Genomic DNA, 72,089 nt, shown 5'->3' with positions numbered 1-72,089 from the left:
AACTGTTAGAACCAACTTTTTCAAAACTCTGAAAAATACTTAAAGTTTTACAGCAACCAAACAAATGCTTAATCAAGAAAAAGGCAGTGTGGAAAAGCTCCCGGTAAACAAGGAAATCCCTGTCAAAACACATTCTGAACACAAGCTGAGGAATAGAAATTCCAATGACCTCATAATTCAGACTTCAGGAACCCTTGTATATTGCTGGTGAGAATACAAAATGGTGCACCCATTTTGGAAAATAGTTGGGTAGTTTCTCAAGAAGTTAAACATAGAATACCATATGACTTAGCAATTCCACTGTTAGGTATGTACACAGAATAATTGAAAACAGGGACTCAAACATGTATGCCAATGTTTATTGCGGCGTTATTCACAATAGCTAAAAGATGAAAACAACCCAAGTGTCCATTAACAGATAATTGGACAAACAAAATGTGGTCAACCCATAAAATGGAATATTATTCAGTCATAAAAAGGAATCCATTTCTAACACATGCTACAACATGTATAAACCTTGAAAACATTATGCTATGTGGAAGAAGCCAGTCACACAAGGACAAATATTGTATGACTGACTCCATTTATATGAATTATCTAGAATGGGTAAAATCACAGAGACAGAACGGAGCATAGAGGTTAGCAGAGGCTGGGGTGGGGAGGGTGTAATGGAAAGTTATTGCTTAATGGGGACAGAGTTTTGTTTGTGCTTATCTTGGTCAGCTTAGGCTGTTATAACAAAAATATCATGGACTGGGTGGCTTATAAAAAACAGAATTTTTAACACAGCATTGTAAGTCAACTATACTCCAATATAAAATTAAAAAAATTTTTTTAACCCAGAAATTTATTTCTCACAGTTCTGGAGGCGAGAAGTTTAAGAACAAGGTGCCAGCATATTCAGGTTCTGGTGAGAGCCCTCTTCCAGGTTGCATCTTGCCAGCTTCTCATCGTATCCTCAGGTGATAGAGAGCAGAGAGAGGAAGCAAGCTCTCATGACTCGTACAGGCACTAAGTCCCTCATGAGAATTCTACCCTTATAACTTCATCTGATTAAAATTACCTTCCAAAGACCTCACTCCTAATACCATCACATTGTGTAGTAGGGTTTCAACTTATGAATTTTCAACAAGTGTTCAACAATGGTCATGGAGAAGTTTGGAAATAGATAGTGGTGATGGTCATACAACATTGTGAATGTAATTAATGCCACTGAATTGTATAAATTGTGCACTTAAAAATGGTTAAAATGGAAAATTTTAGGATTTATATATATCCATATATATATCACCATAACAAAAGAAAAAGAAAAAATAGCATATCCTAAAAGTAGCTAGATAAAAAATATTATTTTTAAAGGATTAACCATGAGACTGACAGCTGACTTCTCAACAAATGTGAAATCAGAATATAATATACTGATAACTTCAAAGTGCTAGAATAAAGTAGTGATTTACCTTAAATTCTATAACCAGTGGAGATATACTTCAAAACTAAATGCAAAATAAATAAAAGTAAGCTTCTAGAAAGAAAAGAAACCAAGAATATTTGTTACAGTAGATCTGCATAAAAGAAATATTAAAGGATTGCTCATACAGAAGGAAAACAGTGCAACTTTGATATAAGGGAATGCAAAAAGGATAATGAGCAAAGGAAAGGACAAATATTTGGCCAAATATAAATAAATGTTAGCTGTACAAGCAATAATAATATGTCTTATAAAGTTTTAAATATGCATAAAATTAAAATGCATGAAGACAATAACCAAAAGGTAGGAGGAAGTAAGTGGAGTTAAAATGTTATAAAATCTTTATATTATAGGAGAAGTGATAAATATATTAATTTTTGTTAGATACCGATATGTCAAGGATACAAGTTGTAATCTCGAGGGTAATGACTAAATGAAAAGTCAAAGAAGGTATAACTAAAAAGGTTCTGGAGAGGAAAAATGGACGGCTAGCAATAGTTGATTCATCCAAAAAAAAAAAAAAAAACACAAGAATGAGGAGGGGAAAAAAAGGAATGTAGAGCAGGTGGAGAAAACAAAAAATAAGTAATAGTAAGGTGGTTGATAGAAACACAAATATATCAGTTATTACATTAAATGCAATAGGATTAAATATTCCCATTAAGAGGCAAATATTGTCCAATTAAATTTTTAAAAATTCATGTGCCAGGGACTGATCAACAAAAAGAGCCAGCTCTGTCGTTGACCAACTCTCTCTGTTTTTATAACAGTGTTTCCTCAACCTTCAGCTTGTATAATAATCTTTTGAAGATCTTCTTAAAACACAGATTCCTGGGCAACACCCTTCAGATACTTGAGGGTTGGGAAGATGATTTGCATTTCCATGAGCTCCCAGCTCTAAGGTCATTCTGCTGCTGCTGGACTTTAAAACTCCATTTTGTGCAGCAATTATCTGCTCGATGATATCTGTAGATTCCCAGAGGCTGTGACAGAGACTTGACCTTTCTCTTTTTTAGGAGTTTATATGAAAGGTGGGACAGAGGGAGCAGATTGGCCCATGTTTCGCAATTGGGTAAGGCATCACTGTGCATTATGGTTCTGAAAAGAAATAGCATATGGATACAACATTCTTCATCTTTTCCATGAAGAAAGCAAGACTTTCCTAGTTACCTATGCCCATCTACCGATCTCCCTATTGACAGGGAATCCTCACAGTGTGAGATAAAATTATGACCCTGTATCATCAAAAATTCTGCTGGTACCACTGTCAAAACAAAATGGACACCAGGCAAGAGATGCACCACAGTAGGATGCAAACTTAGAAATGCATCACCTATCATTTCCTGTGTGTTCTGTCTCTTCACCTAAATTATACCCCATATGAGGCTAGGCGTCACCTCTGCCATTTCTTCTGTATCTTCCCAAACTTCAGGCACAGCCATCTCCTTCAGAGTATCATGAAGACTAAGAGCCAAGGCAATTGTTAGGAATTAGCAAGGAGATGATCCAAGTTTGTCTTCTACCCTATCCGGCACTCCTGTGTATCTTATTCATCACCCCTTATCAACTCCACCCACCTGACTCATACCAACCCACTCAGTCCTTCTGCAGTGGCTGATGGAAGCCTCATGCTACCAATATCCCAGTAGGAAGTCATTAATGAACCTCCTACCTTCACAAGTATTCAGAGAGAACCTACCAAAATAATGGTACACTCCCTGCCACCCCCATGCTAGTGCAGACACTCTGACCCTTGGGTACAGCAGGCAAATCAATTGCTGTTGAAAGGTCAGAGCTGTTCAAATTACATTTGTAAGTCACCAACTAGTTGAGCCCTGGCAGGCAACCGACTTCGACTCAGTTCACTCGGGCCTTAACTGACATAAGCCTCCAAGACTGTTGTTGGCTTGAAGCCAGTTGGTTTGTTTAATTGTTGTTTTTATGGGTAACAGGCACTGTGTTAGACACTAATGACTAATATCTCCCTTATTTGAGTGACACCAATGATCAATGTTTTCGTTAGGGAAATGCCACGGTTCGTCTGCAGACTATAAAGCATGATTAATATCAGAGTTCTGAAGGAAACAGTCCTGAGGTGACTTTTGATTTTATTTAAGAGATAGCATGAAAGTCCAACCCTCTCCTTTTCTTGTCAAGAGAAGGGAGATTATGGATCTCTCCATGTAGAGTTAGGAGGTCCCTGGAAATACTAGACTAATGTCTAAGATTCAGCAAGCTTTTCTCCTTACAGTTAAGTATGTTTGCTTTAAGAAAATGGATGTCTAACTCCAGATAATGTCTTTTACTTTTAAGAACCCCCTCTGAATTGGGACTAGGCGTTCTTTCAGGGCAAAGAAAGTCCTGTGAAATCTTTCTTGAGACAAATATATCAGTTGATAGCTAAGCGACTGTCCCTCAGGTATGCATTTAGTTATGGAGATATCCAGGAGAACCAAGGGAAATGAAGAGACGGGCTACTTTCCATTTCTAATTATAAAAAAATGTGTAACTTGTTTGGAAATTGCCAGTGTATCTGGGATATAGGAGACGTAGGGGACAGTGAATACATCTAATGAACATGGGCCCCTAAGTAACCCCAGCTGTGTCCAGCCTGTTTCCTCATCAACTTCTCCAAGACACTGTTCCCAGACTCCCAGTCATGAAGTCTCCACCACTGGGATGTCATCTGCTACAACCTGTTGAGCCTCCAGACCACTGAGCACCTGACAGTCACCAAATTCTATGGACAGTTCACTGCCTGACTGTCTCTAGAAGCAGGCACAGTGCCCTCCCAAGACCTGGTTCCCGCTCTGACACGCCCCCATGAATGTGTCTCACTTCCAAGTCCTGATCACCCCTAGTCTGACTGTATCCCTCTACCTACTGCCTCTTAAGTGTGACCCATCAAACTGTGTGCATGTGTATATACGTTCATGTGTGCATATATGTTCATGTGTGCATGCATGTTTACTCAGGGAATGATACAGTGAAAAGCACTTTAACTAATTAGCACATATATTTTAGACTTTCTTTTTATGTCCCAGGGATTCTGTAAAATCCCTTCAAGGTTAGGGGAGGAGATGAGGAAACCCAAAGGGCTCAGGGTCCCCCAAAGCCCCACGATCAGTGCAGCTTCCTCAGCATCAGATTTATATATTGACTTTTGTAGTAAGCATGCTTTTGAAGAAAAGGTGCTCTCGCTTTAAAAAAATATCTGGTTTGAAAACCAGATGTCTAGTTCAACGCCCTTTGTTTTACAAATGATGTCTTTTACATAAGACATACAAATAATGTATGGAAGAAAAAAGGAAGAAAGGAAGATTCTAGAAAAAAGGAAGATTCTCCCACAGTCACATCGCTATTTAGCTGGAGTTGGAACTAGAACTGAGGTTGCTTGATTCTCCAAGTGTGCATTTTCCAGGCATCACACAGCAAGGAGAAAAGGAGAAGAAATGATACTTGTGTGCTTGTTGCATGTGTTAATGGTTAGGATGTGTCTTGATGATAATCTAGGGTTTAAAGAGCAAGCAAGAATGTGGGAGTGGAATGTCCCATTCCATAATGTGTCCTGGCTGCCTGGCTCAGTTCAGGCTGGGGCTGCTCAGCCTTCTGGCAAACCTCTCATACCCTGCTGCCCCAGGAGGTGCCCTGACAGCCTGAAGTTCTGCCCCAGGGAGGGAGGCTGGAGTTCTGTGGGAAGAGAACTGGAAATGTATCCAACCTCCTTGATGCTTAAGTTTTCATTTAGTTAGCAGGAGCCTCCTGAAAGCCTACTCTGTACTGTGTATGTGAGAGGCGGGGGAATTAGAGCTGTTCTGAGGCAGGAGGGGCAGTGGGATAATAATTCCAGGAGTCAGGAATTAGGAAGTCTGGTCCCAGCTTCATCACTAACATGCCTGGGACTAAGGGCAAAGGTCCCTTTCCACATTCCTGAAGCAAAATGATCTCTAACGAAAGCACAATGGGAATGGAAGACTTGGTGTTTCTCTAGTTAGAAACCTGAATAGGAAAACAATTGGAGCACAAAGGAAATTATTTGAGAAGAATCCCAGGGCCACACATACAAAATTTTAAAGTACTGTCTTCAATGCCTTAAGAAAGGAATGTTATATTAAAGGAGAGGTATATGAAACAAGAATTGAGGGTGCTGAATTTCATGAAGAAACACGATTATTAATATCTGGGTCACTAGTTGCACATATAAGAATTGAATGTTCCCATTTCCTGAGCACGCAGAGCCTTTGTTCTCCATAGGCTGTATGTATGCTCCATGACTCACTTCCCATCAGAAGTGTTCAGAATGCCCAGATCTTGGAGAAGTGGGATGATTCTGCATCTAATAACTTGGCTTCCAATTTGCATCCCCTGGGAAATGAAATTCTAAAGGGAAATTTAGTCCAAATGAAGCCCTCACAAGAAAAGCTTACAGGATGCCAGCTCCCTCAGTAATGCTGAGAACGGCAGGCAACCATCAAGAGGAGACAAAGAGCCAAATGTGTTTCACAGATACATCCACACTGTGAATGTGCCAGTGAGGGTCTGAAGATGTCCCTGACAGCACAAGCTGCTCCAGCATGGACTCAAGGAAGCCCCATCACTTGAGAGATCTAAAACTGGCCACAGAGTAGGCTGACACACATCCTTAAATGCCCCACACTGTTCTGACAGGGAAACCCACAGTGTGTCCTCATCCAGAAGGTCTTTTCCTCTGTGGGTATCTGGGGATCTGCAGGCTGGGAGCTTCCTAGGATGAACAGAAGGACGGGTCTGTACATGTTCACACATCTCATTTCATTCATTCACACTTCAAAAGGCTCCAGATTCTGTTAAAATTTTAGCTCTTTCTTATTTTCAAATCCATTTTTGAAGCTGGCACCAGTATGCCTGAGTTCCAGGTATAATATATAGCTCCTCACTGCCTCCTACTTCCAAGCCTTGCTACCAAGTATGCCACTCACATTTTCCTCCTTTCAACACAAGCATGATGCTTTTCATGCTTTCCTTGGCAAATGATGGATGGTAGCTGAGCTAAATGTGGAGACAGGGGTTACAGACACATTTTTTTCCCTTTAAATATTCTACCTCTTATGCTGTTGCCTCCTCTGCTTCACATTAGCTCACTTCCTTCCTAGCCTCTAAAAAGTAGGTGCCTATGATTGGAGCCCTGGAGGTCAAGAGCTAGACTCCATATTCCAGATCTATCATTTGGTCTAAAGAGTGTCTCTACGGATCTGCAATTTCCCATTAGGATGGAGTAAATCACCTGTCACTTTTGTGGTCTACGATCAATATGCTTTTCAAAATTTGGGACGCCTGTTGTTTTCTGATCAGTTGATGAGACTGAAGGATGAATTGTGAAAATGGCACTTCTGGAAAACTGATGTTTAAGATTTTCCTCTAGATTACTGGACTGAATGTCAATATTATGACACAGTATGAGTGTGTTTCATGTTTGGTAATTGCAATCATTGTTGTTTTTGTTGTGGTCATCCATGTACAATGCTTGGTGTCAGTCTATTTATCTCTTGTAAAAATGAAATACAGTGCGTGTGTGTGAAAAAAAAAAAAAAAAAAAGATTTTCCTCTAACTTTTAACAAGCTAAATATGGGGTCTTGTGAAAACCCATGAATACTGACAAAAAGTTGAGTGCCAGACTTTGGAGATGAGCACAACCAGTTTGGTCTCTTCTTGCCTCTTACTACCTTGTGACCTGGGGCAAGTTTTTTATGCTTGGACAGCCTCGGTTTCCCACTCAAGGTTCCCACATTGCATTTGATAGTCATATTTCTCTAGTCTCTGTTAATATAGAACAACTCCCCTGTATTTTGTTTTAAATGTTGTTTATTCTTGTCCTTCTTGATGTTGACATTTTTTGGTAATTCAAGACAATTGTTTTGGAGAATGTCCCACATTCTGAATTTGTCCTATGATTTCCTCATGATTAGGTTCATATTAGAAATGTTTGGCAAGAATACTACAAAGTTGGCGCATACTTCTCATTGCCTCTCATCAAGTGGCACTTAATAGTTTCAGATTTGATACCAAGTCTGGTTACTCTTTTGAGGTAGTTTCTGCCAGAACACCCTGCTCAAAAGAAACTTCTTCTCTTTGTAATTAATAAATAATAATAATATTTGGTGGGGTAAAAATTTGCAAGCGTATTCTTTTACCCAGTGACTTTAGTATCCATTAATTATTCTTGCATGAAACGTTTATTCATTTAGGTTTTCAAAACAGCAATTTTTTAAAAAGTCTATCATTCCTTCTGCATGTACTAATTGGAATTCCTTTGGATTTTTTTAAATTTTTTTTTCTCTTCTTTTTTCTCTCCTTCCCTCTATCACTCTCTTTCTTTCTGTCTGAACATCATTATGAACTGATGGATTGTTTTTAATCAATGGGCCATTACGCTCATTATTCTTATTAATGTTCAAATTGCTGCAGATGTGATCAATGAAAGCCCCTTCAAAGGGGCTCCTATGAAATGTTAGGTATTTCTCTTTATTTTGTTTTGCCTTTACTGGTTGCTTAAGAGTTTACAATATGCATATCTAACTAATCAGTCTACTTTAAAATATTATACTGTCTTACAAATAATTTTAAAACTTTATGATATGGTACCGTATCTCTCCTCCAGTCATTTGTGCTGTTGTTGTCATACAATTTACTTCTGTATGTATTGTAAACACAATAATAATTGTTATTTTTGTTTTAAACAGTCAATTATGTTTCAAGCAATTAAAAATAAGAAATGTTTTATTTATATATACATATCATTTTCTAGTACTTTTTTATTCCTTTGTGTAGATCCAAACATCTACCGGGTATATCTACCTTCATCTCATTGAAGAATTTTCTTTAACATTTTTCTACTGCAGGTCTGCTCGTGGTAAATTCTACCGGATTTTTGTTGACAAAAACATCTTTATTTTGTTTCATTTATTTTTTCCTGCGTATAGAATTTTAGATTTATTTTTATCTTCTTGCACTTTAAAGATACAATTCCATTGTCTTTTAACTTGCATAACTTCTGACAAGAAGCCTGCAGTAATTCATATATTTGTTTCTCTGTTAACAACGTGTCTTTTTCTTGTTAGTTGCTTTAAATATCATCTTTCTTTAGCACTGGTTTCAACACTGGGATTATGATGTACTTCAGTGTGGTTTTATTTCAGGTTTATTATATTTGGGGTTCATTGAGCTGCTTGCATCTGTGGGGAAATATGTATATATATATATATATATATATATATATATAGAGAGAGAGAGAGAGAGAGAGAGAGTCAAATCAAATTGGGGACATTTTGGCTATTTTTTCCCAAATATTTTGTCAAATACTTCCTCTTCAGAGTTCAATTACATGTATATTATATTGCTTGCTATTGTCATATAGCTCCCGAAGTTTGTTGTTCTTGTGTTTGTTTTGTTGTTGCTGTTCTTCTTCTTCCTCGTCCTCTTTCTCCTCCTTCTCTCCTCCTCCTCCCCCCAATCACTTTCTTCTCTACCTTCTCCTTCTTCTTTAGTGCTTTTTCTCTGTGATTCATGTGTTAGTTTCTATTTGTATATCTTCAAGTTTATTGACCTTTTCTTTTTCAGTTAATCTATTAATACCATTTAGTATACTTTTCATTTCTAATATGTTTTTCATCACTAGAATTTCTGTTTGGGTTTTTTGTGTCTTTCTTTTCTGTCTTCATTATGGTCATTTCTCCTTTACCTTCTTGCTCATACCAAGCATATTTATAATAGAAATGTTAATGTTTTTGTCTGCCAGTTCCAACATCTCAGTTATTTAGGGGTAAATTTGTATTGATTGACTTTTTTCATAGACATGGGTTATATTATACTACTTCATTGCATGACTATTCATTTTTGAATGGATGCTGGATATTGTGATTTTTAGGTTGTCAGTGCTGTATTTTGTCATATTCCTTCAATTATTATTGGAACTTGTTCTGGCATGTAGTTACTTGGAATAAGTTTTATTTGTTATGTAATTTGGAATAAGTTTTGTTGAAGTGGGTCAAGAGCAGCCTTTAGTTTAGGGCAAATGTATCCCCACTACAAAGATGATATCCTCCTGAGAACCCTATCCAATGTTCCATGTGCTATGAGTCTTTCCCTCCTGGCTGGTGGAAACGTAAAGCATTCTCAGCCGTGTGTGAGCTCTAGAAATTCTGCAGCTTACTGCATTCCAATAGGTCTTTCTTTGGCCTTGAGTATTTTCTTCTCAAGCATGCATAAAACAGTACCCTGCTAAAGCCTTGAGGTGACCCTCTGCAAATCTCTGGAGCTCTCTCTATGCAGCTCCCTCATCTTCAGTATTCTGCCATGAAAATTCTGGCTGCCTTGGCCTGAATTTTAATCTTTTTCTCCTCCAGTTGATGAGAATTCCAAGTTCTGTTAGGTTTCCCCTCCCTGCTGTAGCTTAGAAATTACCTTCAAGAAGTAAGCTAGGTCAATTGAAAGGTTAATTTTATTTATTTCCTTTTCTCAGGGTTTATAATCCTGTGATATCTGTTGTTCAATGTCTAAACACTATTGTATCTTTTTTCCCCCAGTTTTCTAGTTATTTAGGACAGGAAGGTAAGTTAGATACCTGTTACTCTATCACTGTTGAAAGGAAAAGTCCTCCTTGTCTCTTTGTCCATCAGTATCTGATTATCTTTTTGCTGTCTAACACAACTAGTTATTCTAGGCTCATCTTGTGCTTTTCCAGTCCCATGCTCAGAGTCAGCCATTTCTGCAAGGAGCTCTGGTTCCATTAGTAGGTAGTAGTATGGAGCTAGATTTGCTCATTTAAACTGTGTTGTCATTTGTATGGATCTGTAACTTTTAAAATCATTACTTCATACTGATACCTTGAATTCAAATCTGCCAGCATTCTCTTCACCTCCCCTGATGTCACATATCTGTCTCTCTTTTACCACAGTGCAAACCCCAGTTCATAAAACAGCAATATATTTACTCATTAGCTTAGCACACACAAAGATAACTTTATAATTATTCCATCAACACCATTGCCATGACAAAACTAATAAAGTTTGGGATTCTTTGGCAATTATTCTTTTCTTTAAAATATTTCTCACATAAGAAGTACAGCCAGGGCATTGTGTTCAAAATTATTTGGATTAATTTTTTTCTATGTGATTTCATTACAAAGTTGATATATAGGTAAGTTTTTAAAATCTAATATTAGGGTTTGCTCTTATTTCACCATTCTTAATTCAATTTTATTTTTTGATAATGTATAATATTTATATGGTACAAAAATCAAAACTAGCAGAGAAATCTCACTCCTATCCCAGTCACCTCTGCTTCATTCTCATGAACTTCTAGAGTTAACCATTTAAATTACTGGTTTATTTTTCCTTTGTTTCTTTTTGAAAATATGAGAAAATATGCATATATGAGAGAACATATCTATTCTTACTTCACTTACTCTTTGCTCTTATTTCATTTACTCTTTCCTCTTTTTTCGTATACAAAAGAAAAACCACTGTGTACACTCCTTTTTTTTGCATTTAACAATAAGCATGCTACATATAAGATGTCTCTTAGGCGTTCAACTGTAGACATCAAATAGGTAAATTGGACATGTAATTATGGAGTTCAGAGGAGAGATTAGAGCCCAAAGATTTCTTCCTGATAAGTTTCTCTACCAAGTATAAAGTAATACCCTGCCAATTATCAAGAAATACTTCATTTTGATTTTGTTAAAGTCAACATCTCTTGAAATTTCCTGTACACAGCTCTAAAACAATAACCTATGCTCTCTAAAGCACAGTTTTAAAGACATATTTCTCTTTATCCTGACAAACTGGAGTTACATTATCCTCTTATCATTGACCCCATTTTTCAAAACTCAATTTTATCTAAGTATGACCTTTGAGAACTTTCCAAGTTAACCACAGCTTGCTTAATTTGAGGAGGTCCGTGAATGAAATTGTCCTCAGTTCAGATTCAACTTCCTTGTTTCTTTCTGAACATCTCTTTAAAGGTCAGGGACATTTTGAATTCTATATTTACTCTACAAGCAGATTTCCATAGGAGCCAACATGAAATTGGGGGCAAGAAAGAATTTCTGTCACCTGATCAATTAAAGTCATCTTAGTGCAAAACAAACAAATAAAAACTGCTCTTTGCTGAAGAACTAACATTGAAAAAATGTTGTTAGCATTACACAAGAAGAGTAGCTGATGTTAATAAATTTAATAGACTGTCTTAGAGCTCTTTAGTACCATGATTTTTCATTCTTTCAACAGTGTAATACTACCAAGTGGAAGGTCTAGGCTAGGGGCTGAGCAATTGCACACCTGAATAAATCAGAACTTTGCCCTGAAAGAGCTTGCCGACAGTTAAGGGGACAACTAAATTATACTGCATATTATTATGAGAAGAGCCTTAAGTAAAAGGCAATGAGAGTTCAGTAACAGACATTAATTCTCGTGGAATTCGATAGACCTCTAGGAGGAGATAAGATTCAGTCTCAATCTTTGAAGGCTGAGCAAGATTTTGACAGCAATGAGTGACAATTGGTTTTGATTTGAGCTAAAAAGACCTATTGGAGGCTGTTTTAAGACACAAGACAGCTTTAATTAAGGCAATTTCAGTGGGAATGGGGAAGACAGATTCAAAGGTCAAATGTCCTAAAGCAGGAAGATTTAGCGAAATGTCATTGTTGGTCCCACATGGCACGTTATTGAAAAGAACCTAAAATGAAGATTTAATACTTAAAGATGCTGAGAAAACAAAGTGAGTTTTCTGATGGATTTGTTTTACTTTTTTCACAGGGTTGTCATGAATATCAATGAAAGTGAATGTGAAAAATATTTTGCTTGTTGCATGATGTTCTTGCTATTTCTATTAACAAAAAGAGCAATAATTATATTGCTATTTAAAGGTTTTCTTTTTCCTTTGTGAAAGCTTGGAAGTGAAGAGAAACCAAAGACTGAAATGAGTTTTGCTGCAGAAAATAATCCTACAACAGATTTCAAAATAAACTGTCTGTAGCCGCTGGGATTGAACATATTGGGTTCTACAATGGTAGAAAAAGAGCCTTCAAACTCATTTTTAGCAGGAAAACTAGTTTTTTTCCCTGATGAGAAGGAATCTGTTGGAAATATGAACAGCTCAGTTTCCCAGGAGTGCAGGATGAGTTGTGGTAATCCGAAGCTCTCAGGAATTTGTATTTGGCTCTTGCATAGTGAGACAAATGAACACTTACTCGAGGCAGGAAGAATCCAATTCTATGACCACCTCTGACCTTTTCTGTACTGCACAGGTACATGGCCTCAAAGGGACAAATTCAGGCCATAAATTTCCAAAATAAGTATTTTCATCACCATCATCATTGCTATAGACCAAATGTTTGTGTCCCCCACCCCTCCCAAATTCATATACTGAAACCAGCACTCAATGTGTTGGTATTTGGAGGAGTGGCCTTTGGGAGGTAATTAGGTCAGGAAGGCAGAGCCCTCATGAATGGGATTAGTGCCATTACAAAAGAGACCAGAAAGAGCTCCCTTGTCCCTTCTGCCGTGTGAGGACACAGAGTGAAGACAGCTGTCTATGAGCCAGGAAGCAGTCTCTCACTAGACACTAAATCTGCCAGAGCCCTGATCTTGAACTTCTCAGTCTCCAGAACAAAATAAATGTTTGTTGTTTAAGCTGCCCTGTCTATAGTGTATTTGTTATAGCAGCTGGAACAGACTAAGACAATCAACCACAGAGCATTTTGATAAGTATCTCATTTCATATGGCAGTGTGATGAGTGGTGCTGATAGAATGACCTTGGCCTTGCTCATCCCTGGTGGTACAGATAACCATAAGCATAGGCCTTACAGACATAGCTCAACAACTATAGTGCAGCATATGTTTCTTATAAACAGGGAAAGTAATAATACTTAACAGTTATGGAGTGCATACTACACACTCAGATACTATTATAACAGATTCTCATGCTTTGTCTTATTTAATTTCAGCATCAAATCACCATTTGAGGTAAGTATAATTTTTAACCTCATTTTACCGATGAGAAAACTGAGGCAGAGAGTGATTAATTGGCTCATCCAAAATTGCACAACTAATAAGTGGTGGGTCCAGGATTTTAACCCAGGCAGTATGGCTTCAGAGTTCCCCATGTAACCATAGTTTATTTTCTCCAGCGGTACATTTTTTTGGGGGGGGGGGTATAGTTGCTTTACAATGTTGTGTTAGTTTCTGCTGTACAACGAAGTGAATCAGCTATAAGTATACATATATCCCCTCTCTCTTGGACCTCCCTCCCACCCCCAGCCCCCATCCCACCCATCTAGGTCACCACAGAGAACCAAGCTGAGATCCCTGCACTACACAGCAGGTTCCCACTAGCTATCTGTTTTACAGATGGTAGTGTATATATGTCAATCCCAATCTCCCAGTTCATCCCATCTCCCCCCCCACTGTGCCCACACATCCATTCTCTACATCTGTGTCTCTATTCCTGCCCTGCAAATAGGTTCATCTGTACCATTTTTCTGGATTCTGCATATACACGTTAATATACAATATTTGTTTTTCTCTTTCTGACTTACTGTATGACAGACTCTAGGTCCACCCACATCTCTACAAATGACCCAATTTCATTCCTTTTTATGGCAAAGTAATGTTCCATTGTATATATGTACCACATTAGAGAAATGCAGATCAAAACTACAATGAGGTATCACCTCACACCAGTCAGAATGGCCATCATCAAAAAGTCTACAAATAATAAACACTGGAGAGGGTGTGGAGGAAAGGGAACACTCCTGCACTGTTGGTGGGAATGTAAATTGATACAGCCACTACGGAGAACAGTATGGAGGTTCCTTAAGAAACTAAAAATAGAACTACCATATGACCCAGCAATCCCACTACTGGGCATATACCCTGAGAAAACCATAATTCAAAAGGACATATGCACCCCAGTGTTCATTGCAGCACTACTTACAATAGCCAGGACATAGAATGTCCATGGACATTTAGGTTGCTTATAACCTGATTAAGAAGATGTGGTACATATATCCAACTGTACAGTTTAAGAGTTAAGAATAGGAAGGATTTATAACTGATTGCAGTCTAAGAAAAGAAACAGAGAACACCATGTATAGATATGGGGTCAAGAGATAATGGCATCTTCCTGGGTCAGAAGAAAGAGAAGAGAGCAAATCAGTCAGGCCTGGGTTTGAATTAGAGCTCTACCACTTACCAGCATTGTGACTTTAGGGGGATACTTAGCCTCTGCATGTCTATTTCTTCAACTGTAAAATTAGGATGAAAGTCCTCATACAACAAGGCTTGCAGTGAGGTTTAAAGAGCTAATGCATATGAAGGTAGTAGTAGACACATAGAACATATTAAAATTATATTATTATTATCATCATCATTATCATTAAAAGTAAAAATTGAGTACCAGACAGCTCCTCCAAGGATAGAGCTTTATATTCTTGTACTAGATTGCTTGTTAACAGTTACCAGAAAGTTTTCTCTTTGGATACGGACATATTTGAATCTAGGAGGAATTGAGTGGGAAGGTGTTTGAGGAATTGAAGGCTCACCCTTGCTGAGACCCAAGCTCTCCACTAATGGTTCCCGAGTCATGATCTCGAAGTGCATCTCTGAAGTGGCTTCCTTCCTTCCTGGGACTCCAGCCTGGATTCTGGCTTTCGTGGAGTAGACTCTCCAGGACGTAGGCTCATCCTCAGTGACTTTCCCTTGCAACAGTCACAGAGCAGCACTGATGCTCACAGCCTCCTGGGTGCCCCCCTCTCACAGGAACACATGGAGATGTTGTCTCACTGGGGACGGGCCCTGTCTTTCAGAGAAGCTCAGCCTCCTAGAAGATGGAAAGAAAGCCAAAACAAAGTAAGAGTGTTAAGGCATAAGTGAAGGAGTTTATAATTTAGAACAGAAAAGGTCTTAACAGATATGTCCACTTAACAGATGAAGACATTAAAAACTGCAGAAGTGATTTTCCAAAGATTCCTTAGCCAAGGTTAGCAGAACTGAAATGGCCAGATTCCTGGTCAAAATGTTGATGTTTTCAAACTATGCTCCTCAGAGCACCAGCGCGTCTCTGATGTTCTTCAGAACCCCCAGTAGGGAAGAGAGCAGGGAGACTGCTAGACATTTCCTCAATGAGGGTACCTCCATGACAATGTGGTTTACATATGGCACTTCTGACCAAGACTGGTTTTGAAGGAAGGGCTCTAAGGCTAAAAGAGGGTTTGACAACCACTATCTTAGAACTTTTTGCCTCTCACTCACCATTGATTGAACAATTTCAAGAATGCAATCTTGAAAGTTTCCCTAATCATGGAGCCTTTCATTAAATATACCAGGGGCCATGGAAGCCATATAATTATACCACAGGCCATCAGATAAAATGCTCAAATAAATCTGAAAATAAAAGGAGACATAAACTTCAGTATGTTTCTGTGTGACTTACATGTTAATGAATTGTATTATTTTTCAAATTAATGGTAAATAATTTGTCTGAATAGGATAGATATTGAAAGAGTAATAAAGATGATATCTTCAATATTTATCAAGTGCCTACCATGTGTGTCTCAAGCCTTGCCTATAGCTTAATTAAATTTCTCACACATATGTGCTATCATTTTTCAAATGTATCCAGATGATTTCAGCACTGATCAAATTAAAATGCATCTTAAAATGTTATTGAATTTAGCATAACTTTCAGTTATGATATTTTCAGATATTTTCTAAGTTAACATTTTCCTCATTATAGGTCTATAAAATTTTTTTAACATGAAAAAGACATTCCCAGGTGTGAAAATTTATGGAACTCTGGTTGGACTGCAAGACAAGAATGAACCTTGAGTAATAAATTCTGCTATGCCATTAGCATAAGACAAGGGAGAGGTTTCTGAGCCTTTCTAGGTTAATTCAGGTTCTGCCTTCTTTTTGTGAGACTGACCATAACTGGAATTTTATTTACCACTTGAATTAAACAAAGTCTTCTGAACAGAGGGATGAGAACTTGGAGAAGTGAGCTTGTTACATTATCTGGATATTAATAAAAATAAAAATCTTTTGAAAAGAGATGTAATATAACTTCTTTATTTCTCTCCAACACATGACAACACTGTAACTGTATAAGGGAAGGAGTCTTATATAGAAAAGTTAACATTTCCTTAAGCTAAAAGTTGATCAGTAAAGATGAACAAGAGGGCAGACAGCAGAAGCAAGAAGAACTACAATTCTTCAGCCTGTAGAACAAAAACCACATTCACAGAAAGATAGGCAAAATGAAAAGGCAAAGGACGATGTATCAGATGAAGGAACAAGATAAAACCCCAGAAAAACAACTAAATGAAGTGAAGATAGGCAACCTTCCAGAAAAAGAATTCAGAATAATGACAGTCAGGATGATCCAGGACCTCAGAAAACGAATGGAAGCAAAGATCGAGAAGATGCAAGAAATGTTTAACAAAGACCTAGAAGAATTAAAGAACAAACACTCTGAAGAATTAAAGAACAAACAAACAGAGATGAACAATACAATAACTGAAATGAAAAATACATTAGAAGGAATCAATAGCAGAATAACTGAGCCAGAACGGATAAGTGACCCGGAAGACAGAATGGTGGAATTCAGTGCCACAGAACAGAATAAAGAAAAAAGAATGAAGAGAAATGAAGACAGCCTAAGAGACCTCTGGGACAACATTAAATGCACCAACATTTGCATTACAGGGGACCCAGAAGGTGAAGAGAGAGAGAAAGGACCCGAGAAAATATTTGAAGAGATTAGAGTCGAAAACTTCCCTAACATGAGAAAGGAAATAGCCACCCAAGTCCAGGAAGTGCAGAAAGTCCCAGGCAGTATAAACCCAAGGAGAAACACGCCAAGAAACATAGTAATCAAACTGACAAAAATTAAAGACAAAGAAAAATTATTAAAAGCAACAAGGGGAAAATGACAAATAACATACAAGGGAACTCCCATAAGGTTAACAGCTGATTTCTCAGCAGAAACTCTACAAGCCAGAAGGGAGTGGCATGATAAATTTAAAGTGATGAAAAGGAAGAACCTACAACCAAGATTACTCTACCCAGAAAGGATCATTCAGATTTGATGGAGAAATCCAAAGCTTTACAGACAAGCAAAAGCTAAGAGAATTCAGCACCACCAAACCAGCTCTACAACAAATGCTACAGGAATTTCTTTAAGTGGGAAACACAAGAGCAGAAAAGGACCTACAAAAACAAACCCAAGACAGTTAAGAAAATGGTAATAGAAACATACATATCGATAATTACCTTAAATGTGAATGGATTACAGACTCCAACCAAAAGACATAGGTTCACTGAATGGATACAAAAACAAGACCTGTATATATGCTGTCTACAAGAGACTCACTTCAGATCTAGGGACACATATAGACTGAAAGTGAGGGGATGGAAAAAGATATCCCATGCAAATGGATATCCAAAGAAAGCTGGAGTAGCAATACTCATATCAGAATAAAATAGACTTTAAAATAAAGAGTGTTACAGGAGACAAGGAAAGACACTACATAATGATCAAAGGCTCAATCCAAGAAGAAGATATAACAATTATAAATACTTACGCACCCAACATAGGAGCACCCCAATACATAAGGCAAATGCTATAAAAGAGGAAATCGACAGTAACACAAAAATAGTGGAGGACTTCAACACCTCATTTACACCAATGGACAGATCATCCAGACAGAAAATTAATAAGGAAACACAAGCTTTAAATGACACAATAGACCAGGTAGATTTAATCGATATTTACAGTTCATTCTATCCGAAAACAGCAGATTACACTTTCTTCTCAAGTTCACATGGAAAATTCTCCAGGATAGATCACATCTTGGGTCACAAATCAAGCCTCAGTAAATTTAAGAAAATTGAAATCTTATCAAGCATCTTTTCTGACCACAACGCTATGAGATTAGAAATGAATTACACGGGAAAAAACGTAAAAAACACAAGCACATGGAGGCCAAACAATACATTACTAAATAACCAAGAGATCACTGAAGAAATCAAAGAGGAAATCAAAACATTCCTAGAGACATATGACAATGAAAACACGACGATCCAAAATCTGTGGGATGCAACAAAAACAGTTCTAAGAGGGAAGTTTATAGCAATACAATCTTACCTCAAGAAACAAGAAACATCTCAAATAAACAACCTAATCTTACACCTAAAGGAACTAGAGAAAGAAGAACAAACAAAACCCAAAGTTAGTAGAGGAAAGAAATCATAAAGATCAGAGCAGAAATAAATGAAATAGAAACAAAGAAAACAATAGCAGAGATCAATAAAACTAAAAGCTGGTTCTTTGAGAAGATAAACAAAATTGATAAACATTTAGCCAGACTCATCAAGAAAAAGAGGGAGAGGACTCAAATCAATAAAATGAGAAATGAAAAATGAGAAGTTACAACAGACTCCACAGAAATACAAGCATCATAAGAGACTACTACAAGCAACCCTAGGCCAATAAAATGGACAACCTGGAAGAAATGGACAAATTCTTAGAAAGGTATAAACTTCCAAGACTGAACCAGGAAAAAATAGAAAATGTGAACAGACCAATTACAAGTAATGAAATTGAAACTGTGATCAAAAATCTTCCAACAAACAAAAGTCCAGGACCAGATGGCTTCACAGGTGAATTCAATCAAACATTTAGAGAACAGCTAACACCCATCTTTCTCAAACTCTCCCAAAAAACTGCAGAGGAAGGAACACTCCCAAACTCATTCTACGAGGTCACCCTCACCCTGATACCAAAACCAGACAAAGATACTACAAAAAAAGTAAATTACAGACCAATATCACTGATGAATATAGATGCAAATATCCTCAACAAAATACTAGCAAACAGAATCCAACAATACATTAAAAGGATCATACACCATGATCAAGTGGGATTTATACCAGGCATGCAAGGATTCTTCAATACACGCAAATAAATCAATGTGATACACCATATTAACAAATTGAAGAATAAAAACCATATGATCATCTCAGTAGATGCAGAAAAAGCTTTTGACAAAATTCAACACCAATTTATGATAAAAACTCTTCAGAAAGTGGGCATAAAAGGAATCTACCTCAACATAATAAAGGCCGTATATGACAAACCCACAGCCAGCATCATTCTCAATGGTGAGAAACTGAAAGCATTTCCTCTAAGATCAGGAACAAGACAAGGATGTTCACTCTCGCCACTGTTATTCAACGTAGTTTTGGAAGTACTAGCCATGGCAATCAGAGAAGAAAAAGAAATAAAAGGAATACAAATTGGAAAAGAAGAAGTAAAGCTGTCACTGTTTGCAGATGACTGGATACTCTACATACAGAATCCTAAAGATGCCACCAGAAAACTACTAGAGCTAATCAATGAATTTGGTAAAGTTGCAGGATACAAAATTAATGCACAGAAATCTCTTGCATTCCTATACACTAACAATGAAAGATCAGAAAGAGAAATTAAGGAAACAATCACATTCACCATTGCAACAAAAAGAATAAAATACCTAGGAATAAACCTAAGGAGGTAAAAGACCTGTACTCAGAAAACTATAAGACACTGATGAAAGAAATCAAAGATGACACAAATAGATGGAGAGATATACCATGTTCTTGGATTGGAGGAATCAATATTGTGAAAATGGCTATACTACCCAAAGCAATCTACAGATTCAGTGCAATCCCTATCAAATTACCAGTGGCATTTTTTACAGAACTAGAACAAAAAAAATCTTAAAATTTGTATGGAGACACAAAAGACCCCGAATAGCCAAATCAATCTTGAGGGGAAAAAACGGAGCTGGAGGAATCAGACTCCCTGACTTCAGACTATACTACAAAGCTACAGGCAGTATGGTACTGGCACTAAAACAGAAATATGGATCAATGGAACAGGATAGAAAGCCCAGAGATAAACCCTTGCACCTATGGTCAATTAATCTATGACAAAGGAGGCAAGGATATACCACGGAGAAAAGACAGTCTCTTCAATAAGTGGTGCTGGGAAAACTGGAAAGCTACATATAAAAGAATGAAATTAGAACACTCCCTAACACCACACACAAAATGGATTAGAGACCTAAATGTAAGACTGGACACTATAAAACTCTTAGAGGAAAACATAGGAAGAACACCCTTTGACATAATTCACAACAAGATCTTTTTTGACCCACCTCCTAGAGTAATGGAAATAAAAACAAAAATAAACAAATGGGACGTAATGAAACTTAAAAGCTTTTGCACAGCAAAGGAAACTATAAACAAGACGAAAATACAACTCTCAGAATGGGAGAAAATATTTGCAAATGAATAAATGGACAAAGAATTACTCTCCAACATATATAAACAGCTCATGCAGCTCAATATTAAAAAAACCAACAACCCAATCCAAAAATGAGCAGAAGACCTAAATAGACATTTCTCCAAAGAAGACATACAGATGGCCAAGAAGCACTTGAAAAGCTGCTCAACATCACTAATTATTAGAGAAATGCAAATCAAAACTACAATGAGGTATCACCTCACATCAGTTAGAATGGGCATCATCAGAAAATCTACAAACAACTAATGCTGGAGAGGGTGTGAAGAAAAGGGAAGCCTCTTGCACTGTTGGTGGGAATGTAAATTGATACAGCCACTATGGAGAACAATATGGAGGTTCTTTAAAAAAACTAAAAACAGAATTACCATATGACCCAGCAATCCCACTAGCATATACCCAGAGAAACCATAATTCAAAACGACACATGCACCCCAATATTCATTGCAGCACTATTTACAATAGCCAGGTCATGGAAGCAACCTAAATGCCCATCGACAGACGAATGGATAAAGAAGATGTGATACATATATACAATGTAATATTACTCATCCATAAAAAGGAACGAAACTGGGTCATTTGTAGAGACGTGGATGGACCTAGAGACTGTCATACAGAGTGAAGTAAGTCAGAAAGAGAAAAACAAATATCGTATATTAACGCATATATGTGGAATCTAGAAAAATGGTACAGATGAACCGGTTTGCAAGGGAGAAATAGAGACTCAGATGTAGAGAACAAATGTATGGACACCAAGGGGGAAAGCGGGGTGGGGGTGGTGGTGGGATGAACTGGGAGATTGGGATTGACATGTATACACTAATATGTATAAAATAGATAACTAATAGGAACCTCCTGTATAAAAACTAAATAAATAAAATTTAAAAGGATTAAAGGAATAGAATAGAAAAAAAAAAGAAAAGATGAACAAGCACATCAGAATAGATAACATAGTCACTTGCCATAGTTAGTATGAGCATGGGAGAGTGGTGTAGGCAGTCTGATATTATGATATGAATATGATATGTGATATCTGATAGGATGACATGAAAGTGAAGTTTCCACTCAGTGCATATTTGATAACTGAAGGAAAATCATAGCTGGACTTAGTTGTAATGAAAATCTAAAGTAACCAAGATATCACAATACCACCACCTTGGGAATATTGGGAACATTGGATGAGCAACATCTTTTCGTGGTGGTTTTGTTGTTCTTAATCTCCAGTCACAGTCTGGAGGATGACCATGAGGCTACTCAGAGTTTAAAGGGGCATCCTCTCAGGAGCAAGAAGGCAGTCCTGGAGGGAGAGGCAACATTACAACCAGAAGACAGAGCTCATCACCAAAGTGTGAGGCAACTGAGACTACAAGAATTCACAGTCATGTCAGTGGGCTGGTCAGTTAAACAGAAGAGAGAGCCAGAAGCCCCCCGGACGACTAGGATGAGGATCCCTTTCTCTTGGTCCTCCACTCCTGAAACTTGGGCAGACACAACTCTAAAAGGTGCCTCATGGGCTGAGCTTCCCCGGGGGGCTGAGTCACAAGCACAGCTTCTGCAGTAAAAGCTGTATTTTGTCACTGCGCTTTGAATGAATACCCTGGATGTCAGGGAAACTCCCAACACCTTCTCACCCAAGAGCAATAAAATGTTTTACTGCTCTTGAGCTTCTTGAAACCATAAGCGCTTAGGGTGGTTACCTTCCCAGATGACAGATACTTTTTTGTCAAGTTATTTTATCCAACACTCAACGAGGCTCCTTCCAGGATTTATATTCTCTAATCATACAGTGTTATGGACTGAATGTTTGTGTTTCCTCAAAATTCATGTGTCAAAGCACTAATCCCAATGTGATGGTATTTGCAGGTGGATCCTTTAGGAGGTAATTAGGTTTAGATGAGATCATTAGGGTAAGGCTGTCATGATGGGATTAGTGACTTTGTAAGAAGAGGAAGAGACACCAGAGCTCTTTGTCTACCATATAAATATACAGTGAGAAGGCAGCCTTCTGCAAGCCAGGAAGAGGGCTCTCACCAGGAACAGAATTAGCCAGAACCTTGATCTTGGGCTTCCTAGCCTCCAGAAGTGAGAGAAATAAGTATCTGTTGTTTGAACCACCCAGTCTATGATATTTTGTTATAGCAACCCAAGCGGACTAATGCATACAGTTACAGGAGCAGGTCAGGTAACTCTTGACAATATGTTGGTATCTATTACATTCCTTTTACTTTCACAGATCCATTGAAAATACTTTTGAGAATAGATAGAGGTATGTGAAGAGCTCTTGAAAGATTCCCACAGCTCTTGGAAATCAACGCTCTAGGCCCTGTGAGGATTTGAGTGGTGTGTGAGATCATGCTAACTAATTTTTCTGGTTCAGAGAGTATATAAAAGGATCCTCGAGAACTAAGCAGACAAGAATTGTACCAGACTGAATTAACTGGGGCTCCTCAAGTGAGGGCAAGCCCAGAACACCTGCCAACAGTTAAAGATTGTGACCTACAGTCATTGTAACAAATTGCGTAAGACTGATCTGGCAGAATTCCAGGTAACACCTCACTGAGAACTGCTACCAGGAAATTACAAATGAAATGCCAAGAAAAAGTGGCTGTGAGTTGCAAGTTGCTGTCCTTTTTCTCCAGTGTAAGAATTTTATTTTTTATTCCCATATGTGTGTGATAATTTGGATTTAGAGGTTCAAATTTTGATCTGTTTGATAGAATTCTCTTAGAATAAATGTTAAAATCCCTTGCCTCATAAAACATCATCTCCTGGGGAAGGGCAGTGAGGGGAGTATGCAGGGAAAAATGCTGTAATGGGAAAACAAGAGTGAACTCACATTCCCACAGACTTTGCAGTTTGAAAACAATTGGCTTTAAGTTTTGTGTTGTTTCCTTTGCCTCAACTTCCTCCTCATATCAGTAAACCCCAATCGTGTTTCTCAAGTAATTGAAGGTCAACATGTCAGCATCTACTCCACACCCAAGGAATCTCTCTTGATGTTTTCTTGGTGAGTACATCCTAGACCTTAATGTTTCCGGAAGCAGAGGAGACCAACGGCCACACAGACCGTCGCGGGGTTTAGTGATGCACAAACTATAACATGAAACATCTTTAATAAATCATCTTCACTGTGTTTCCTATTCCTGTAGTGCAGGAAGTGCTGGTTCCACAGTCCCCTGTGCACTCAGAGATAAGGAAGATTCTGCACTGTTCCGGGTTTTAGAAAGACCATTGGAATTTTGCACCAGACGTAGAGTAGGCAGTCCTAAACCGACCAGACAAGAAGCCATTCTTCAGGTGTCATCACCCACTGGAACTCCAGTGGATAACGTGGATAGCTGGGTTTCCTCCCTGGGCTTGTTGTGTGTATGTATAAACTTACATCTAAGTTCCTCTCTGGCCATTGCTGTGGAATTTCTTTCATGGGAGCAGTGTCCATAGTAAATGAAGCAGATCAAACTGTGTTTGGTTTCTTCCCCAGATAAGAAGGCGGGCTTAGATTTGACAGCTCAGCGTCTGGTTAGAAGATCAAATGAATCAGTAGATAAATTATTAATCATTTTTCTTTCTGTGACTTGAAACGCATTCCCACCCTGAAGTGAGGTAGGATGCGTACAAGAGTGAATATCTACATTATAAAAAGATGACATGAAAAGTCCCAAACGGGATAGTCAGAAACATTAAAATGCCTCTATAATAATTTTCAATAGATATAAAAGCAGAAAACAAGGGTTAAACACATCATAAAGCATGCAAAGATGACTTCATTGTAGAAATCGTGTGTCTATTAATGTTGCTTGAAGGAAACATAAGAAATGAAAGTAGTTATATTCTTGGAGGATAGTGGTTCTTCTTTTTCCCCCAGGACTGTCACAGTTAGGAGATACAACTCTTAGAATAGTGGACAATGCAATTTCTGCTTTCTTTGGAATCTCTTTGAAATGTACTTTGAATGTATTCTGAGGTTAGGGAATTATTTAGCGATCTGTTGTACAACATTGTTCCTAGAAGCAACAATACTGTGTTATACACTTAAATTTGTGAAGAGGGTAGATCTCCCGTTGTGTTCTTACCACAATAAAATAAATTTTAAAAAATAAATTGAAGGAATACCTGGGAAGCAGGCTGGTTTTCTTGCTTTGCTTCCAGAACTTGTTCATATTGGGAACATCAGCATATTCCCCTCAGCCAACAGCCTCCTCTCGTGGATTTGTGTATCCCAAACACTTCCCTGAAGTGGGTAAAGGAAGTATTTAAATGTTAGTCTTTTAAAATATTTTCCCACTGATAGACTCCAAGTTTGTGGGGACTTCTTTGGTCACAGTGATCATGTTCTCACTTCCACATCCTGTAGGGATCTACTAACAAAGGCCATTTTTCTGCACTTTAAGTGTCAAATCAATGCCACTGAAAATTCTGCCTATTGAGTCATGTCCACAGCTCAGATTAAATCTCTCAGAGTAATACATGATTTCTCTCCTTTTCTCTCATGGCATAGCGTGTGCTTACAGTACAGTCTATACCTTAAGAATATAAATATGACCATTCCTCCCTCACCATCATTTCTCCCCTGAACTGCTGCAATGGCTCCTAATTGGTCTCCCTGCTTCCATGCTTGCCCACCCTTGAGGACATTGTCTATGGAGTTGCCCACAGAAAGAGCTTTTGACATCCTCTTATTACTCTGTTGAAGGCAGGAGAGACCTTGAGAGAATGGATGAGATTTGGAGGCATTGACATGGACTCATGATTTCTAAAATGTGTATGTGTTTGAATATATGTATGTATTGATACACATGTGTGGATATGGACACACACACACACACTTCCTGGTTCTATCTGCTGAAAGAATCCTGGAGCAATGACACTCCCAGTAAAAAAAAATGAGCACATTTAGCAACCAGAAGTTGACTTCTGACACCACCTCCACTCAAAGGAATCACGGATCTCAGAGAAATGATTGTTTCCTGGGCTGAGGTAAGGGAAATACAGTAAGATACAATTTTTCCCTTTATGTGAAAAACTGAGGAAATGTTGCCTCAAATTGATAAGGACTTGTCACAAGGACAAAGTGAAAAATTTGAAGTAGCTCCCACTGGGACCATTTGAGAAATAAAACAATTCAGGGCAGTAATTAACCATAAACCATTAAAAAATAGGAATCCGCAAGTCCACACTGATGATAAATAATGAATCAAAGAATGAAGAAGGAGAGGCTCTTGCTAACAGTAGAATATTGTAAATGTGGGGTGAGTACTGGATATGGAAAATCATCATTTGCAAACATCACGGTAAAGAGAAACTCAGGCAAGAATCATCAAGAAATGCTAAGTCTAGGGAGTAAATTTTGGTAAGAATCAGTATATCTGTGTGGTTATTTGTTAGTAGCAAGGAGAAAATAATAACTATACAATGGACAACTGGTTAACTTCTTGACTGGGTGCTTAAAATTAATATCACGAACAAGGCAGTTGGATATTGAGTGTCTCTAGATGGTATATTCTGAGAAGGGCGAACATCAGTTCTATGATATTCCTACCAAGAATGCTTAACCCAAATCTAATCATGAGGAAATGTTAGACAAACCCAAAATGGAGATTGATCTATTAAAAGGGGGTGGTGGGGCATGGTGTGGATAGGAGGTAGAAGACTGCGTGCTTCAAACCTGTCTGTAGTCATAAAAACAGAACAAAAGCTGAGGAACTATTTATTACGGATTGAAGGAACTAAGACATGAAAACTAAGCACATATGTAATCCTAGATTGGATCCTGTATTGGAAGAGAAAAAGAATGCTATTAAAGGTTATCACTGTCTCCATTGATGCAATTGGAATACAGACGGTAGTTTGGATAAAGGTACTATATTAATGCTAAATTTTACTTAAGTTGATAACTGTTCTGTGGTTACGTAAGGAAAATTAGGGTTCTTCAGAGAAACAGAACTAACAGGAAATAGATAGATGATAGATTAATAGATGATAGATAGATGGATTGATAGTTAATAGATAACAAGGAATTCGTTCACACAATTATGAGGGCTGGCGACTCCCAAGATCTGCAGAGCGAGTCAGCAAGCCTTCCAGTCCAAAGGCCAGTAGGCTCAACACCCAGGAAGAACAAACGTTTCAGTTTGAATCTGAAAGCAGAAAAATGTTCCCGTTTAAAGTCCATCAGGCAAGAAAAGTTCTCTTACTCCGGGGAGGGTCAGCCATTTTTTTCCATACTGGCCTTCAACTGAGTGGATGAGGCCCACCAACACTAGGGAGGGCAATCCGCTTTATGCCATCTGCTGACTTAAATGTTAATCTCACCCAAAACACCCTCACAGACCCAGGATAAGGTTTGATCAGATATCTGGGCACCCCATGGCCCAGTCAAGTTGACAGCTAAAATTAATCCTCACATAAGGAAATAGCTTTTTACTGGGAAATACACATTGCAGTGTTTAGAGTTTAAGAGTCACGATGATGTATGCAATTTACTCTCAAATGGTTCAGATAAAAAAGTTTTGGGGAAAGAGAGAGATAGTAAATAATAAAGGAAGGAAATTGAGCAAAATGTTAGTAACAAGTGAATCTGAGTAAAAAGCATAGAGATATTCTTTGTACTCCTTAACCTAAATTTTCTGTAAATTTGAAATTATTTCCAAATAAAATTTTCTTAAAAGCCTTTCAATGTCCTGCTAAAAGTACTTCAGCTGTTTCCCATGCATTCGGGGTGAATCCAGCTTTCCTCACTTGGCCCGCAGCGGGAGAAACGGCCCAGCCTCTGCCTGCTCCTCACCTCAGCTGGTCCCGCTCACCTGCCACAGCAACCCCCAGTGGCCCAGCACCACCCAGCACTCGCTCTGCTCCTAGAAGAGTCCAAGGGCATTCTCTCCACAGAACTTCACACTTGCACGCTCTCCACCTGAAAGCTCTTCTTCCCTCTTCACGCGGCCACTCCGTCTCATTGCTCAGGTGTTTTATCAGATGTCACGTCCTCAGAGAACCTCTTCCTGAAGGAGCCCATACTCAGTCACGCTGCTCTATTTCACTTTACTCTCTGAACTGAACCATGGTTACTCACTCCTTTACTTACTTATTACACTTCACTGGGACATACATTTCAGAAGGGCAGTTGCCTCATCCGCCATGTTTACACCTATATCTCTGATATATAATACATGACCTGGCATATGGTAAGTCCTAAAGAAATAATTTTGAACAAATGGATACATGTTTAAGTGCCTATAGCACCCAAACCTTTTTTAAAAAAATTTTTTTCTGTTTCTTTCTTTTATTTATTTATTTGGCTGTGTTGGGTCTTCGTTGCTGCACGCGGGCTTTCTCTAGTTGCGGCGGGTGGGAGCCACTCTTCGTTGCGGTGCGCGGGCTTCTCATTGCAGTGGCTTCTCTTGTTGTGGAGCACGGGCTCTAGGAGCTCAGGCTTCAGTAGTTGCAGCATGCAGATTCAGTAGTTGTGGCTTGCGGGCTCTAGAGCGCAGGCTCAGTAGTTGTGGTGCACGGGCTTAGTTGCTCTGCGGCATGTGGGATCTTCCCGGACCAGGGCCCGAACCTGTGTCCCCTGCATTGGCAGGCGGACTCAACCACTGTGCCACCAGGGAAGCCCGAGCACCCAAACCTTTGAAATTAAAATTCTTAACTTATTATCTGTTTTTCATTCATATTATATAGGCTTTTCTAGTTTGTGACAAGAATTTTAATGATAAATATTATGTTACTGGTGAGTATCAAATATAGATTGTTATAATAGAGAAGTTAAGAGAAGTACTAGTGGATAAAGAGAAACATTTTTAAAGTAATTCTTTCAATCCAAAAATTAAATTAGGCTGACCTAGTTAATGTAAAATCTCCAATAGGCATAGTAGTAAGAAAATCTCTTGGTAACAGGTCCTTGAATTCCAAATATCTAGTACAATACCCAGAAACTAGTAAAGTGCTCATAAATGTTTAACAAATGCAAGAAATAACCTATCAGTTGTTCATAAGAGGATCACTCCAGGGAAAGTGAAGAGAGAGGGCTGATTTTGCACCTTGAAACATTAAAACAGATACATTTTTTTTTAACTAGAAAAAGAGCTCATGATTGTCAGAGGTAAGTTCTCCTCAATGGAGTAAGAACAACATTAGAAATAACAATGACAGCATCTGCCTCAGGATAGGAACCACCTTCTTAACATTTTTGTTTTGTTTGGTTTCAGAAGGTTTTTTTTTTCCACACCTCTGGTTCAATTGATGACTCGTACTTCCCAAGAAGCCGTATGTTTCTGTAGAAGGCATTCACTCTCTGGATTCCCTAGGGTTGAGAGCCAAGCAAATATAATAAAACCCCTTTTACCCATCAAAAACAAGAATGAAATTCCAATTTCAGCATGATTTAATTAGCAGGCTGTAAATCATTTTGGTATTGAAAGCATACACTCATCATTTTTACAAAAAATCTAGACTTTTCCAAGTTCCATGCATTTAGGTGGAAGTGTAGCCTCTGGGAGGTCCCCTTTGGTTGCTATGTCCTGTGTATTTGCCTCCCCTGTTTCTCACTTTGCAGCATGCCATACTCTGTCTCCATGGCAAGGACAACGTTCACTTACATATAACTGAGCTATTTTGTAATTAGTTTTAAAACTTGAAATTATCATTGGATCATGATTCTGTGAATATACAAATGTACTACTCTTGACCTCTTCAATAGTGGAAGACCAGTGTTGCCACGAGCATTTCCTAAGCTTAAGAGAACACCAAATTGTCAATCCAATCTTTCTTTTTTAAAAAAATGAGATATAATTTGTATGGAGTAAAATTTACCTTTTTAATGTATAACACCATGAATTTTGACAAATGTATGTAGTTGCATAACCACTACCACAATCAAGGTACAGAACAATTCCACCACCTCCAAAAATTCCTTCCTGACCCTCTGTAGTTAAGCCTTCCCTCCACTCCCAGCCCTGGGCAACCATCGATCAAATCCAGTATATGAACACATACATCATACCTCACTCTTTCACCCTAATGAAAGTAAGACTTTATTAGAAGGAATTCAGGGATAAAAATGAAATTTCGTCTGCAGAAAGTGAGAAAAGGCAAGTTAATAACGATACCCTTATATTTGTTTCCATCATATGTTATGTTTAATTATTTTCTCTGTATTCTCAGTATGTAGAACTCTTGGTTAATAAAAAGAATGTTGTTATATGTCATGGTAGATAAGCAAAAAAATCATTTTGGTGCCCGTGGTGAGCAAATGACATTTCCATAGCAGTATCTAAATTATTAATTAGCTTATATTAACCTTCTGAAGTGATTGATACTAATTAACAAACCATTCTCTTAATCAGGGATATGAAAATGGTCTCAATTTGAATCCTGACTAATTGCTAGTAGCTGGCAAGAATTCTAGGTTACAAAAAATTCTGAGGCTTAATAGGAAATTTTCATATGAAACATTTAAGTCTTAGAAATTATTAAACATTATATGTGTATTATCTTATTTAATCCTAACAAGAAGCCCAAGAGAATTCCTGTTGTTATCCTTCTGCCATGAGAGGGGAAACTGAGTTTTAGAGTGATTAAATAACTTATTTAAGGTCAAACGGGGAGAAGTGATGAAGGTGGGATTTGAATCCATTTAGTCAGACTCCAAAGGTTAGTATTTATCAACTTTGCCACTTTGCCCCCAGGAAATTAATCACACAATGCATGTGTGTGTCAGGGGGTCATGCAAATATTTCTGAGGAAGTGAATCTGGGGTGAAATTTGAAGCATGTGTTGAACAGAGAAGGAGGCAAAAGCACAGAGCAAGGAAGAGCTTTTCGGGCAGAAAGTAGAGCAAGTACAAAGGCCCAGTAGGTGGAGGAACAAGGCACTTTGGGGGAACTGATGTGCCCCATGTGCCTGAAGCACAGAGCCCAGGGAACGAGAAGTGCGGGAAGAGACCAGAAGAGAAGCCTGCACGCTAGGGCACTATAGTGATGTGAATGACTTTGATCTTCCTCCCAAGGGCATTGGGAAACCCTGCATCATTTTAAGCTGGCCAGTCATACAATCAAATGTAGGCTTTCAAAAGGTCACTCTGCCTGCAGGGAGGGAGGCTTATTCACAAGGGTAAGAGAGATGGAAGAATATTGCAAGCCATCCAGTTGAGGATAGTGTCTGAGTCCTCTCACTTTCTATATTCTGATGCTTGGGCATCTGGGGCCTGGCTGACCCTGGAGGGACTGCCCTCCCCAGGATTAGCTAATTCCTAGAGATTGTAAACAACTGGCCATCAAGCATATCTTTACATGCAAACCAAACAATTCAGAGCCCATACCCCCAACTGTCTTTTTTTTTTTTTTTTTTTTATCAAGCTCTTACGATCTGGGCCACTATCCACCTGCCCTAATCACCCCAAGACCAGGTACCAGACAACCAGACAGCCCTAGAGCCCACTGAAATTATTCAACCAGCTAAACCTAAACCTGTTTACCCTGCCTTGCCCATCCCTTCCATTGGAAACCACAATAAAGGCTTCTGCCATGTTACATTCTCTCTCCCTCTGCCTCCTGACAAACACTGGTGCTTCCCTGTGTGACCCCCCCATGGAGCGGTATGCCCCCTCCTCTTGGGATCTGTGAGTATAACAAACTATCTTTTCAATGGCAATTATCTCCTGAACCTTTGGCCTTGCTGTACCTCAATAACAGTAAAACCATATTTTACAATAGTGGCATAGTGGAGAAGAGAGGGGACATCTGAGAGATATTAGAAATCAGTAGGACATGGTGATTGATTGCATACGGGGTAAAGTAGATGTCAAGAAGGAAATCGAGATTTCTAACCTGTAGGCCGAGAGAAATAACAGTAAACACTTACACAGCATTTGTGTTGTTCCAGGCCCTGTTCATTCAATTCTCTTTAAAACTTTATTCCCATTTCACGCAAGTTGAAACAGAGACACAGAGAAGTTAAGTAGTCTGCAGTGGCCGAGACTAGCGAACTATTATCCATCTCCTCTCTTTTGCTTCCTGAGAAGGCAGCTGGGCTACATTTTTTCAGCCTTTTTCGAGGCTAGGTGTGGCCAAGTGACTGAGTTCTGGCTGTGAGAACATGGTTGGGGGATGGTGTGTAGCACTGCTGGGCCTGGATCATTAAATCCTCCCATGTACCAACCATCCTTCTTGATTAATGAATGGACTCTGGAAGCCTCCTGTTACATATGGTGGAGTCATAGGTAGATGGAGCTTAGGTCCCTAAATCAAGGAGAGATCAAGCAGAATTTTTCTGTAAAATACCAAAAAGTAAATACCTTTGAGGACCAAGAAGCAGAATTGAAGGTATTATGTAGATACGACTATAACCATTTAAAATATGGTAATTTAAAAATGTAAGAACTATTCTTAGCTCATTGGTTGTACAAAAAAAGTGCAGCAGGCCAAATTCAGTCACAGGCCTTAGTTTACCAAGCCTGCCCTAAATCATTGCTTAAAGGAAAGCTACCTGCTGATCTAGTAAACTTTCCATGAGTTTCCAACAGGCAGCTTGTGTGTCCAGCCCCTGAAACTTGGGGGCTGTTTTTTCCAGCAATTAGCCTCCCATAACTTACCCAAGGCCACATAGCTGGGAAGTAGCAAAGCACAGATTTGAACTTGCTGATATTGCACAATGCTGCCTGTTGAGAAAGAGGACAAGTTTGACTGTTGACATCCTCCAGGGGCTGGGAAGCGGCTGAGGAGGCTGGCACGCTTCATACTGCCATCCCAATTCTAAACCTTGAGTCGGAAAGAAATGCACAGAGACAAGCAGTTAAGAGTTCTACGTTACACAACTGTGCCTTGAAAACCCACATGTTCCCAATTTAATAAAGAGCTCTTGTCTGATAGTGTCAAGGATAATGGCTTGTTACTGTTCCTTCAAGGAGTAGGACTAATGTTCCGCTTCTTATAAATACCCCCTAATTGCCATTTCTTCCAACTCCGACTCTACCTGCCACCTTCTCAGGAGTGTCCCCCAGTGCAGAGTCCACCCAAATCTGGAAGCAATACTGCACTTCTGCTGGAAAAAGGTGGGATGGAGAGATGTATAAGGGCTGGCTCTGGGACCATCCCATGCTTTCCAAAGTCTACCTTCCTTAGAGATTTTTGACACCTTATTTAAAATGACTAAGAAAACAAATAAAGAATTTTTTTTCCCGGAACTTTACAGAAAATAAAAATGAAAGGAATGAGGTCTGGTATAGATTATCCTAAACACGTCCATGTCCAAAATATTGGATGGTGTATACTGTACCTAAAAAATCGGCAAGTCTTCCTGGTATAAGTTTGGAAAGAAAGAAATTGGCATTCTAAAACACCATTTCTGCTCATTCTTGCCATCTTTCCCCACCAGGCAGGATTTGTTTATTTCGGTGTTTATAGTTACCGGTTGGCCTCAAAATAGTTATTTTAATTCTGAGATCTCACTCATGGACAAAGAATGTGAAGAGAAGTTTTCTGTGGTGATGTTTGCATTTTTAAATTAAGGGTAATTAATCTCTCTTGTCCATCTCAGGAAAAAGAAGATGATTAATATGAAAACAGAGGTTGTTAGAAGAGAAAGCAATTAATAATGATTCATTTTGGGATTTTCCTTAGACTTTGCTTTTTTGTTTTTGGTTCAGGAAGGTAGATGAAAGATATTATTTTTACTTATCCTGGACTCTCAGTGTTTTAAAGACAAACAAATGATGATCTATATCTGTATAATTTGCCCTATTTGTGACTACTCCATTATTGGTTGCTGTGGTTTGGTTCTCACATGCCAAATTCTAGAAATGCCATGCATAGTAAGTTGTCTTATACAATGCAACCAGAACTAGTGGTTGACTGATTAATTTTAAAAAGTCAACTGATCATAAAAACTTCATAATTACATCTTCAAATATTTCCTTTTAACTTAAAAGTTAAAAATGCTCATACATTTACCATCTTTTAGCGTACTATAGTGTGCCATCTTTCTTTTGAGTATGAGTCTGTTGTTGGAAATCTAATCAGGTAGCTTAAATAAAACCCAATCACAATAAATTAAAATTTGAATTTTAATTTATTTAAAGAGGAATGAGAATTCAAAGACATTCAAGAATCAGTTGGAGGGAAGAATCATTTTTTATTTTATTTTTTGAATCTTTTACAGTTGTATCAACCACACATAATTCAATGGAAATTTTTAGTGACTCATCTTTATTAAGTCTTTCTAAAGCATATAACTTAGTCATCATAGATACAAGCACTCTATGCTTGTCGCATTCGTACTTCATAGTTTTATGGGACATTTAAATTATGTAACTTCAGTAATCCACAAAACTTGCATAAACTGGTTTGGGATTAAATTCGACCGCAGATAATTCAACTGGTGAACACCAAAAATGCACAGATGTATAGGGAGCAGCTTTGAGCATTCAGCTTGGTTTGTGAAGAGAATGAAGAAATGCAGTACTCTTACGAATCTATTAGGTAGAGGTCAATTTGAAGATCTTTGAATGTGTATGTAAAGTGATGTTTGCCTGCTTGTAGATTTTACAAGTCTACGTTATCACACTGAATAAACATAGTAATAGGGAGACTGCATGTACTACATTAATGTAATAGATATAGAAGTGATCTTGGTGTCTAAATTACTTGGATTTGAACCTCATCATCTTAGTAATAGCAGCCACAAAGTAGTAAAAAAGCAGTTATTGGCATCGTTATTTTTAAATTGACTCAAATAGTAGTAGTCTTCTTAACACACTATGGGTGAACTTATGTGTTAACAACTATAATCAGAATAGACTTACAGAAATTGTCAAACGCTTTGAAAAACTGTTTCACACATAAAACTCAAAATGCTTGATTCCATGATATTGAGGATGAGCTTTTTAGAATAAATAAATACATTTCTGTCTGATGAATTTCTATTCATCTTTATTTCCCCCAGCTTGAAACAGACCAGTGGTTCTCAGCTGGGGCGGTATCACACACATAAACACCTAGGGTATTTTGGAAAATGTATGAAGGCTTGTCAATTACTGCTATTGTTGCAGGGTGTCATTACTGCAGGGAGCTACTGGCACTTAGTAGACCGGGTTCTGGGATACTGGGGTCCCAGCAATGTGTAGGACAGTTTTGTACAACTTTCTGATGTCCTTCCAGAGGAGACACTCATGAAAATGAGAGGTCTGTTTAGATCTATATGATCTAGAAACTGTTTTATTATAAAGACAAATTGGGGGGGGGTAGATCTTTAATAAGTCATTTCTGCTATAAGAAGACGTGTGTTTCTAAAGGTCACTGTGCTATGCAAAATCATGCAATAAAAACAACAGGGCTTATGAGAAAAATGGGTTAAGGGACACGATACTCAAAAACTTCATGAGTGACATAAATAAAAAGGTGGGATCCCAGTAAAAATAGTAGCACAGTTTTATACATGGTAAATGGTTAAGAAATACACAAGAACTACAATAAATACTTTACTGGAAAAAAACCTAAAGTTCGCTAGTAGAAGTGGGCAACAGAAGAGCCGCCATTTGTGAGTTATTGTGAAGTGATGGAGGGAGGGTTATGTGAAACTGGACAGAAAATTACAGCCCCATTCACTACGTGTGCAGGCGTGGTGAAACGAGGTAGCTGGTAGGTGTTTAGTGTGTTAGCATGTACATGTGTGTATCCCTACATGGCTCGTTCAGCAAAGTGCACTTCTCTGGATTTGCCTGGTGTTTCTCGCTGAAAAAGTCCTCATAAGCAAATGTATTATGTTCAGATTGTTCCTTAATGTATCAATTGCTTTCGAACAAATTTTAAAGCAAGTGTTACAACAGAACTAACTGTAGACTGAATTGTTCTAGGAAGGCAACTACCATGTAAATCAAGAAGAATGTTTTCTTTTGTTTGGAACTTTCCAAGATTTGTTCACCATTCCAGAAAATCATGTCCTTGAGGCAATGTCACTTGTGGTTCATGAGTTCCCAACACGACGCACTGGTATGAGCCTGCATTGGTAGCTGTCGTATTCCTGGTGATCTATGTAGAGGTGCAAGTACCAAAATATTCATTAGATCTTCTACTCTAACCTTTAACTGCAATAGTTAAAGAGCATTTATCTAAGAATAAAGAAATAAAGTTGTATTAGAGATTACGTTCCTGCCATTTCTCCCTTACATACAGTTAGGATATTATATTGAAATTTTTGAAATGACATGTAAAGGCCAATTATATTATATAAAAGGGGCACAATAAAATACGTATTAGGGAAAGAGGGTGGCTGTGAACCACGAGTATAGAGTATGTTTTTTTTTAAAAAGAAAGGAAATGTTGGCATATATTTTTATCCATGAATACATGTGAGGGTTAAATGAGATATGCCTGGCATATGATAGGCTTTAAATAAATGATAGTGGTACTATTATTTTTTGATACAGTATTAGAAGACACACATATCCAGTTGCTCCCTGCATCTTTCCTTTTGGATGTCCCACAGGGCCCTCAAACTTAGGAGATCAGGGTCACCAAACTGCCCATTACTCTCCCAAACATGCCCCCTACCCGGGTTTTTATTTATTTATTTATTTATTTATTTATTTATTTATTTATTTTTGGCTGCATTGGGTCTTTGTTGCTGCGCGCGGGCTTTCTCTAGTTGCGGTGAGCGGAGGCTCTTCTTTGCGGTGCGCGGGCTTCTTATTGTGGTGGCTTCTCTTGTTGTGGAGCATGGGCTCTAGGCAAGCGGGCTTCAGTAGTTGTGGCACGCTGGCTTAGTAGTTGTGGCTCACGGGCTCTAGAGCTCAGGCTCAGTAGTTGTGGCACATGGACTTAGTTGCTCCACGGCATGTGGGATCCTCCGGACCAGGGCTCGAACCTGTGTCCCCTGCATTGGCAGGCAGATTCTTAACCACTGTGACACCAGTGAAGTCCCCTACCCAGGTTTAACCAATAGTGAAAAGGCTTCATGTTTAACCCAGTAGTGACCAGCTAGCAAAGGAGCATTATCTGTGACTCTTCTCTTTTTTGAGAGGCCTATATCCAATAAACCCCCATTCCCATAAATTCCAGATATCCCCCTCTCTCCCGCCATGTGTTTCAAAGCTATCTGCTTTTCTCTAACCCAACTACTACCACATTATTTCAAGCTACCATCATCTCCTACCTCAATTATGGAAATAGCCTCTGAGCTAAGCTCAGTCTCCTTTCTTATCCCCTCAGATCTATCTTCTCTTTAGCATCAACTAATAGAAATACAATGAGCCACATATGCAATTTTCAATTTTCTGGACCATCATTTAGAAAAGGAAATGTGGGCAATCAATTTTAATAACAACTTATTTAACTTACTATATCCAACTTTTAATCATTTCAACATGTTATTCATATGAAAAAATATAAAAGATATTTGGCCTCCTCCTTCTGCTATGTCTTCAAAATCTGGCACATATTTTACATTTACAGCACCTATCAGTTTGGACCCGCCACATCTCAAGTACAATTTGAGAGAATTTTATGCTGTGCTGTGATACTCAATATATAATTTCTGGAAAGCCAGGTTTGACTCCGTGACTGGGCTTGAGTTGAATTGGAAAACATACCACGGTCCATCCCTTTACAAATAGGGTTCCACAAGAAGGGTAAGCCCTGATGCCCTAAGACATCCATTGTGTGTCATGAATTACTTCTCTCCTGTGAGAGTCCTCAAACTTCCTCTTCTACCCCTCTGTACACATACACCCTGAGTGATTTCATCCAATTCAGTGCTCTCAGCTACCAGTAAATGACAAGAATAGACAAACCAGTCTCCAGCTTGGCCCTTTCTTGAGACTGACCTCCTCCTTCTGAACTACTGTAGGGACCTCATTTCCTTACCTGCATCTCCAGATGCAATATAAACCCACTCTTTTTCTTGGTTAACAAGACCACCTCATTCCACTGCCCAGGTTAAAACTCCAGTCGTCTTTACCCCCTCTATCTCTCTATCCCTGATGCCAAATCAGTCACTAGTTATGATCAATTCTTCTTCATTAAGTAAAACTGTCCCTTCTATCTCCATGACCCCTTTGTCTGTTTGGATTGTTGCTGCCCTTATTTCCAGGGAAACGACATAGCTTCATAATTCTCCCAGTTGGTCTCCCTGCCTCCACCTTTTCTCAAATCCATTATCTTCCTTGCTGTCACATTGATTTTTCTCTGAATAATAACAACAACACTAACAATGGCAATGCACTTTCTTGCTTCAATCTTCCCTTACCTCAGCTCCTCATTGCTTACAGGGCCAGATCCACGCTCCTTGGATTGGATTAGGAAATTGGGCTTTGACGTACCTTTCTAGCTTAACCACGTCCACCCTGTCATAGACTTAGGGAGCTAGCTATAATACATCTGGCTTTTTCCCCATTCACAGCTTTACACAACCTGGATCATCTAATATGCCATTTTCCACTTTATTTTTATGCCTCACCTCTACCAGGATATAAAATGGAGGCAAAGACTTGCTGTGTTTTGTGCAGTACCATGCACCCAGCACACAGAACAGTGTCCCAGAGTACATGATGAAATTTATCTATTGAATGAGTAAGTCAATAAATTGTTCTGAGACAGGCTGAGACCTGGGACCCTTTGCTGCAGTGCTTACACCTGGACAAATGTCTCCTTGAGCAACAAAATACAAAGAAACTATAAGGGACTAAAAATAACTGTGTGCATGCACAGTTGAGGCAAATTATAGACAAGAAGATACAAAAAGACCAAAAAGATGCCACCGAAAACTACTAGAGCTAATCAATGAATTTGGTAAAGTTGCAGGCTACAAAATTAATGCACAAAAATCTCTTGCATTCCTATACACTAACAACGAAAGATCAGAAACAGAAATTAAGGAAACAATCCCATTCACCATTGCAACAAAAAGAATAAAATACCTAGGAATAAACCTACTTGAGGAGGTAAAAGACCTGTACTCAGAAAACTATAAGACACTGATGAAAGAAATCAAAGATGACATAAACAGATGGAGAGATATACCATGTTCTTGGATTGGAAGAATCAATATTGTGAAAATGGCTATACTACCCAAAGCAATCTACAGATTCAGTGCAATCCCTATCAAATTACCAGCGGCATTTTGTACAGAACTAGGACAAAAAAATCTTAAAATTTGTATGGAGACACAAAAGACCCCGAATAGCCAAAGCAATCTTGAAGGAAAAAAACGGAGCTGGAGGAATCAGACTCCCTGACTTCAGACTATACTACAAAGCTACAGTAATCAAGACAGTATGGTACTGGCACATAAACAGAAATATAGATCAATGGAACAGGATGGAAAGCCCAGAGATAAACCCACACACCTATGGTCAACTAGTCTATGACAAAGGAGGTAAGGATATACAATGGAGAAAAGACAGTCTCTTCATTAAGTAGTGCTGGGAAAACTGGACAGCTACATGTAAAAAATGAAATTAGAACACTCCCTAACACCATACACAAAAATAAACTCAAAATGGATTAGAGACCTAAATGTAAGACCGGACACTATAAAACTCTTAGAGGAAAACATAGGAAGAAAACTCTTTGACATAAATCACAGCAACATCCTTTTTGACCCACCTCCTAGAGTAATGGAAATAAAAACAAAAATAAACAAATGGGACATAATGAAACTTAAAAGCGTTTGCAAAGCAAAGGAAACTACAAACAAGATGAAAAGACAACCCTCAGAATGGGAGAAAATATTTGCAGATGAATCAATGGAAAAAGGTTAATCTCCAAAATATATAAACAGCTCATGCAGCTCAATATGAAAAAAACAAACAACTCAATCAAAAAATGGGCAGAAGACCTAAACAGACATTTCTCCAAAGAAGACATACAGATGGCCAAGAAGCACATGAAAAGCTGCTCAACATCACTAATTATTAGAGAAATGCAAATCAAAACCACAATGAGGTATCACCTCACACCAGTTAGAATGGGCATCATCAGAAAATCTACAAACAACAAATGCTGGAGAGGGTGTAGAGAAAAGGGAACCCTCTTGCACTGTTGGTGGGAATGTAAATTGATACAGCCACTATGGAGAACAGAACGGAGGTTCCTTAAAAAACTAAAAATAGAATTACCATATGACCCAGCAATCCCACTACTGGGCATATACCCAGAGAAAACCATAATTCAAAAAGACACATGCACCCCAATGTTCATTGCAACATTATTTACAATAGCCAGGTCATGGAAGCAACCTAAATGCCCATTGACAGACAAATGGATAAAGAAGATGTGGTACATATATACAATGGAATATTATTCAGCTATAAAAAGGAACGAAATTGGGTCATTTGTAGAGACGTGGGTGGATCTAGAGACTGTCATACAGAGTGAAGTAAGTCAGAAAGAGAAAAACAAATATCGTATATTAACACATATATGTGGAGCCTAGAAAAATGGTACAGATGAACCGGTTTGCAAGGTGGAAATAGACACAGATGTAGAGAACAAATGTATGGACACCAAGCGGGGAAAGTGGTGGCGGGGTGGGGTGGTGGTGTGATGAATTGGGAGATTGGGATTGACATGTATACACTGATGTGTATAAACTGGATGACTAATAAGAACCTGCTGTATAAAAAAATAAATAAAATAAAATTCAAAAATTAAAAAAAAAAAAAAAAGACCAAAAAGACCAATGGCCACTTCTGAAGAGCCGGGAGCAAAAGCAGGGTAGTGCGCATGTCCCCTGCACACACCACCACCAAAGAGGGGAGCAAACAACCTGAGCCATCACTCCAGCCCGACCCCTGGACCTGCACGTACCCTCACCCCATGTAAGGAACCAGCTCATTCCCCCTCAGTGAGCAAGCAAGCAAGGGAAACTGTTGCTTGTTCTTGCTGCCCCCTGCTGCAGCAGGGGCCCCCATAAAGCCTTGCCTGAATTTCTTGTCTGGCCTCTGATCAATTTCCATTGATTAAGAAGGCCAAGAACCCTGATCTGTAACAGTTCCAGGGCCACCTCTGCAGTGAAGCCTGCTCCATGTTTCCTTTCATTCTCAGCAGGGTGATTGCTCTCTCCTTTGTGACTGCAAAACACACCAAATGCGCCATTATTTTAGCACTAACAGCATACTGTATATATTTACTCACATATACATCTCTCCTCTTTATTTGAACTCCTTGATGGCAGGAATACTCTCTTATTCATCCTAAATGCCAATTATAGTACCCAGTTCATAGTAGGCATTCAAAAACTGTTTTATGAACAAGTGAATACATGAAATGAGTTAGACAGAGGAAGAAGAAGAGTATTTGATTTGGCCAGGGATCAGACACACACATGCACACACACACCCCCCCGTGAGAAGTAAGACACACAAATCACCCTATGCAACTAAATGTTGCAAGGATTATTCTCTGTGAGAGACAGATATTAGGCTGGCTGTGGTGGCCTTTAATTCACCTTTGTAAAACCCAGTTTTAAAAAGACAGTCTGGCTCATAAAACATAATAGATAAGTTGTAAATCCACCAATCTGAGATTTTTGGAATGAAAATACTGATAGAGTTTGACCTTTAATGAGCTATTTCCATTATTAAAAAGGTTCTACTTTTTTGTAATGAAAGAACAATGATTTCTGGATGTTTTATGGTGTATTTGTTTCAGTTGGTTTTTACCTTCAGTCACCTCAGCAAAAATAAAGAGGTTTCCCCACTGGGGGAATTTCAGACATGTATGCATACTGAGAGGGAAGCAGAAGTGGAAATGATCATTTGATTTACTCATGACTCTTCTCAGATACCCATTCCCATGCCCAGGTTCTGAGGACCCCATTTCTAAAGCTCGCACTGTGTTGACCAATCTCTGTTCTAATCGGATGACATATGGAAGCCAGTGACTGCCTTCTCACATGTTAAAAGCGTTCATACTCTGCACACCTCGGGATAGGCAGAGCCTAGCAATTAAAAGCACAGATGGTATGATGGTAGCCTCAAAATTTCTGCAGCAACAAAATTGGGAAATTAAAATGTAAAACAACACATAAAAACTAGACACCTCAAGCATGTAATCGTATATTTATTTCTTTTTAAAGAACACTCCTTAATTCAATATACAAACTTGGTTTCACAGAATTATAATCCACTATATAGCACAAAGATAACCCAGATTGTGTGTGTGTGTGTGTGCGCGCGCATGTGTTGTACCCCTTCCCTTCCTTCCATTCTTCTGAACCTACAAACAAAGGCTCTGCCCACCGTCCACGCTAACCAAAGCCCATTCTAAATGTTATGTACAAAAGACATTATCCTCCCACAAGTTCTTTTCCCTGGAAAGCTTCTTTTCCGTTCCCCCTGAGATAGCCAGGAGCGTGACACTCTTCCCCTCTGCAGTAGGGTCAAGTGGCTTCCCCTAGAGCTGATGCCACCCCTGTTACCGTGCAGACTGGCTGACAGGAAGGGCTGGGGAGCAGGTCTCCGTGCCCTTCCCCGCTTCCACACCCACCCCTCAGTCCAAGCGCGACCCCTCTGTAGTAGCCTTAGTTCCAGTCACCATCTCGTGCAGCAAGAACCAAGGAGATTGCTAAGCCCAGGTCTTCTCCATGGGCAGCGCACAGCACTGCCTGCCAAGCCACCGGGCCGGCCGATAACCAAGCTCAACACAGTCCCATGTGCTTTGTCACTTTAATTTTTAAAGACACCCTAGCATAGGTCTGTGGCAACCTAGTGTCCAACTGAGTTACATAAAATTGTACCAGTGATGCACTTGTACATATTTACATGGGGTGGAATGTTTTCCCATATATTTAGATGAGTATATAGATCAACATGTTCACATAAGACCAAATACTTTTAATATTATTTATAACTGATTTATAAAGCTTTGAAAAAACTCACAATAGCACATTGTTTACTTTAATGCTTTACGGTACTATCAGTTTAAAATCACAATCAGCACTTAAGTTATAGTCAATCCAGCAAACAAGAGACAAAAAAATTTACAAGAGTTAAGAACTGACTGATACATCCTTTATCTTTTTTTTAAACTAATGCATAAGTGCAGAATAAGATACTCTAGTTTAAATATCTTGTTTACAATATACATTTTTGTTCTAGTTACGCAACAGTAAATCCCATGCTTCACATAGAAAAGCAATCCACAACATTAAGAAAAAATGTACAATTTATGAAACAAAGTAAATAAATATTAGTATTACAGAATCAGAGCTGTACATAAAAGCTGTTCAGTTTTAATCATATAAAAATATGTTTTAGTGCAACCTCACATATATATTGATGCTGTTTTGCTTTACATCATTTAGATCCAAGTGTCCAAAAAAGGAAAGAAATTACATTTATTACAAAGCAGATACACAAATTCTAAAATATGTACAAATTACTGCTAAAAAATGCTTATAAGAATATAAGCAAAGTAAAGAAAAGGCACAAACATCTGTACAATTTTAAAAGTACCAGACCCAATAGGTTAATTTCAAATTTTGTTTTGGTCAGGCTCATGATGACTTGTTAATTTACCTAATTCTTTTGATATAACAAAAGTATATATAATAGCAAACTACTGTAACTTAGGACAGGCATGCTATAAACTTGATTACCTCTATTTCTAGAAAAACAAAAACAAAAACAAAGGGGAAAATGTGGAAATGAAAGTCTCCATGCATCTTAGATCAATGTAGTTGACTCTTTTCTGACGAAGGTTCCTTGTCTTCCTCTGTGCTTGAGGGTAATTCTTTGCTGCCTTGAAAGCCCGACTGTTTGTCATCCAGACAACTCTTGCTGTAAAACGTGGAGTGAGCGAATGCAGTCTGTGATGTACCAAAATTGTCCTTTTCACCATCATGCAAGTCAGGGTGGGTAGCTGAGGTACAGGGCTGACCTGGCTCAGGTCCACTAAAGTGTCTAATGCTCACATGTGCACTTTCCAAGGGTTTCTGATGGGGCACCTGCCCCCGGGCTGGCTGGTCTGCCCCCAGCAGAGCGGCCTCTTCTGTGGCAATCCGGAGGGAGGCGATGGCTTTTGTGCAAGTCTGTATGTTTTCCTCCTGTTCCCGCTCTGTTGCATTCAGGCTGTCTTCTGAAGTGCTCTGTTTCATCAGTAGCCGAGGAGAGGAGGGTGTGCTAGGTGGACCAGATGACTGCAGAGCGTGAGGAGATCGCTTCTCATGCTGCTTAGGAACCACATAGGGATCCTTGGCGAAGGAGTCCCCTGAAGCTCCTCTCTTCTCCTCAGAGCCCTCCATTGGCAGAGGCAATGTGGGTGGAGGGTGTAAACCGGAAAGGGCCGGCGGCATGGAGTGAACCATTTGGATCCCACCAACTGGCACCATGGGGATAGGAGCTCGCACTTGCTGCTGAGAGTGGAGTGGAAGATGACTGAAGACATAGTCATTAGGACCCTCAGGGAAAAGGCTGGAGCCTGGATGTTCATAAGCACCTTCTTGGTCTCCATAGAGACTGAAGTAAGGAACCTGAGGTAATCCTCTTCTTAAATTCTGCATCGGGAAACAGAGAGCACAACGCTTAGGACCCATCATCCTTCACGCTTAGGACCCATCACGCTTCACGCTTAGGTCAAGCTGTTTCATTCATTCACTCACTCACTCATTCTTTCAAGACACGTGAAGACAAAAATCAATCTAATAAATGTCTGATATTAGCAGGTATAAGCCCCTAGAATTTACCCATCATATCCCAAGGTTATAAGAAGGCATGTTTAAATACCAGTATCTGCTGGTTAGGCTGGTGCTTAGAGCCTTACAAGTCATCCTCTCCCTCCCCTGAATTCCCTCATTCCTCTGCCCGCTATGTCCTTTGAAGCCTAATGGATCATTTTCCATCAGACATTATTATACATTCCAAACCATGGACAATAATTAAGCTTGGGCAGAGGGGCATAGAGCTGTGTTCCCAGGATCCAACGCAATAAAGTGGTTGAGCTTCACTAAGGCAGACAGGGGTCTGAACAGAACTGGAGCCAGCCCCCAGCAGAAAGGCAGATAGTACAGCTGAGAGCATAGATCCAGGCACAGCTTGGGAACAAGTTATGTAGGGTTTCTGACAGGTATCTTAGCAAAAGAAAAAAAAAGAAAAGAAAAGAAAAAAAAGACACGTGAAGACTCCCTAATCTTTTTATCCATTTTTTATTTCTCAAGACAAAAGAGATTTTCTCAGCGGTCTTTTAGGATTCTTGAATGAGGCGGTGGGTCTGTGAAATGTTGCCTTTGCTGTTAAACAGCAATGTAATAAATCATGCAGTGTGTTTTCCACTAGGTACAGAGACACGTTCCAGCTCTGTTTTTTTCATAAGATGGAATGAAAAGAAAATAATGGATAATTACCAAAAAAACTTTACTGAGCCAAAAACCACTAATAATAGATTTTTTAATTCAAAAGGAAGTTAAAAGATTACCATCTGTTTACATACTGGGCAGATTTTTAATATTTTTCTTAAGTGTTGATGGATATAAATGGAGTGACAAGCCTGAAAATTAGCTTTCTTTTTTTTTTTTTTTTTTAGTTTTCTACAGAACAGATGACAAAATGGTGGTGATAACACAAACTGGTTACTCCAGTGTGCAAGACATTGGTCTAAAGGAATAAATTCCTGCTCAGGAGACATCGAGGCAGAAGATCAGCACCAGCTTCTCCATCAAATCTTAATTCAAGGCCAGATTTTGTATGGAAACTATGCATCAAAGTAGTTAATACTAAATATTTCAAATCGTTACAACTCACATTCAACTACACAGCTGGGAACCAAAGATGATTGTGTTTTAATTCTTCTGTTTATACTACTATTTCCACTTAAATATCTTCTTGGCAATTAATGGATTAAGATACTTAAAACTGGGGGCCAGTATTGCAGATTTTATGGTCCCAGTCCTGAAAATGGAGAACTTATTTTGTATAATAGTTTCTGTAGCAAAACCCAACCTATACTGTGCGATTATCAGGTTTTAATCAACCTGATGAGGTTTCAGTTACTGAGATTCATTCTTTTAATGAATCGTCATCTAAAAGAGACTCACTGTATTTTTATTTTTATTTTTTTGAGAACTTAAAATCAGAGAGATACAAATGTGTCAAATATGGTAGTAATCAGGAGAGACCAAAAAATGTTCTAACTCATTTCAAGGATGTTTCAGTTCTAAAATTCAAGATATGCTCTATACCATTAATGATTTATCCAGTTCTACCTGGATCGTGAGACCAGCTCAAGAACGATAAGTTGTGCATCGTCTCTGCTGCTCTGTACCATGCTTGGCCCTTACCCTGTTCTGGGCTTCACCTTATTCAAGCCAAAAACAAATGACTTGTGCTCAAAGTGTAGGAGAAATCATGTAATCATCAACCCCATAACCACAAGCATCTCATAAGCTAGGTAAGGGGAGAATTTTATGGTATGACAAAGAATCATTTAAATGCTACCAAAAAAAAAAAAAAATCCCTCTTATACTTGCTCTGGTTTAGAAAAAAGGCATGTTTCCTTCATCCATCACCACGTAAGGTGGAAGAACGTAATGCCTACAATAATGACCTTTGAAGATAACCAAATGAATCTTCTTTTAATTACAGATTATCACAGATTCAAAGTTTAAAATAAAATGTAGCTTGGCTATTTTTCCACTTTGCTTTTGATTGCTATTCTGTGATGTCCACTGCATACACCTAATCAGAACGGAGGTCTGTGAGGCAGCCAGAGACACAGCTGTCACATTTCATGAGATCTCCGCGTCAAGTCTAACAAAGGGAGTGATGAACTGTCCTCTAAAAATAGGAGGTATTCAATATGTTCAAAAGCCAATAGAATTCTGTGTTAAGAGTAAAAGTGTTATAGTCAGACCTTTACTGACCAGAAATTAAATGATTACAGTCACAGAAGCAAGTGCACAAGTACAATTCCTATCATGTAACCACTTCCACGGCTCCAAATACTGTCAGGCTTTTCCACATATCCTCTGTCCTTGAATTGACCCTTTCTTCACCCTCCAAATAGACTCTCAAGAAGATTTTTCTACTCTAATTTTTACTCCATTTGCAACACTATTCTCATAACTTGGACCTTATCATTGTAATATCGTGAACACACTCCCATCTTACTTGAAAAATCTTGATACGGAAAGATGAATAATGAATGCATGTGTGGGTTGTGTTAAGTGAATGCGTACGTGTGTGTATATCTATACATATACCCCATGTACCAGATATTTACCCCACTCATCTTTTCAACAGTGTCAGTAGGTCCTCTGGAAGCAAAGGCTCAGAAGGAGGTAGGGGTGCAAGAGGTTCAGCTGGGGGTGGTGATGGGGTATCGGGGAATTAATGTATGTGAAGGTAATGGGAAGAGGAAGCAGGTGGTCAGCTGGGGCTGATCCAGGCTCAGCCATTGACTGGGGGCTGCAGGGGAGAACGTGGCCTTGGCTTGAAAGTGGAGGCCTAGCCTGAAGGTATGAACAGCTGGAGGCTGTCAGCTCACTGCATTCCTTACAGCTGAATGGCAAGTTCTTTCAAGGACAGAAATCTGCTCGGCCCAGCCCCCTGACTGCCACAAACAGATTAAGAAACTGTGACCAAGAGGTTAATTGACTTGCTCAAGATGACACAGTGAGCAAGGGATGGAACTGTAGGACGACACTTTTACTAGACAGTGTTCATGGACACTCTGTACCGAGGACCAGGACACACTTTCTTTGTCTCCTTGCTATCTATCTGCCAAAACTTTAAAAATAGAAAAGGAAAATTTTTTGTTTAAAAAAGATGAGGCCAGAAACTGTACAATTTTTTCCTCATCATCCTTGAGCCACATATGATAAACCCTCAAAAAATATTTACTGAATGAATGAATAAAAAACTCTTTTCTCTCTTCCTCTCTTCCTTCCTCCCTCTCTCTCTCTCTCTCTCTTTCCCTTTCTATTGTTTATCTATCTACCTTTCTATCTATCATATATCTACCTATCTATCATCTATCTTAAAATTAACACTAACCGGAGGGCATTAGGGAGGAAACAGCAGGATACTAGAATCTCAGTGACTGCGTATCACCTCCTCCAAACCTGCTCCCTGGGACCTACCACTCCAGACTGAACCAGGTAATGAGCATGCCACACTGGACCGCAAGGTCCTTTCATGCCACAGTCACTGCCCTGTGAGCCCTTGGTCAATGTTAAACACCAAGGTATTGCTAATAGAATTTCCATCAAAAAGAATTATTTTTAGGGTTATCCTAATTTAATACGTTCATACATTATTTAGAGAGGGGGAAGCACTCATCTACTACAGCAATCGGAAGACATACTTCTCATAGGATCATTGATTCTTTTTTGCTCTGGCAATGAAAATCTTGTCCATACATCACAGAAAGATGAAAACCCCCTGCAGCCCCTCCAAAACGGTGTGGTAAAGCATCAAACGGGAAGCGTTCGAGACCAAGTGTCTCTGCTTGGGGAGGATCCTCAGGGAGGATTCCAAGGTCTATTCCTTCCTATCGCATGAACAAAGCAGCCTGCTAAGAATTCTCTACAGAGGATTAAACTGGGTAATAGACCAAAGCCTCAACAGTTGGGCTTCATAAATGGTAAAGTTCAACAATCCTATTAAGTATCCAGGTGAACTGGTATTAAAAAAAAAAACTGGTGCAAACTCAATGACTAATAAAAACCAATCTCCTTCCAACAACAACCTTCTGGCCAGAGATCCAAAAATTAGATGAAGTCCTTCAGTCTACTCCCTCACTTCCTTTGCCCAAGTTGGCTGCGAGTTGCTATTATTTTTTAATAACAATAGTGTGTTGGCACCAAAGGGTTATTTTTTGTGGCTGTAGTTGATCAGGAACAGGAGAGCCTCACCTCACACACTTCACCAGCATCATTGAGTCTATACCAGAAAAAGCATTTTACACCCTGGATATGGTATCCTGGTATCGGAGGGATTTCTCACTCCATTCATGCTGCAATAGCATGAACTTCAGAAGAGCCCTGCTTTCTACTTAGCACCACCAAGACACAAAAAACCTGTGGAAATGTCCTTCTTTTTCTTAGCTTGCTAATTTATTCGTTTGACAAATAGTTACAAATAGTCCTGATAGCTACGCATGTTTCTGCAGTAATTGAACCATGAAGACTAAGCTGGTGGCGGGCTTGTAAACAGAGGGTGCTGGGGGCAGGGGAGTGGAATGCAGCAGGGAGTTTTCCTAAAGTTCAAAAATGACAGCCTAAGCATATAATTCAGGGTGGTGAAAAGGTGATGAGAGGGAGGAAGCTGACCACTAGGGCAATGATAAGACGGCAGAGCTGGGAGCTGGCAGTGCTTCCTTTGGCTGTGAAGGACAGTGCCGACCCACAGGATGGAAATCCAGAGCAAAAAGAGAATGGCAAAGAATAGAGCCCAGGAAACAAAAAGCACATTTAGAGCGACCAAACTCCAAAGGTATCATTCCTCTGTCTACACTAGGTGCCTGCTTCATTCATTTTTTAAAACGCTACACAAGCTGAAAGAGACATCAAGGTCTACCACGCTGGTGGAATGAGGCAGGGCAGGTGCTTTTCTATGGATTTGCATAAGCCTACTGCCTAAATTTCACCCATGGTTGCTGCTGTTGTTATCTTAATCTATAATGAGGGCATACCATAGAAATTGCCTCTGATGCTTTCTCCCTTAGCTTTCCCAACTCCCCATTCTCTGTGGGCTCAAGATCTCACTTTACAAGGGCACTCAGTAGCAGGAAGTGGTGGTACCAGGAAGAAAAGCATACATGTTCATGCCTTTCATTTATAAACATACCAAGGGGTTCATTCTCCCCTCTTCTGATCCCTCACTGGTTTCACATGTCCACTCACTGTGGGCAAAGTAATGAGTTTATTTTAAAATATTTTTTTTGATTGAAAGTCAATGCTAATGCCTGAATCAGAATCCTTACCTGGCAAAGAGTTACATAAATGACACCTAAATGTCCCTGAGAATGTCTGTCTAGGCAGCCATGCTATTCCAAAGACTTCACCTTTTCTACTCATGCAAAGGTTTCAACTCCTGTCAATAATGAGTTAGGCTTAGAAAGCATTTAGAAAGATCTCCCCTGTTACCAGCTGGAAATGCTCTTCTCTGATGTAATACTACACTTGGGATAATACCACAGACATGTTACTGACAATAGCATGCAACAAAAATGTCTTCCTTCTATTTTCAGTAACCAAGTTTACTCCTCCCCATGAGAGAGACCCATGTCATAAAACATTTCACACTAGTGTGTCACCAAGAGACTCCAATGTGCTTGGACTTATATATTAGAAAGAGAAAGCTAATTATACTTACAGGAGGCCCCAATACAATTGGCTCTGCTTGCAAATACTGTCCCATGGACAACGGTGGGTTGTGGTATAAAGCCCTTCTGGGAGATGGTGCTCTTATGGTGGTCATGTATCTTCTCTCTCTTCTGGGAGAGAGGTCTCTTCTGGCCGTGATCTCTTTCCCAGGTGACACTGGCCTCCTTGGGGACAGATGCCTTCTTGGTGAAACATCTCTTTGTGATATCTCTCTTCTCAAGGCAGCTTCCTTTCTTGGTGAAAGATGTCTCATGGGCGACACATCTCTCCTAGGTGATAAATGTCTTCTGGGCGACAAATCTCCTTTGGGTATCAGATACCTCTTTGGTGAATTATCTCGACAGGGTGAAGAATCATATCCTGGTGAGGAATGGCGGCTGGAGGGTGAGAAGTCCCTTGGGGAGGAACTCGGCTCTGAAGACAGCATGCATTCTTCATCCATACAACTAGGGATGTCTAACCTGTCTTTGTCTGGTTCCGAGTCTGTACTTTTGCTCTGGAATAACCTCTGGTATTCTGTCATTGGAGTATCTTCACATGAGTCACTTGGTGTCATAAGCTGAGTAACCTGAATACTTGGCAAAGTAACCAAATAGCTGATCAATGAAGAATGCCCCAGGGAGCTATCAGAAGGAACCCCATGGGGCACGGCGCCAACATTCACAGGTAAGGAGGAGAATCTAGGAGGCTGGGGACTGGTGCTTCTTGATCTTGTTTTTGGTGTCAAATCTCCTTGGTCATCAAAGTCATCATCATCTTCATCATCATCATCATTATCATCTCCATCCTCACCATCCGATTCTTCAGCATCTGAGAACTGATGATCAGTTGAAATGCTGGACATGCTATGCTTCTCAGCCGCTTTGTGCAAATCTTCCATCGTTTCTGAAGCAATTGAACAAAGAGAGTGAAGATCACGATCCAAACATGAAGGTTAGGAGCTAATTTAGGCCCCATCTCTTTCCAAAAGCTTTCCTCAACCCTCCAGCCCTTAGAGACAGTCCTATCTCTGAACTCCTATAACACACATGGGCACATACCTCTGTGACTCTAGATTGGTTCTTGTTTTTTTTTTTATGTACTTATCTGGTTTCATCTCCACCCTGTAATATGGACTCCATAGTAGGACCTTATAACTCAAGCATCATACCACTCATAGAAAACCCTCAATAAATGGGTATGTAATGTTGTTAATGATGGTATTAGAGGAAAAAGAGAAGCAAGACTTGTCTCTACAGGTGTAAGACCTCACGAGGCCCAGCTGACCCTCAGGTTTTCTATTGAGGTTAGTGATGGATTATTTTTGCTACTAGATTTCCTCTTAATAGGAAAAATAAGACAAATTGCTTTTCAAGTTTCCCAAAAAGTTTCATAAACTTTAAATCACCATCACAACTTAAATGCAATTAGATTTCCTTTATGGTTCTAGATAGAAGTATTTCCATAGTAAGGCCTTTCCACCTCCTCAGCCAGAACTGAAATGCATTTCTTCTCAGTAAGTTTCAAGCAATTCAATGTGTCAGACTTCTTTTCTATATTTAGTATTTAGTAAAATGAAATGTGATCAGTATCTTTTTTAAATACCTAAATTTATTTTACCACCTTGGCCACAAAGCTCCAGCATGCACAGTAAAGAGGTCAGTCAACTAAAGTATGAAATACCTGCTTCCTCGGTTTCGGTATCATCCACTGATGTCATTGAGACCCCCAACTCCAGGCATTTCTTCATGTGTGCTTTAGATTTCATATGCTTCGTTAGGTTTCCTAGAAAATACAGCCCAAAAAAGAGCAATTGGTTACCAAAATGTGATGATTGCTGCAAAATTCAGTGTGAAATGAACTGACTTGAGATAACAAAGATTTGTTTCTTGCCCCTGCCCCTTGTCTCAAACTTAAGAGGAACAATTTGGCTTCTGAAGATATTAACCCCAGACAACTTCAGCCCAATCTCAGGTTTTCTTCATTCTAGAAGACTTGTCAAAGTCTAGGGTCACAGCTTTTCAAGAGTAGGCTCAAGAACGACTGGGAATCCCAGGCTTTCCTGGTTGAGAAGGGATCTAATATCTTTGGCCCAGTTGGGCCCACCTCCTTGGACTCCATATAACCAGGATGGCACAAGCTGGGTCACACCTCTCTGAGCAACTTCAGAATGAAATATTGTCATCAACACATCCACCAGACCCCAGACATTCTGGCATTGATCAGATATAGATTAAACTTGCAGGATCCTCACTTGTCAGAAGAAAAAATATATGCAAACTAATGTTGGGGCCAATCCTGTAAATGAATTCAAAGATCCATACAAATACTTAGCTAACTACTTATAGGAAGCATTAGTCTCAGTATTTAGCATCTATCCATCTGGCATATATCAGCAAAGTTTATGACAGCAGCTTCTAAAGTTCTGGAGCAGCAAAATTCCTTTCTTATTTATCTTGAAACTCCCACTGTTCTACGAAAAAAGAAAGAATTTTATGTCAAATATGTATTATGATGATGATAAGACATATACAATTGTCCCTTATGTAAAATGGTGTAGTACAATTGGCCCTCCATATCCACAGGTTCAGCATTCACAGATATAAAGAGCTGACTATACAGTTATACGTGTACCTAAATACATATGTGTGTTTCTATAGATTTATATAATTGCTATATGGAATGTGAGAAATTACGAAAACACTGATCCAATCACCTTTGATTTAGGAGCTATGAAATTATATATATATTATTCCATGTCATATATATAACTTATCAAAAGAGATCCAGGAACTAATTCAGTTGTAAGGGCCATATTATTATCTTTGCGCTTTGACGCTGCTTTAGTAACATAGCAGCAAATGCTTTATTTTTAAGAGTAGGCTCATTGAATCTAGATGGAAACCCAGCCTGCTGAAATAGTTTATTTCCCCTTGTAGGAGTGTTTAGCTTACTATTAATGTAATATATGAGCCACAACTCTAAACTAGGGCACTGTTGTTTATTATTTTATTTATATTACTTTATTTTTTACTTAACGTTTGGCTTATTGCTCATATACCTATAAATTTTATGTGGTATTTTGATAACTCCAAACATAGAAATATGTTCTGGCCCTTATTGCTCTTTTTTATCAAAAAAATTATATCTACAATTTTTCTAAAGATCTAAAAAAATTTTAAAGACATATCATCAAGAATTCTACAATCTGTAAATTAATTAAATATATCTACAAATTAATGGAAATCATCTGCTTCTGTAAGGGTGCAAGTGATCTGAGTATGTGGCCATATGTAGATGTTAGGTATGTCAAGATAGTTTTTTTAGATCTTAGTATGTGTTTCTTCTCCTATATTTTTCTTTCCACTCGTTTCAAGTAGGCAGTCAGGCTTTGCGCTCTCATCCTCAGGGTAGGTTTGTAGTTAGAAACAGGGCTCAGAAACAACCCCACCCTGACTTTGGCTTATTGAAGTCTTGAACATCTGAAGGATTATAGCAAAGAGAGGGGAGCCGGATGGCAGGAAAGGGCACCTGGGAGAAGTGACACAGGCACAGAGGAGGTACCGGTCCTACAAGTGCGCTCTGACTCTGTGCTCAGATGACATGACAACAAGCACTTCAGCCAGAAGTGAAAACTGGCGAGGGGTTTCCCAGGATGATCTGCTCTTTTTAAGATTCCAAGACATTTGTACTTTCCCGAAGGGTGACAAGGAAACTCCAGTAATGACCAAGAATAAATTATTTCCTGCTAAAACTCCAAGACAATGGTTCAAAGCCAACTTTAATTTGGGAAAAAAGAAATAGCTATGTGATGTTTCTTCACGCAGTGTTTCATGCAGCTATACCTACAGTTAACTCATATGCCCAGGGAATATCAGTTGTAATGACTGGCGGATTTGCAGTATTTCCTAAAACCAAAGTTTGTATTTTCTTATGTCCTAGGGAGTCTCTCAGTGAAGTTCTACATAAAAGGTCTTGATTGTGCAAAAGTGGATGGTATTTAAAGGACCTTATGTTTATCTCTTTTGAAATGCAAATGAACACTCCCTCCCCCTCTTTCTGGCTTACAGAGAGGCATACTTATAATATAAATATCTTTTTAATAAAGAAGAAACAGATACGTTGAGAGGCTACACATTTTTACTTCTGACAAACCAATAAAGACAATTTAGGATTTTGTGTATAAGAGAAAATAGGTACACATTTCTCTACCAAAGATTATTTTATTTGATATTTATTTTTCTTGATGGGTAGTGGAGCAAATTAATTGGCATGCAAATCTAAAGTTAAAACATTGGAAAATGTTAGTGTGAGGTTAGTGAGGGTGTGTCTAGAGGATCCATTAGTACTTCTACAGTAAGTAGTAAAACATACTTCTACAGAAGTCATCCACCTCTAATTCACTACTATTTGTATTCTGAGAACACTGGGTTTATAAACATTTTCATAATTTTATAAAATGGTAGAAATATAATTGAAGCAACATTTTAGTATAAAATATTTTCATATAAATCTACCTTCTAAAACCAGATTTTTTTTTAAAAAAGAGAATATCATTTCAAGGCAAGTCTTAGTTTTATGAGATTAATAGCTGTGGCCTGAGAGTAAGAAATTGTCTCTGTGCTGATAGATACACAGAATACAAGCTATCAAATTTCTATGCATAATTAATGCCAGTGTGGATGGAGGGGCCCACCGGGGAGTCTGCGGGTCTCTACATCATTTATAATCTTGAAACTGACCATGGGCACATGTTTTCTTTCCGGCTGCTGCCTTGCTTTTCTAATGCCATGGCATGGATTATCTCCCTGCAGTATTTCAATACCGGTGCAAAGATTCTCTAGACCACATAACATTTCCAACATGAGGTAATAGCTATCCAGGCAATTCTTAGCCACTTCCTTCGAGACAACTAGCCTGGACCTAAGTCTGTAGCTCTTACTTAGGTCATAAAAGGAGCCTCACTGTCTCATGTACATCCTCAGACCACTTAACATGAAGAGGAAAATACATTTTGTGGGGTCACATTTTCACAAAGAAAACCAACTAATTGTCGATGACAGTTATAAAATAGTATTCAGAATCTGGAGCAGCCATCAAAAAAAGTGTTTTTCCTCTAAAAAAAAAAAAAAAATCAGACCTGTACCTTTTGTTTTGAAGGCGAAATTACATAACTTGCATACATAAGGCCGGACATCAGTATGAGTGCGGATATGCTTTTTGAGCATGCTCGGTTTCTTACAGCGAATCCCACATTCTTCACAAATGTACTTTCCACGTCCACGTCCTCTGACATATACATAATCTTCATTTGACTTATACCTGTTAAAAAAGGGAAAATACAGTGTGTTTCCAAATACTTTTGCATGTTATACATCAAACCAAAAGCTAATCATTTGCAAGATAAATTTTTAGGAGGGACTTTTACAAACTATTATTCAACTTTATTTCTACAAAGCCTGTGAAAACTATGCAGTAAAGTCCTGAAAGAACAGATTTGGCATTGTAAATAAAAGGGAATTTTTTTCTACATGGAGTTCAAAATGGAATTGGCTCTTCTATGAAGTGTAAATACATGGACTCCGTACAGATGTTCAATGGGCTTATATAAGCCTCAAAGAGTTGCAGAGCTGTGTACCTCACTGCCTCTGGCCAAGAAACATCCAAAAAGTTATACTAGCATATTTAAATCATCGCATATCATTTGTTAACATTCCATCATCTAAGATGTGCATACACAACACACATACCCCTCTGAATTTGCTAGAATAAATATAACTGATTATAGAATTCTTCATTGCAAGTTTCTACTCTATTTTTACAATCCTGGCATGAGAGTCAGAAATTTCTAGCTTACACAGGCTGAGCTGAGCTCACCAACTGTTGCCTACAGATTTGATCTGCTCTTCCCAAGGACCATGAATCTGTACTAAAGTGAAGTCTAAATTTCAAGTGGCTTCTGGAAGGTACTGTTACATAATGAAAACTAGAAATTCTATTTTTCAATCAAATTTGCATTTCTTTCTGGAAGGATTTAATAGAGAAGTTTGAAAGGATAACTGAGGTCATCTAGTTTAATTAAATCAGTTAGATGAGCAAAGTCTTAGGTAGTCACTGTAATTATCAATGGAAGAAACCTATCTAGTGCTCACCATCCATCACATTTTGTTTAGAATACAGGGAAACATGACCTATCATAGAGTATAGCAGCATTCTACTGAATAACTCAATGAATATCATTATCTCTTCAATCTCAGGCTAGAATTATGAGTCTAATGTCATTCTTGGGAAGATATTCCTTTCGAAGGGCTCTTTTTATAACTTCAAAAGGTAAAGTGACCTACAAAATGCCCTAACTCAGTGTGGACTGACTTAAAGGCACTAGATTTACAGTTTTGTTTTGTTTTGTTTTACATTCTAAGAGCACTGCAAACTTCCCTATTTTGTTCTAGCTAATCAATCATCAGAAATAAAAGCAAGTTCAACTTCATTTTTCCAATCCACTGAAGAATATTTAAGAGAGAAAATCCATCCAACATATTTAAATATCCACTCTGCTATGGATAGTATTTAATCTTAACATTATCTATTTTTTGGTCAGTACCAATCCAGGTGAGAATTGAGTAGTATCAGAAATATGAATAGTCAGTTTTGCATGCTTTCTGCTCCTTTAAATCTTTCCCGGGGCTTCCCTGGTGGCACAGTGGTTGAGAATCTGCCTGCCAATGCAGGGAACACGGGTTCGAGCCCTGGTCTGGGAAGATCCCACATGCCGTGGAGCAACCGGGCCCGTGAGCCACAATTACTGAGCCTGCGCGTCTGGAGCCTGTGCTCCGCAACAAGAAAGGCCGCGATAATGAGAGGCCCGCGCACCGCGATGAAGAGCGGCCCCCACTTGCCGCAACTAGAGAAAGCCCTTGCACAGAAACGAAGACCCAATACAGCCATAAATAAATAAATAAATAAATAAATAAATAAATAAATAAATAAATAAATAAATAAATCTTTCCCACTTAGGGACAAGGAATTTCCAAAGTCAACTTTTTCTTCAAAACTATTTTGAACTTTATCTTTCATCTCACATTGTCTTTTGTAATAAAGAAGAAGAGAACCTAAAGATGCAAAATATCTTTCATCTTTTAATATCACTATTCTCTGCCCCAAACTGGATGAAATTACCTAAGGACAATAGAATAAAACAAATAATTCTATAGAAAGCAACTTTTCTTCAGGGAAGGGTACTTTAAGCTTACTGTGGCCCAGGCCCATCATTGAACTTGATGTACAATGTATTATCTTCAAATAACACTATTTTAATGTCTCAGCTGATTAACTTGCTTCCAGAATGAAAACAGAGTAAATTTTGTATAAAATATAACTGTATTAGAAAAGTCTGCACAAATAAAATATTTACCCTTCAACAGTTCTGCAGACCCATGAATTTACTTGATACAAGAATTAATGGATTTTGAAAAAATAATTAAAAGGTATGATGAATCGGGCAATTGGAATTGACATGTATACACTGATGTGTATAAAATTGATGACTAATAAGAACCTGCTGTATAAAAAAATAAATAAAATAAAATTCAAAAATTAAAAAGAATTAATGGATTTTGAAAAAATAATTAAAAGATATGTTTAATTAAATTACTAAGTCTATGAATTAAATAGTAATAAGAAACATATACACTTAAAAATTTGGTCAGTAATACTTTTTTTTTGAACTTATCACTTTGCAATTGGCAAAATAAGAGGTGGTAACACACTTCTTGGAATAAACAGCTGATTACCACCAGGCAGAAGATGGATCACAGATTAAGGAATGATATCAATTACAGGAAAAAATCTGTAAAAAATACAAACACATGGAGGCTAAACAATACACTGCTGAATAACCAAGAGATCACTGAAGAAATCAAAGAGGAAATCAAGAACTACCTAGAAACAAATGACAATGAAAACATGATGACCCAAAACCTATGGGAGGCAGAAAGAGCAGTTCTAAGAGGGAAGTTTATAGCAATACAATCCTACCTCAAGAAGCAAGAAACATCTCAAATAAACAACCTAACCTTACACCTAAAGCAATTAGAGAAAGAAGAACAAAAAACCCCCAAAGTTAGCAGAAGGAAAGAAATCATAAAGATCAGATCAGAAATAAATGAAAAAGAAATGAAGGAAACAATAGCAAAGATCAATAAAACTAAAAGCTGCTTCTTTGAGAAGATAAAACTGATAAACCATTAGGCAGATTCATCAAGAAAAAAAGGGAGAAGACTCAAATCAATAGAATTAGAAATGAAAAAGAAGTAACAACTGACACTGCAGAAATACAAAGGATCATGAGAGATTACTACAAGCAACTATACGCCAATAAAATGGACAACCTGGAAGAAATGGACAAATCCTTAGAAAAGCACAACCTCCCGAAACTGAACCAGGAAGAAATAGAAAATATAAACAGACCAATCACAAGCAATGAAATTGAGACTGTGATTAAAAATCCTCCAATAAACAAAAGCCCAGGACCAGATGGCTTCACAGGAGAATTCTATCAAGAACTTAGAGAAGAGCTAACACCTATCCTTCTCAAACTCTTCCAAAATATAGCAGAGGGAGGAACACCCCCAAACTCATTCTACGAGGCCACCATCACCCTGATACCAAAACCAGACAAAGATGTCACAAAGAAAGAAAACTATAGGCCAATATCACTGATGAACATAGATGCAGAAATCCTCAACAAAATACTAGCAAACAGAATCCAACAGCACATTAAAAGGATCATCCACTATGATCAAGTGGGGTTAATCCCAGGAATGCAAGGATTCTTCAATATATGCAAATCAATCAATGTGATACACCCTATTAACAAACAGAAGGATAAAAACCATATGATCATCTAAGTAGATGCAGAAAAAGGTTTTGACAAAATTCAACACCCATTTATGATAAAAACCCTCCAGAAAGTAAGCATAGAGGGAACTTACCTCAACATAATAAAGGCCATATATGACAAACCCACAGCCAACATCATTCTCAATGGTGAAAAACTGAAAGCATTTCCTCTAAGATCAGGAACAAGACAAGGATGTCCACTCTCACCACTATCATTCAACATAGTTTTGAAAGTTTTAGCCACAGCAATCAGAGAAGAAAAAGAAATAAAAGGAATCCAAATCAGAAAAGAAGAAGTAAAGGTGCCACTGTTTGCAGATGACATGATACTATACATAGAGAATCCTAAAGATGCTACCAGAAAACTACTAGAGCTAATCAATGAATTTGGTAAAGCAGCAGGATACAAAATTAATGCACAGAAATCTCTTGCATTCCTATACACTAATGATGAAAAATCTGAAAGAGAAATTAAGGAAACACTCCCATGTACCATTGCAACAAAAAGAATAAAATACCTAGGAATAAACCTGCCTAAGGAGACAAAAGACCTGTATGCAGAAAACTATATGACACTGATGAAACAAATTAAAGATAATACAAACTGATGGAGAGATATACCATGTTCTTGGACTGGAAGAATCAACATTGTGAAAATGACTATACTACGCAAAGCAATCTACAGATTCAATGCAATCCCTATCAAACTACCAATGGCATTTTTCACAGAAGTAGAACAAAATATTTCACAGTCTGTATGGAAACACAAAAGACTCCAAATAGCCAAACCAATCTTGAGAAAGAAAAACAGAGCTGGAGGAATCAGGCTCCTGGACTTCAGACTATACTACAAAGCTACAGTAATCAAGACAGCATGGTACTGGCACAAAAACAGAAATATAGATCAATGGAACAGGATAGAAAGCCCAAAGATAAACCCATGCACATATGGTCACTTTATTTTTGATAAAGGAGGCAAGAATATACAGTGGAGAAAAGACAGCTTCTTCAATAAGTGGTGCTGGGAAAACTGGACAGCTACATGTAAGAGTGAAATTAGAACACTCCCTAACACCATACACAAAAATAAACTCAAAATGGATTAAAGACCTAAATGTAAGGCCAGACACTATCAAACTCTTAGAGGAAAACATAGGCAGAACACTCTATGACATACATCACAGCAACATCCTTTTTGACCCACCTCCTAGAGAAATGGAAATAAAAACAAAAATAAACAAATGGGACCTAATGAAACTTAAAAGCTTTTGCACAGCAATGGAAACCATAAATAAGATGAAAAGACAACCCTCAGAATGGGAGAAAATATTTGCAAATGAAGCAGCTGACAAAGGATTAATCTCCAAAATTTATAAGCAGCTCATGCAGCTCAATATCAAAAAAACAAACAACCCAATCCAAAAATGGGCAGAAGACCTAAATTGACATTTCTCCAAAGAAGATATACAGATTGCCAACAAACACATGAAAGGATGCTCAACATCACTAATCATTAGAAAAATGCAAATCAAAACTACAGTGAGGTATCACCTCACACCAGTCAGAATGGGCATCATCAGAAAATCTACAAACAACAAATGCTGGAGAGGGTGTAGAGAAAAGGGGACCCTCTTGCACTGTTGGTGGGAATGTAAATTGATACAGCCACTATGGAGAACAGTATGGAGGTTCCTTAAAAAACTAAAAATAGAACTACCATACGACTCAGCAATCCCACTACTGGGCGTATACCCTGAGAAAACCATAATTCAAAAAGAGTCATGTACCACAATGTTCATTGCAGCTCTATTTACAATAGCCAGGACATGGAAGCAACCTAAGTGTCCATCGACAGATGAATGGATAAAGAAGATGTGTCACATATATACAATGGAATATTACTCAGCCATAAAAAGAAACGAAATTGAGTTATTTGTAGTGAGGTGGATGGACCTAGAGTCTGTCATACAGAGTGAAGTAAGTCAGAAAGAGAAAAACAAATACCGTATGCTAACACATATATATGGAATCTTAAAAAAAAAAAAAAAATATATATATATATATATATATGGTTCTGAAGAACCTAGGGGCAGGGCAGGAAAAAAAGAAGCAGACGTAGAGAATGGACTTGAGGACTTATATATACTACCAAATGTGAAACAGATAGCTAGTGGGAAGCAGCTGCATAGCACAGGGAGATCAGCTCGGTGCTTTGTGACCACCTAGAGGGCTGGGATAGGGAGGGTGGGAGGGAGATGCAAGAGGGAGGGGATATGGGGATATATGTATATGTATAGCTGATTCACTTTGTTATAAAGCAGAAACTAACACACCATTGTAAAGCAATTATACTCCAATAAAGACGTTAAAAAAAAAAAAAAAAGGAATGATTGGGACATAGCCCATAACATGGTACAATGAAATGAGGAGAAAATTAAATATGGCCCAATCCTTTTGGATCATCAAAACACAGCAATAAAATGTTCACGTATGCTTTTTCATTTGTGTCCTTCGTTAGTGGAGATGGGCTCCCCAAAGCATACAGTAACTGTGAAAGTCTCGCTAATCTAGTACAAGTTCACTGTTATGAAGAAGACTGCTGAATGTAAGGGTTGATTCAGTCACAGGGATCACTCAGTCTCTATAAAGATAAAATCTCTATTTCTCTTGTTTGTATTAAAAGATGAGGAATGTGAAAAAATAGTGAGACAAGCTGCATGACTACAAACAGCTGTGGCTTTAGTGGTGACAATACTAGGCATCCTTCCAAGGGGGCCAACCTTACCAGGGAACCAAGTTTGATAATCCATCTCCAAACTGGTAAATCTATGTGAGAAATTGATACTTCATATCACCAACCACTCGACATTTTAAAGTCAAACAGATAACATTATTTTGTTCTCCAAATATAATTAGAATAAATTCATGCTCATGGAAATACGTAAATTATAGATCTGTTGCAAAGATAAGGTAGACACATCACAATCCCCAAACGTGGTTAACGTCCTTTAAAATTTTTAAATTTTAAAGCAAAAGTCTGGGCTTTTTCTCCCCTGTGACTAGATTTAAGACATCTTTCTATCAAAATCTAAAACTGGACATCACACATACATGCAGTGTTTCTTAACTAGATAGACAACAAAATCATTGAACCTTATTACTTGAGTTTCTGCAACTCAGAATTCAACATTTAAAAAGAAATTCCTAAAGACAGAGAAACAGTCACAGACCAGAGAAGTTTGGGGAAACATGACAACTAAATGCGAAGTGGCGGCTTGGATACTAGAACAGAAAGAGGGTATTGAAGGAACTGGTGAAATCCCAGTAAGGTCTGGACTTTAGGTAATAATAAAAACAATAAAATAAAACTAGTTTCTAGGTTTATACATGAGTGTGCATGACTGCATTTCTGTAAGCATAGAATAAAAATATGTCCATTAGTAACACAACAAATGCCTATAAAAATAATACCAAAGAATGAACAAACTTAGACAATATCAAGAGTCCAGCAATTTAGTCGATTTCATATTAAATTAGAGGTATGAAAATTTAAGGCAGAAGTTCGAACCATATACAATAGGGACATTTTCATTAAAAGCAAGTCATGAAAGCAAGGGCACGAGCTCATTATCTATTACCAGACAGACTTCAGAAATGTGTATAGAAAAAGGAATTTGCTTTATGATTCACACCAGAGGAGATACGACTTTTCCATGCAGACACTCAGGACCATTTATGCTGAATTTAATGGAATACTTTAAATTTGCACATGTGTTTCCTTACCCTCCTTCAAAGATTTTAATTCGAATGGGCTCAGCTTGTTTGGATCCAATATCCTTATCTCCATGAATATCTCCTTTCCCTCTTTCCTTTAAGATATTTCCCATTAGTTTCCTTTCTAGCTTGCTGCCAAATAAAAAGGTCGCATCAGGTTTCATCTGTAGGCCAAAAAGAGAGAATCATTTCGTATGCATTCCCTAAGACACAGAGGAAGCGCACACATCCCACTCTTCCATGGTCTCTGAAAATCAGCCTAAACTCCATGCTAAAAGGCTATAGGCTGGCTACATAAAATAAGGGACAACAGGGATAAAATCAGAAAAGATGACAGTTTCTACAGAATAAATTCAACATTCTGTTAAAAAAAAAAAACCCAACAAGACCCCACTAGCACTTACACTGTACAACACTAATAACAATGTTAAAAACATGTTCTGTTTTTGGAAGTAGCTATTCAAACAATCTCTATGCGTTTAGAAAATATTCTCAAAAATTATTAAAGAGAAATGGTAACTGAAATGAGTAAATATATTTTATATTTTATTTATTATATATTTTTGTTTAAGACCTCCATGTACTTCTTTATTAATTTAGCATAAATTCCAAAGTGGCCCTTATTAATATTTTTATAATCCTATATGTAAGGCAATAATTGTTCATGTAGGAATGAACCTGCTAATCCCTTGGAAAAATGAGTTTTGAGAGAAATATATTAAAAATAAATTTTAGTAAAACGTGTAGCCAATGGGAACAACTCCTTCAGAAGTTCGCAAAGTTCAGTTCTAACACCCTGCAGCCTCCTTCCTGATCTTTCCTCTCCTGTGTCCACTCCCTGTTCTATGTCCTCATGTCACAATTTCCTGAAGTCCTCACATCGAAGGAAAGTTGGTCTGCTAGGTCACTAACAGAGGTCGGAACGGAGAGGAACTCAAAGGAATTAGTCCCTGCGGTGGGATTTCACTGCACCTGGCTGAGGAGATACTTTGTGCCTGGTACTTTCCTAAGTACTGACTGGTACTGACCCCTCATAACTAAGTTCAGGGTCAATGGGTAAGGCCTGTTTGCAGAGGACCCCCTCCCCAACTCTGGTCTTCATTTTACTTGTATGTTTTTTTCCGTACGTCCTTCACTACGTATTCTGCCCGGCAATCAAATCCACAACACAGAATGCTTTCAGAAACAATATTTGTTACCTGAGCAAACTGCTTCCAAGCACTTGATGACGTAAGCTTGCCGGCTCCAGGCCTGTGCATAGCAGCCAGGGTATAAATTTCTGCGGTGATTTTTTGCTTGGACCTCAGAAGAGCCAGCGTGGTCTTGGTGTTCAATCCTGACGGGTTTGGGTTACAGGAACTAATGCACCATGAAGCATATACCGAGGATTTGAAGGTGGCCTGTTGCACGTAATTGGGTTTTGTATAATTCAAGAAGCACCAACTCACAGTCGTTGTCGTCCGCAGACTCGGGAACTGCAGAATCTGCTGGAAATCTACCACGTCCGTGAAAAGAAGAGTCGAATTCGCCACTTTCCCGCTTGGGTCAGACGCTCTGGGGACCAGCACGCCAGCAGGCAGCTTCTGGCCCTTTCCTTGCTCTTCAAGCTGACTATCCCCGGGTGGCAATGAGGAAGTCTGCGGGCTCATGCTCATATCAGACGCCGTCTCATCAACGTCTAACTCATCTGAGGACTCTTTGCTTTCAGAAGGCCCACTGGACTTCTGCCCCAGAGCAGGTGCCCTGGAGCTTGGAGGGAAGGGCTCCCGCAAGGGCACGCTGGCAGACGGATGGTCTTGAGATGAGGAGGGGGACAGCGAGGAGAAGGACGATGACACTGACGGCAAGCCATCCTTTGGCTCAGAGGCACAGCCCTGTCGAACCAGCTGGGGTTTCTGTGGGCGGGACAGATCCTTTTTGATGTCTGAGTTGGTCAGCTCCACGGCGCTGAGCTCCTCCACGATCTGTCCATACATCTTTTCCTCCTTGACCCTTTTCTGCTGCTTTGTTTCCATGAAGAGTTCCAAGCTGCTGGCTGGAGAAAGCATCCGCTTGCTGCCTCCCAGGGTGGCGACGCTGTCCGAGGTGGAAGGTAAACATAAGGGGATCGAGGATTCCAAGCCAAGGGGTATGGTCTGAGGTACTTTCCAGATGGGGCACTTTTCCAAGCCTGCGTGCTGCCCCAATACCTGGGCAATGTTAAATCCTATCCCTTGCATGGCCGGGTTGGTTACCAGTGTTCTTTGGGTCACATTCTCGTCGACTTTGCATATGACAATGGCAGGGCTGTTCTGCCCAAGCATCTGAGAAATGCTTGTGTACATGACACTCCCATAGGACGGTACGTGGGTCTGGATCCTAACAGGAACCACTGTTCCTGGTAAGGACTGTAAAGGCCCAGCGTTTGCTGAGGTGAACTCTTCTTGAAGAACGGGCTCGGAGGGAGTATCTGTTGACTTGGTGCTCTCCCCTGATGGAAACTTTGGAAGAAGGTTCTTGGAGTGTAGCCCTGATGTTCCTGAATAACCCGGGTAGGTTTGCTCTTTCGTGTGCGCGTAATCAGCGGATTTCTTTCCAGTGTGCTCTGCCACAGGCTCCAAGGGGTAGCTGGGGTGAACTTCTGCCTGGAAAGAGGGCTTTCCATAGCTCTTTGGAGCGTGCTGAGCAAGGGGGTGGGGGAAGTGCGCCTGCCACCAGGGGGGCTGCTGAGCTGGGAAATGAACCGTACAGACAGTAGGATATTGGAACTGAAACAAGGTGTTCTGGATTGGAGAAAACGGAAGAGTCTCTTGATGTGGAAATAAATGGGGCTGTTCAGTCAAGTGCTTGCTTGTAATATAGGATGTCGGTTGTATCAAGGGATTTCTCAGAGATTCCTGACTGTCCAGGTGCATGATCTGTTGCTGGGCCAGGTGGAGCGGTCCTGAGCTCAGCTGGGCACAGGGACCCACAGCCTGCTTCCCTGGGTCCTCTGCCTGAAGGGCGGGGAGCACAGAGCACGGGGCGTGGTGCCACGTGGACCTGAGGCTGGCGTGCAGATGCTCCAGTTGCTCCTGCTTTACGCTCAGATCCGCCCCGGCCTCCCCCTGGGCGACCTCGGGAGAGCCACTGAAAGAAGCCTGCCGCACCAGAAAGCATTTCTTTCTCTCCCGGGATGGGGACAACGCGGACGCCGACGCCCCTGCCACCGGAGCATGGGACAGATTCCCGTAATCAAATGATTTGCTCCGAATTTCTGGGACTTCCGTTGGGTGAGGACAAGGCATCTGCTCGGACGAGCAGCGTCGCATCTCCTTTTGGTGGTGGTGGCCGGGGACGGACAACGAGTACGAACCAGCGGGGACCGTCAAAAACTCCGAATGCTTCCCAAACTCATCCGGCTTGGGAGGTGCCGCAAGCTTCATGGTTTCTTCTCTTTCGAATGACATGGAGAAACTGGAGCTGTGGGACAAGTTACTTTCTTGACTGGGGCTGCGGGAGAGGCCGGTGCCTGTGGATTCAAAGCTGGATTCCCCGGAGGAGTGCTCCATATCCGCGAGTCGCAAACGCTTCTTTTTGGGCGGCAGCTTCTCGGCCGGGAGCTGGGAGAGGGTCTCACTTCTCTGGGGCCACTGAAATTCCTCCACCGGCTTTTCTGGCTCTTTACTCTGGGCCTCCTTCTCCTTCTCTGGCTTGTCAGGCTCCTCGGTCACGCGGATCTCGGGGACTTGGATGTTGTGCTGACGCACGAGGCGGGGCTGCGCGTGGTAGGGCGGCTGCGGGACCGGCTGCGAAGGGGATGGTTTCCCCCCGCCTTCCGTGCTCTCCCCGGGCGGAGCCCACTCTGGGCTCACCGGGGCTTCTGAGATCTCACTGTCACAGGTCTCGGAAGGTGACGAGGCTTTCTCCTGGGCGCTGGCGGCGAGTTCAGCGGACTCGGACCTCTCAAACGAATTGGGGCGGCTCAGCGAGTTCGTATGCTGAATCACAGAGATCACATTGCCTGGAGGTTTCCTGCCCCCTCCGTCCGACGGCTTGTCTGATTCAGCAGCTGCGGGTGACTCCTCTGACCCAAGAGATGGACTTCCAGATCGCAGCGGGGGTCGACACGGGTCAAAGCGCTCAGAGTGACCATGAGAAGGGTTTTCCTGTCCAGCCAGGCCGAATCCACTCCTGGCTCCTTCCTGCATCTGCAATTTGGGCTCGTAATCTGAAGTCGCGACGCCCATGGGCGTGCTGACGACGCTACTGCAAATCATGGGGGTGTCCTCCTCGTCCCCTACACTCTTCTCTTTCCGGCGTTTCCGATTTTCACAAGTAGTTCCAAACATGGTTGGCGCTCCCTGCAATGGCACCGAGGGATCCATGAAATACTCTCCGCCGTGTTTCAAGGGGCTGATGCAGGAAACATCCCTGTAGCTCTGCTTCGGTGTCTCAGAGTCCTCCCACTTCTTATAGGGTTTCCGACAGACATCATAGTCGTACCCAACCCTGTCCCCAGGAATCAGTTTCTTTTCCTTCAAGGAGGGACCTGTGACGCTCTTTGACATCCTGCCATGGTGTTCTGCTTCCACGTGCCCCTCCTGTACCGAAGGCAGCTCAAAAGCCGCTTGTCTTCTTAACATGCGCTGAGGGGGTATTCCTACAGTCCCTGGATAGAACACATCGTCAGAACCAGTCATCCGTTCATCAAATGAGTGACTTCCTCTCAAAGAAGGAGGAAGACTTAAATTAGTTGCTGAAGAAGTTGGCATTGAGTTGCTTCTAATGAGGGGTGAAGAGTCAACAGGAGCTTCTAGGAGAACTGGGCTGCTGCCTTGGAAACCGGCTGGATAAAGTTTTCCTTCATTCCTGATAGATGATGGAATAGTCTGGGATTGTCTTGACTCGCTGTTGAATTTAGTGGATTTCAGCATGCTTGTCTGACTGGGGTCGATCTCTCCCTTGCTTGGGATCAGCTGTGAAACAGGATCTTCAAACATCTTGACATCCAACCTGGTGTTGACGTGAGGTAATGAGTCCATGGTGCCCTTCCTACCCATCGTGGCGCGCTCCTGACCTGTGGTTGTAACACTGAGTGTATTTCTCGGACTAAGCCGACAGTATTTTCCAAAGATGATTTCTTCATAAGACTTTGCATTTGTGTTTGGAGGGCTTATCTGCTGCTCTGCGCTTTCTGAGCGGGAAAAGTAACCAGAGTCAGTGCTTCCTTTACTGTGCGGGCTCAGAAGGTTTAGAGATGGCTCAGAATCTTGTCCTTTTTTCTCCGACAGTCTTAGTGCAAGTTTCTGTTTAACTGTGTGAGAGTCATCAGCCTTAGTACTTAAAGATGGATTTGGTAGCATATCAGTGCCAATATACTGAGAACTTTCATTAGGTAAAGGAATCCCGCTTTTGGGGATAATCAAAATCGGCACCTTCATTGGACCTCCCAGGGATTCTTCCAGTGACCCATGATAGACACCTCTGCTGGCAATATCCAGCGGCATGGGTGGGCCAGGACTCATTTTGTCAGAAGCCTCAACAAACAAAGAACTCTCCTCATCTGTGTCTGTACTCTGTTCACCGTCTGAATGTATTTCTGCTTCTACGTCAATAAAACCGGCCTCTAGGTCCAATTTAGATACAGCTGACTCTGTGAAAGGGACTAATCCTGCCTTAATTGCATGGGCATGTGACTTCCTGTGCTTGTACAAATTGCTCTTTGTCTTGAAAGAGAAACCACAAGGTATACATGGATATGGCCGCTCACCAGTGTGGGACCTGATGTGTTTTTTCAGTACGCTGGGTTTGGCACACGCCCTGCTGCAGTAAGGGCAAATGTACTTGCCGGGCTTTTTGGGTTTGTGCTCTTTTTTATGAGCATCTTCCGACTGTTCGATACTTTTCTGGGAGTATTGGCTGTAAGCAGGGTTCAGACTTGAAATCTTTTTCCTAGGATAACCACCACTGTGGCCGTGTATAGGAAAGGAAAATAAGTCCTCGGAGGCAACAGATGGCAAAGGGCCAGGGAAAAGCCACGGAGGGCCTTCAAGGCTCTGATGTGGCTTGTTGCTGTGCATGACCCCCTGTGGCAATGAGTGCTGAGGGAAAGAGAGTGAATGTTGGCATGAATAAGGACTCAGACGGTGCGGTGGGTATTGCTTCTCTGTGACTTGCTGTGCCACTTCGCTAGGTGAGGCCAGTTTCCCAGAACCAAAGAGTTGTGCTGATGCCGTGTTTCCGATATACTCAGGATCTATTTGTGGTTGCCTCTGTCCCTCTTGACTGCCAAAAGCGCTCATCTTAATAACAGCTGATTGTTCCTGTCTCCATCTACCTGATGCTTTATCAGTTTCTCCAGACCTTGAGGTAGCTTTTTGTCCTAGAGCTGTGTCCCCAGTGTCCATTTTGTTACACAAGGTCTCAAGTGCTAGTTCGCTTGAAAGCCGTGCAGACTCATGGAGTGTCTTCAAAGCTGTGCCTTTCAAAGCTTGCTTGCTTCCATGTTCCAGGGTGTCTGCAAACTTGCTGAGTGCTCCTTCTCTTTGGAACCTTCCACACCCACACCGTAGTCTATGGGCATTAGATGGTAATGTCCTTGGACCGGGGCTGTAACACAGTTCTCTCCATTGTAGAAATGTCCATCCAAAAGCTAAGTGCAAATCTATAAAGATTTCTTATGGCATTTGAATATTTTCAACTAGGGTGAAATTGGGGTGATGAATATTCTAGGAGAAATTTTGCCCATCAACTAGAGCAAAGTTCAATTGCCAGTTTCACTAAGATAAAATGGTCTGAAAGAAAACGAAACACAAAGAGATTGTCATAATAGTTATCAAGCAAGAAACCAAAACCAATCCTAAATAAACAGCCTGAAATGGGATAAATTGAAAATTTTTTTACTCCAAGAAATCCTTTTTATAGTTGTTACATTAATTTCACAATTAAAGGTTATTAATTTCAAACAGCATTAAGTCATAAGCATAAATCTCCTCAATGCTTAACTTTTGGTCATCCTTTTAAATACCCCTTAATTTTGGTCAGAAAAGCATTTAAAGGAAAACTTTTGATACATATTATTTATAAAATCATAAGATTTTTAAAAGCCTTCATTAAAATCAATTTAGAGCTATTTCTAACCAAGTTTTATGACTTACATGCTAAGTGTACTACATATTTCTCTATATAGATATATTTCATAGGTTAATATAAAATATATGTTAAATATATAATATAATTTATAAGTATATAATACAACAGTTAACATAAAATTTTATATGTATTATATGTAATGTTAATAAAAATATAGATATATTTTACAGCTTAAAATTGGTGATTAGGAGTGATTAGAGCTAGACTAAGCCTGTAGGAATCAAAGATTGTCGCAGAACTTTGGAAAAGGCAGAAAAGTGCATCTAAATAAAATAGTTATAAAACCTTCATAATATGGACAACAAAATGTATTTTGGGGACAATTAAAAAATATAATGATTACCTGAATGGTTTAGAGTTCTCATGGGCATGATTGTCTTGACGCTTCCTGGGTAGAAAATAAATGCAGTTAGGAAAGATTGTTCCATTAAACTACAACATTGTTGTATGCAAATCTCAATTTAACGTTCATTATATGTAGGGCTCACAATGTTATGTGCTCTAAAAAATCAGCAGGTAACTGCTTTAGAAAACACTGCACTAAAGTAGTAAACCTAATACTGATTGACACCGTGTCCAAAAACAACTCAAGGAGAAAAAAATTTTTTAAACTTCAGATTCATATTTTCTAAGATATAAGATTAATATATTAAAACATCTTAGACTTTTGATGCAATAAGCCTGGTTCTAGTTCTTTAGATATTAAAAAGTTGAGAATAGTGGGGTTTTTAAAAATTTAACCTATAGGTTTAAACATTTAAACGTATAAATATCCTTTTTAGGAAATTTGCATGACAGTAAAGTGAAGGAGTCCTCCAGATGACTGTGAATGGCTCAGGAAAACTTGACAACTTAGAAACTATCAGATTTTAAGTGAATACTCAGTTTCCATAAGGGAATGGCCAATGTAGTACCCAGAGCATTCTGAGAACTTCAGTGCTCAACTCTATCAATTACAACGATAGCTGAGGTATTTCCCTGATAGGCAATGTAACAGTGCTTATCAAAGTAAGAAAGCTCATACCCTTTGGCTTAGAAATTCCATTGCTGGAAATGTATCCTCACGGATGTACACAAATGCACAAAGTTATATGTACAAGGATTAATCAAGTCAGTCATAAAAACTCAGCCATTTAAAAAAATTAAGTATAGTTATAAGTACTAATATAAAAACTCCTTCAGGAGATAGTAACATTGGATGTGAAAAAAAAAAAGTTTATTGCACCCTAGAATGTATTTTATAATCCCATTTGCGTAAAAGAGAAACAGGCAATAAACAGAACATTTCTGCAAGGATGCCAAACAGCTTTTACATTGGTTAAATCACATAAATGGAGCCAGGGAGTCAGAAGAAGGGACACAGGAAGGGATTTCTACTTTTAACCTTATGATTTTTGGTAATCTTTATTTTTGCTTATTTTTTTAACCCGGGCATGTTCACATTTTAAATAAAATACTGGTTAAGAAAAAGGATGCCACCATGTAAACGACTGTAATTTCCCAAACTAAAACTCAAATACTGATTTTATTTCCATGACCAATTTGCTCCCTAATATAGAATGCTACTTTGATGATGATAGTAGTTGCACTTAGAAAGGGTGGAAAACATGGAAATTCCCACAGGAACAATAAATCTTTTGGATGAGAAATCAGGAGCCCCCACGTATTTGTAGCAAGGTATCTATAATCAAAAAGTCTTTCTGCTAATAGCCATGAAGCACAGTACATTTGTAAAGCAGTTGTCAGAAAACTAAACAACGAGCATATTAACTTTGGTTTGCTAAAAAGTTTTACTATTGAATTACATTTTTCCCCGCACAGTGATTTTCCTATGAATCCCTCTATAGGTAAAGAGGCAAACGCTGAAAGAGAAGTGATGGCTTCGTTAGACTTCAATGCAAATAAGAAGAATAAGCATCGCCAAGCCCAAATTGGCTGAATTTTTGTTTAATTAACTACATACTTAAGGTTCATGTAAACACAACCTCTGTCAGACCTTTAAAGGTAACACCCTCCAAAATGGAAGTACAGTGTATTTCCAATTCAAGTCAGAAACTTTTGCACATCTTTCCTTAATTAGGAGTCAGAGCTTGAACTGAATAACTTCTAGGTTGCTTTTCATATTTATTATCTTATCATGGTATTGATCTATGCATGCAGTT

The 72,089-nt window shown here is 39.3% G+C and overlaps 1 protein-coding gene across 1 annotated transcript; it reads right to left on the bottom strand.

Annotated features, from left to right (window-relative positions):
- Positions 1–41,892: 41,892 nt before the first annotated feature.
- Positions 41,893–69,316, bottom strand: HIVEP2 (HIVEP zinc finger 2). Its single transcript, XM_068550800.1, has 6 exons — positions 64,014–69,316; positions 62,824–62,978; positions 55,286–55,461; positions 51,823–51,924; positions 50,150–51,045; positions 41,893–44,334 (listed from the first exon to the last, which is right to left on the bottom strand). The coding sequence occupies exons 1-6, from the start codon at positions 69,180–69,182 to the stop codon at positions 43,510–43,512; spliced, it is 7,323 nt and encodes a 2,440-aa protein (XP_068406901.1). The 5' UTR covers positions 69,183–69,316; the 3' UTR covers positions 41,893–43,509.
- Between the last annotated feature and the right edge of the window lie 2,773 nt (positions 69,317–72,089).

This window comes from Eschrichtius robustus, chromosome 9 (genome assembly GCF_028021215.1).
Source record: "Eschrichtius robustus isolate mEscRob2 chromosome 9, mEscRob2.pri, whole genome shotgun sequence".
NCBI classification, from domain to species: domain Eukaryota; kingdom Metazoa; phylum Chordata; class Mammalia; order Artiodactyla; family Eschrichtiidae; genus Eschrichtius; species Eschrichtius robustus.
The sequence above is the reverse complement of the archived record's forward strand: the minus strand, read 5'-3'. Positions and strand labels throughout refer to the sequence as shown.

Bases quoted from the DNA above. Each gene is read 5' to 3' on its own strand.
- HIVEP2 (XM_068550800.1), bottom strand. From the start codon at position 69,182: ATGGACACTGGGGACACAGCTCTAGGACAAAAAGCTACCTCAAGGTCT. The intron at 55,462-62,823 runs GTAAGGAAACAC...CTTTTTTAACAG, and splicing joins ATTAAAATCTTTGAAGGAGG to GTATAAGTCAAATGAAGATT. The intron at 51,925-55,285 runs GTACAGGTCTGA...TGTATTTTCTAG, and splicing joins TTTCGCCTTCAAAACAAAAG to GAAACCTAACGAAGCATATG.